Here is a 72,089-nt window from a genome sequence, read left to right on the forward strand (position 1 = left end):
TTGTATTTTATTTCTCTCTTTTCTTATTTTAATATTTTAAATACATTTAGTTTTCTTTTATATATTTTTATATATTAATTATTTAGTTGAATCTAGATATTGACGTATATTTTTAATTTTTATAGATATTATTAATTTTATTAACTTTAGTTCTAATAAAATTTAAATTTAAATATTTATATATTGTCAATAATTGTTTTTACATTATTTATCGGAATTCATAATTTAAATGAGTTTCAAGATAGTTATTGAGAGGTGAATAATTTTTCTTACATTGTGATTGAAAGAAATGTAAATATTATTTATACTAAATACATAACTTGTATTTTTTTTAGTTCAAAACTTTTACAAATTATCCTTATTATTAATATTAATACTAAGATTACATATTACATACAAATAGAAAATTTTAGTAGTGTAGCATAGGAAAATCAAAAATTAAAATTATACTAAGTGACGATATAAAATAGTATTGATAAATTATATAAATAATTTTAAAAAATAAAAAAGATTAAAAAATAATATTTTAAAATTCATATTATATTGAATCCTATTTATAAAAATTGCATTACTTATTTATTAGATCAATGCGAAATCAATTTAGCGAATTAATGCCAGTGAACTAAATTATAAACTATAATCAATTTTGTCTTTTATTTTAGTAAATAAATGTTGACCTCCAATAATACTAGAACTAAAATTGTCTTCAAATAAATGTCTTTAAGGAATAAAAAATTAAAAAGAACAGCCCATTATAGATTAAACCAAAATCATATTAAATATTATAATCAAAAATAATTTTAAATAAATTTATTATAAAGTAAAAAAGAAACAATAGTGTGCATATTTTAAAGTGTTGCATATTGGAGCAAGAGGCATTAATGGAGTATGCTTTAAATAATTATCCATTTTTGGGTGGGGTTTCTATGTTTGCTTAATATTTTGACCGTTGGAGTTTCATTGACACTCGTAGTGGCACGTGACCCACGCGTGACTAAGGTTCTCGTTTGAATTCGGACCCGAGCGCCGTTTTCTCAAATCCGTTTTAATCTAACCCAACACATCCACATTCAAATTTGCAGCCATTACCCTCTCTTCTCTGTTCAAAATTAGAACGCTTGCTACTTCCTCTTACACTCATTTTTTTCCTTATTCTTTCTCTTCCTCTTCTTTCTCTTTGTTTCTCTCCTTCGCATCAGGTAAAGTAGTCAAATCACACTCCAAATTCCATTTTGAATCACCAGCTTCGATTCTCAGAGTTTTTTCACACTCATTTGGTTTTAGGGTTCAAATTGGTGTGAGATGGAAAGCCACGATGCACCGCAGTGCGTACGTGTTGCCGTCAACGTCCGGCCTCTGATCACGTCGGAGCTTATGCTCGGCTGTACAGATTGTATCACCGTTGTTCCTGGTGAACCTCAGGTAGAAGAAGTGGTTTCCTTTGAATCTGTTGAAATATGCGGGCATTTATGAATTTAATGTGTAATTGTTGTTTCTGGACGCTGTGTAGGTGCAAATTGGGTCACATGCTTTCACTTATGACTATGTTTATGGTGGTAGTTCGGAATCTCCGTCGTCCACAATTTACAATGATTGTGTAGCTCCACTTGTAGATGCGCTTTTTCACGGCTACAACGCAACAGTTCTCGCTTATGGACAGGTATACGTTCTTCATATGGTTTTGACTTTGGTTATTCGAACCTTTTTATTTGAGAAGCTTTTTTTGTTATATTTAGTTTGTTTTAACTAGGTTTTTATTCTCAGACCGGATCTGGAAAGACATACACCATGGGCACCAATTACACCGGAGAAGAAAATGCCGGTGGTATTATACCCAAGGTGATGGAGACAATATTCAAGAGGGTTCAGACTATGAAGGAATCCTCAGAGTTTTTGATTAGGGTATCGTTTATCGAGGTAAAGAATAATCCTAATGATTTTTTTTTTTCTGTAATTGTGGTCAGACTTTGAAACATAGATAAGTGTGAACTTGTATAACTTGATTACAGATATTCAAGGAAGAGGTATTTGATTTACTTGATCCCAATCAATCTAAAGGGGATGTGGCTTCTACTGCGAAGTATGCTGCGCCCAGCAGAGTTCCCATTCAGATTAGGGAAACAGTGAATGGGGGAATAACGTTGGCTGGTGTTACTGAGGCTGAAGTAAAGACTAAAGAAGAAATGTCATCTTATCTTTCTCGTGGTTCACTGGCACGCGCCACTGGGAGTACAAACATGAACAGTCAGTCAAGGTAAATTGTTATACTTAGTCTGTGGGGTCAAGGGGTCAATGTTGTTTAGGAGAGAGTAACTTTATATTATTTGATTTGTGAATTGATTAAATTCGCTCTAATATACAGCATATCAAAATTTACATATCTCCTCTCTACTGAAGTAGACTCTTGCTTTATTAAAGTATGATGACTGTGATTTATGCTATTTGTATAGTCGATCACATGCTATATTCACAATCACCATGGAGCAAAAGAGTGGTGATGATGTCTTGTGTGCAAAACTACATTTGGTAGACCTTGCTGGTTCTGAACGTGCAAAAAGAACTGGTGCCGATGGCATGCGTCTGAAAGAAGGTAATCTGTTGTATGTGTAAAACATATTGTTAAGATTAGGGATAGCATTATTACACAAATATAGAGTATTTCATATTTTTGGCCCATCACAGTATAATTTTTAAAATCTTGCAATGCATTTCTGCTACTGACTGAGTTTTATAAATGCAATTTTTAAGCTATTTAATGATCATTTAGTTTTTCCATTGTCAAGGCATTCATATCAACAAGGGTTTACTAGCTCTTGGGAATGTAATAAGTGCACTGGGAGATGAAAGAAAGCGAAAAGAAGGTGGCCATGTGCCATATCGTGATAGTAAACTAACAAGACTACTACAGGTTTGCACTGTGTTTGTTAAAGCATTACGCCTAGTATACTTATTTTGAACAGCTCTGCCTATGATATGTATGGTTCTTTCTATATGTCAGTCCATGACAGATGGAGTGATGACTTCTATGCTCATTATTTAAAAGTATTGTTGGGAAAGGAAGTATCCCTTTTATTTTTTTTTGGAAGTATTGTGACTCCTATCTTGAAACTTGTTTTCAAAAGTCATTATTACTGAAATGTAATACTAGATTTTTGTTTTAGTGCTTACTTCTGAGATTTCTATACCATGAATTCATATATCATCCTGACGAGGAATTGGCTAATGATACGCAGGACTCTCTTGGAGGAAACAGCAAAACTGTTATGATAGGTATAATACTTGGTGGATTTCAAAAATTTTACACTTTCATTTATTATCATATGAGTCATTAAATTTGTTTGGGTATGCTGCAGCATGTGTTAGTCCTGCTGACACCAATGCTGAAGAGACATTGAACACTCTGAAGTATGCAAACCGTGCTCGCAACATTCAGAACAAGGCAGTCGTAAGTGCTTTATATTAGTGTTCTCGATGTTTGTTTCATTTTGTCTCTTAAATTAAATTGGGAGTGACAATGACAATCGTTCATGTGGTAGCTCAGATGTTTGATGATTTCAAATCTTCTTCTTTTAGATTAATCGTGATCCAGTGGGAGCTCAGATGCAGAGAATGCGAAGTCAGATTGAGCAACTCCAGACTGAGCTTCTACTATACAAAGGTGATACTGGAGGGGCATTTGATGAACTTCAGGTACATCATAATTTTGGGCAGTTTCTGAAGTTATCCCTCCTTTTGCCGGGTGTAGGTTTCTGATCTCCTGTTCTTTTCTCCCTTAGATTCTCAAACACAAAATATCCTTACTTGAAGCAAGCAATGCAGAACTACAGCGGGAGCTTCAAGATCGACGAGTTACTTGTGAGAGTTTAGCACAACGTGCATGTGATGCTCAGGTCTTCCTCTATCCTTTTATGTTCTTAATTCTAATAGAATGTTAGGTGTTTTTGTCAAAAGATAAATGTTGTTAGTTGCTTCCAGTATCATTTTTGTGCTATTTGAGATCAAATTGCTCCGTCTAACCCAATATGTTGAATTTAGGTTGAAAAAGACCGACTGGTCATGAAAATAGAATCAATTCGAAATGGTAAATCTTGGGATGAAATTGAATCAGATTCACACGAGGTTTGAACTCATTGCTAGTGCATAATTACAATTTTCTGATGAAGCAATCCACAACTGACTCATGGTCTTACCTCTTTCTAGGATTATGACCTGGTGAAATCTTATGTGTCAAAGATCCAAGATCTGGAAGGGGAATTACAGCGTTTGAAAAATTCGCATGCAAAATCTAGACTTTTTGACGATTTGGTTGACACATATGATAGTGGATTCCGGTCAAAGAATGTTTTATTTGCATGTGGTAATGAGTACTCTTCTGACTGTGAAGACAAATCAGTTGACATAGCAGGTAGAACCTTGGTAGTAGTTTTTATGTATTATACAGTGTATCTTTTATTTGTTTGTTAATCCATGACACTGATGTAATTAATAATATTATTTCATATGCTTGAGATATGTACATCAAATATATGAGATAATGATGTCTGATTTCTCAAAGCTAGACTTTGCAACCACATTTAGACTTCTTGACACCCAATCTTTTTGTATGCATTTTTTCTATCACTGTGAATTGATATTTATTCCTAAATAACAATATATAATTTTTTAACTTTGTGCAACCTGTTTGCAGATGATATGGAAGATCATGCAAAGGAAATAGAACACTCTTCTCTTCAAGAAAAGTTGGATAGGGAGCTCAAAGAATTGGATAAGAAACTTGAACAAAAGGAGGTAAAAATTTCTTGGAGACATTGAATATTTTGTTTTGAAAATATTTATAGCCTATCAAATTTGACAAAGTTGCAAAATATTTTATATATGCATTTTATTACATGTTAATATTGATTTTAAATGTTTTTTATGCTTATTGTTTTATATTTTTTCTTTTTCTTATGTTGAAGGCTGAAATGAAGATGTTTAATAATGCTGATACTTCAGTTCTTAAGCATCATTATGAAAAGAAAGTTCTTGAGTTAGAACAAGAAAAGAAATTTTTGCAGGTATTTGGTCTCTGCTATCATGAATTATATTGTGTTTCAATGATTGTTTTTATAACAACGTTTGTATTTTTTGTAGAAAGAAATTGAGGAACTAAGGTGCAATCTTGCAAATATTTCATCTACCTCTGATGACGGAGCTCAAAAGTTAAAGGAGGAATATCTCCAAAAGTTAAATGCTCTTGAAGCACAGGTCCGCAATTATTTGGGATGTCTTAACTCTGAATGGCCACTTTGGGAGGTGAACTGATTTTTTGTTTTTCCAGGTCTCTGTGCTGAAGAAGAAACAAGAAGCTCAGGCTCAACTGTTGAGACAAAAACAGAAGAGTGATGAGGCAGCTAAACGACTGCAGGATGAGATCCAGAGAATTAAATCTCACAAGGTGCAATGACCTGCTAATGGGACTTCGTACTCAGTTTGTAGCAGGAATCTGTGCTTTGTTTTTCTTTTCCTTTAGAGTCATTTCCGAATCTTTATTTTCTTCAGGTTCAATTGCAACATAAGATTAAGCAGGAATCAGAACAATTTAGATTATGGAAAGCTTCACGCGAGAAAGAAGTTCTCCAGGTAATTTCATCACAGAATAATTTTCTTCAACTTTTTTAGCAACAAATATTCCTTTTTATTACTCCATTCTTCTGTAATTGTGTGGAGGGAAAAATTTACTTTTGGAATTCGTTTTTCCATTCGATAATAATAATACACTGTTGTCTCTGTTTACATTGTTAGGTATATAGGTTATTTGCGACCTTCTGCTTATAAGGAATGACCGCTTTTTTCTAATTTGAAAGTGATCAGGTATTAGTGAATATTCTAATATTAATGTACCTTTTTGCCATTTTCAGCTTAAAAAAGAAGGAAGGAGGAACGAATACGAGATGCATAAGCTGTTAGCATTGAATCAGAGGCAAAAGATGGTAAAAAGATTTTCAAATAACTTGTTCTCGTTGTGCTGGTTATTCCCATTACTCATGAGTTCATTACAGGTATTACAAAGGAAGACAGAAGAAGCGTCCTTGGCTACAAAAAGGCTAAAAGAACTCTTGGAATCTCGAAAGACTTCTTCACGTGAAAGTATGACTTCAGAGATTTACTGTGCCACGCAGCTTTCTCTATTTTGTGTACTTGTTAATAACTGGCAGTTCTTTCTTTATACACAGGTGCTGTAGGTGGGAATGGTCCAGGAATTCAGGTACTATTCTTATGATTCACAAGGACGAAATAGTTTTTCTCCTTAAAAGCAATTTTTCTAAACAATCCACCCTTTTTCTAATTTGTGTACGGTGGCGATCTAGGATAAGTTGTTTTTAATATCATAATTCCATCATGCCATTTTGGTGAATAATGTCTTGGTGTTTTATTTAGCTAAACTCATGACATTTTATTTGTATTTGAAGGCTTTGATGCAGGCAATTGAGCATGAACTTGAAGTCACAGTCCGAGTGCATGAAGTACGTTCAGCACATGAGCGTCAAATGGAAGAGTATGTTCTACTTTTAAGCTTTGATTTTTCATCTGAAACCTTTAGACTGAGTAGGCTGTTATACTAGTTAAATCTAATGAGCTTAAGTTTGAGTAATATGGTGAAGGATTTCTTCTAAAAGTCAAACTGCTTTTTATATCTGCCTTTTTATGTTAATTTCACTCAGCTCTAAATTAAAAACATGGACTAGAGAGATATTGGATGAAGTCATATTTGTATTTATTCCAATGTGTACGCAAAGTTTGCTAACCTATGTTTTGTCTATATGATTTGAATTTAAAAGGAGGAAAAGTTGAACCAATTTACTGATTATCATGTCACAAACAATTCATTACAGGAGGGCTAAAATGGCCAACGAGATTGCTAGATTAAAGGAAGAAGCGGATATGATGAAGATGAACAATTCAAGGTGAAAAAGCTTTGCAAATACCGGAGGCATTAATCTATTTTACAATTTTTTTTTTTTGGAAACATTCAATTGACAGCATCTTCTCGCTTGACTGCTAAATTTAGTGATGGCGTCGTATCAATGTCTCCGGGTGCAAGAAATTCAAGGATACATGCTCTTGAAAAAATGATCGCTTCTTCTTCTACAACATTGCTCTCGATGGCATCTCACTTGTCAGAGGCAGAAGAGCGGGAACGGGTTTTCAGTGGCAAGGGACGTTGGAACCAAGTCCGTTCCCTGGCTGAAGCCAAGAATTTGATGAATCATTTGTTCAACTTGGCATCTTCCTCTAGGTAGTAGAGCTTGTCTGCAATTTGGTCATTACGGTTAACCAAGTTGCCTATAAAATTTAAAGTTAAATTATTTATGTTCTGCGCAAATGCAATCTGTTAATCTGTAGCAAGTTATCTTTTCTCATGATATGACTAAATGTTTTTCTTTGCTTTTCTATTTCAGGTGTTTATTGCGAGATAGAGAAGTTACTTGCAGAGAGAAGGACATGGAAATCAGAGATCTAAAAGAAAAAGTAGTAAGGTTGAGCTGTTCAGTTAGACAATTGGAAATGCAGAAGTCTGAACTTATTCATCAGTTGAAATTGATGGTTAGTATATTAAGCTTGAGAAATGATGAAACTTTTTTTTTCTCCTTTCCAACTTTAAGCTGCAGTTTGTTAAATTGAAGAAACAATGGTCCTCTGTTTAACCCTATTATTTATTTAAACTTATGACAGAATGCAATGAGATACTCTGAATCTGTGGGGTATCATGACATGAATGTCGGAGGGCATAAGTATGACTTGCGCAAGATGGTAGGTGTTTGCATATCGCTAGATCTCTAAAATGCCAACTATGGTTTATTCTCATCTTGAATAACTTCTTTTATGGTACTATCATTTTGTCATCATTTAGGAAAACCGGCGATCTACAATTTTACTAGAGGATATGGATTTATCAATATCAGATACAGAAGATGATTATGTTCCAGAAGATGTCACTGATGATGAATGGGTACAGTCTGTGAAAAAATTGCACTTTAAGAAAAGAAAGTCTAGAAGCAGTGTAAGCATGGAAAACAATCCGTCAAATATCAGTTCAGAAGATGGGAAAGATAATTCAACAGAAGGAAATGGAGGTGCATCCGGGGAAACTGCATCAGATATGTGCTGCTCTTGTAGTAAATCTTCATCTTGCAAAACAAACAAGTGCAAATGCAGAGCTATGGGTGGCACTTGTGGGAGTTCTTGTGGTTGCCTAGTATCCAAGTGTGCCAACAGATCATCAATCTCAAGTGAGGCACAAGTTGAAGGGAGTGGCAATGATTCCAGCATTGAGGAATCTGACAAAAACCGCCTTCTTGCTGCTCAAGGAGCCGAGTTGCTTCAGGGTGCACTGGTTGAGGGGCCTGCTGATGCCCACCCTGATACTCATGGACCAAGAAAACCCCTTTCTGATATTGGAAATACACTGGTGCGTGTCAGTCATAAATTTATTTTATGGTCATTACATGTAAACTGGATGCCACTCAGATGAATTACTTCATTCTTGTTTTATTATTTTATGCTTTTACTGGATCTTTTTTGCAGGCCAAATCAAACGCCCAGAAGGCTAATCAAAGAAAGAAATGGCGAAAGTCCACAGTGCCCACAGTAGTTGTTGTTCCAGATCCACCGTCCGCGCAGTCAGATAATGCTGAAATCCCCAATAAAGAAAGCAACAGCATCAGTGAACCGAACATATCTATGAACGTACCACAAAAAGTGCTCTCTTCTAGACCTGAAAATGTTCCGGCAGCCCCAAAGGTTGAGAAAAATGTAACTGAGACAGATATACCTTTGAGAATACCACGAGCTATGCGAAAACAGGTATCATCAAATGGTGGTGGTCTTCCACTGGGAGACGTGAATGGTAGTAGCAAGGCAGATGAATGTTTCAACAAGGAGTCTGAAGTAAGTGAAGGTAGAAGTCCACTGAAACAAAAGGGAACCCTGGAGAAAGAGAACAGTGGACGTTATTAGAAGACCATAATCTAAGGTGCATGCAATCACCATATTCTTATGGTGTATCTGTTGTATCAATCATTAACTTTCGTTTGCCTTCAGCAGACAAATATATTATTTTGGCTTTTTTTTTTGTGGCTTATCAGACATGGTTTGTCAAAGAATTCTGTGCTGGTGCTCGTCGTATAGCATTGGAGTGAAATCACTTTGTATATCAAAGATCATTAGTTGAGTTGTTCAGCGGGAACAATTGTTTCCCTCGTTAATCTTCACAATCAGTTGTCAAGGTTTAATTTCTTTTCTATGTATGCCACTATGTATAGCGTTGCATAGAATTTTCAAATAAATCCTCACGAATATATTTTACTAATGATTTTGAACATAGAATTTAATCAAATGCTAGTTAATTGCGAAAGATTAAATAAGTAATTTGGTCCTTGCAATTTCCTTAAACATTTTAAACGTAAATGCTTGTGAGTAAGAAAGTTAATGTTGGTGTGTGCTTATGAAATGTGATGGATTAATGACTAATTCCAATATCCTTCATTTTAATAGGGTATAATTATTTATTTGGTATCTCAATTTTTTTTGTTAAATTTAATTTGGTTCTTATACTTTTGGTTTGTTCAATTTAGTACCCAATTATCTAAAAGGATTTAATTTGGTTCTTTCTGTTAAGTTGAAATTAACATTGTGTTTGTACAGGATATGTGTCAAGATGTGAATTTTTTTTTTTAATTTTTTTTTTGTACAAATTTATAAACGGCTAATTGTGTCACATGGCTTACAATCATGACACGTGGAATCATGACATGTGGCAATGGTAATAATTATTTTCAATTTAGTCTTTTATTTAAATTTTTGGTTCAATTTAGTATCCAAATTCTTTAAAACAATTCAATTTTGTCTTTTTTAATTTAAGATCAAATTAGTAAATAAGCTTAATTAAACTTTTACATACATGTTACAATAACTTTTTTTAATATATACATCAAATCATTTCATCTAAATACTTAAATTATTTTATTTTTTAGCTTTGTAACTTTTTACACCTTAAATTTTGTACACTTGTAACTTTTTAATATATACATCAAATCATTTTACCTAAATATTTAAATTTTGTAACTTTTTAATATATACATCAAATCATTCCACCTAAATACTTAAATTATTTTATTTTTTACCTTTGTAACTTTTTACACCTTAAATTTTATACACTTGTAAGAAATAAAATAATTTGAATGTTTAGGTGTAGTGATTTGATGTATAAATTCAAAATAATTATTTTAATATGTATATATAAGTTATAATTAAACTTAGTTATTAATTTGGTTTCAAATCGGAAAGAACAAAATTTGATCGTTTTAAAGAATTGAGATACTAAATTGGACAAAAAATTTAAGTAGAAGACTAAATTGAAAACAACTATTACCACTATCATGTGGCATGATTGTAAGTTACCACGTAGCACGACGGTAATCTGACACGTGATCGTTTATAATTTTTTTAAAAAAATTATAAATTAAAAAAAAATTAAAAATTTTACGGCTTGACATGTGTTCTGTATGGACACATTGTTATTTCCAATTTAACAGAAATGACCAAATTGAATCCTTTTAAATAATTGGAATATTAAATTGAACAAATATGAAAAACAAATTGAATTTAAAAAAATTAAACTACCAAATCAATAATTATATCTTTTAATTAAAAGGAAGAAAAAAAGTTAAATGACTAAATTACTTTAAAACTCGTACCGTTTGAAGTAGGCAGAAAAGTAAATGGTTGTACAGACAAATATTATCATTTTTTTTTTTGAACTTTTTCATAATTGATCAATTTAAGGAGAACTAAACTAAACATATTTTATCCATAAATAACTTTTTACAAATATTTTTCTTTGCTTCAAGGGTATAATTCAGTGATTATGGTAAACCACGCCTAAATAAAAATGATTGGACATGTTATTTGATAGGTAACCCGTTCATGTTAAGATCTGTCCGAAGATCATAACATTTGAGACTAAGTTTTACAACCATAGTAATTATATATATTTATTTTTTAAAAATATAAATACGTGACTAATATACAACTGTTGATCAAATAGGCTTGTTTTTTTACGATGCTTAGGCTAAACAGATGAACTACATACTTGGCAGTTGTTTTTTTGAGTTGGACAGACCATTTGTCACGTCTAATACAATATTTGCATAGGATATACATATATTTAATATGTCGATATATTTATTTTAAAAATAATAAAATATAATATTTAATATATATAATTATTATTATATAAATAATTAAAATCATATATATTAAAATTGTCAACATAAAAAATTATAAATAATTATCATCATAAAATTATTATTATTTTATAAATTAAATATTTTATTAATAAATGTCTAAAATATGTAAATTAAATTGAACTATGGGTTCATTATGCGCAATAGATAGTTTATTGGAGGCTTTTACTTCATGCACCCCATCGATTTCTTTGTGCACCACACAATCAAATTTCAAAATGATGGTGGAAGCCATGGCCGGGACTGGTGACAACGTGTGGTGCAATGGTAAAAGGTGTTTTAGACTTTTCCTGTTTTAGTAAGGGTGCAATTAGAAATTGATGGGTGCATAAAGCAATAATCTTTATTTGATCCACTTCACTTCAGATGTATTTGAATTTTAAGTTGAAACACGCAGTCTAACTTTTAATTTCCTTTAAACATTGCGTGACTATGTTTAACATTGGCTATATCTATTTAGAAAAAATTCCCTTCAAATTTTAATCGATTTACAAACTCCAAGCCTTTTTTTTTCAATTTAATTTAGTTTTGAATTAAATATATTTATAATCGATAAACTTGAATGTGAAATAAAAATTCCTTTTCATTCCAAACTTTAATATAAGTTGATCCTTAAACTTAAAAAAAAAAGTATAATCTTCCTAAACCAATTCAGTAAAAAAAATTTGACAGACAAACAATATTTTAGATTGACGTTTGAGTTGTTTAAATCATTTGACACATTGTAGCTTAAATAAGAGTTTGGATTATTGTTTAACAAAAAAAAAAATTAATGTTATTGGGTTAAAAGAACTATATACATTCATTTTTAAGTTTGGAAACTAAAATATATCGAAGTTTAGGATAAAGACAAATTCAAAGTTTGTATTCAAGTTTAAGGACTACAAACATATTTAATCCTATAATTTAATAACTTTATTTTATGTCTCCATAAAGTAAATATAAACAAAACTAGTTGTTTTTTTTTTATTCTTGAATTCCAAATTGATTTGAAAATAGAAGAAAGGGTACACAAATTTAGTATTATTATTGTTATATATAATAAAAAAAATAAGGGTTAAATATTTTTTTAATTTCTAAATTTGGATATAAAATTAAAATTTGTTATTGTTCTAAACTTTGTTACATATATGTTGGTATCTAAACTTTAAAAATAAATGAAAATAATATTTTTAACCCAGCGTCATTAACTTTATTTGACTTGTTAAACACATATCAGATTGACATTTGAATTGGAATATGTCAAAAAATATAAACAACTCAAATGACAACTTGATATATGCCTTACACTTAAAAATATTTGTCAAATTAGATTAAAATGATTATATCCATTCATTTTTTATTACATTTATAATAATAATAATAATAATTTTTTTTTACTTAAGATATTTATTTTGATAGGTAGAAGACGTTTGAGTAAAGATACTCTAAAACGAACTCTTTTTAATTAGATGGTTAAAAATGTCAATTTTGAAATTATAGGGTAAAAGGTAATTTTATTTAGCTATTTAGCTAAAATACTATATAAAGATATTATTGAAAATAATTAATGTATTCTTGATTGATTAAAACTATTTTGAAAAAAATAATAGTTAAAGTATATTTTCAATCATTCTAAACTTTCTTCTGGTTCTTTATTAAATTTTAAAATATACCACTTTAGTTTTCACGTGGTATATAGATAATAGTTGTTCCTTTATAAAGCATGATCCATATAATTTCTAAAGAAGGAAAACAAATATTGTTTTTAAAAAGACTGATATTACATTTTGAAAATCTTAGTAGCATCAAAACTATATCTCACTCACCCAAAATTAACTTTTATGAAGACATGTATAACATAAGAGGAGGGTATTTTATTATTATTATTATATTAATTATAATAAAATAATAGTAATAATAATTATAATTATAATTATTGTGATTGTTGGATTGTGGGAGGAAGTGAAAGATGATGTTTGAGAATTGCAGGCTTAAATGAATAAAGCATCTTCTAATTATTATGTTTGGTTATGGGCCAAACTAAACCAACCCAACAACAAAAAGTTGGATAATGATATTTGAATGTCCATTCATAAACCAAGTTGCACATGCCACATGTGATTTGGTTGGCCCATGATGTGTAAGCATCTTTGTAATGAATGGCTGAGAAAGGAACTCATAAACATGAAGCTAATAATAATGATAACAATTGTTTTCATTGTTGGAAATTTGTGGACCTTCTCTTTTGAGAAAGGGATAACAATATTCTGTACTGAAAAATAAATAAAAGAAGTTGAGCTTTTTGCCACATTGGATGTGGCTGAGGATTGAGGAATAGTAAGAGTGAAGTGTTTGTTCGGCTTTGGAGTTTTGATTTGGCAGCATCTACACAAACAAAAAGACAAAGATTTTGGACCAAATCTCACTTTCTCTTTTCTTTTGACCTTTTCTCAACCAGTAACAACCAACAAAAAGGAATAGAAAATAATGCAGAGTGAAATTGAACCTTTTTTTTTTCTTTTATATTACCTTAAATTTTATTTTTTTTATGATAAATCATCCTATTATCTATTGATAGACATAAAATAGAACATAGAATATTAATGATTGGTTCACATTGAAGGTACCAAAATGCAACAAATGAAAAAAAAAAAAAGACCTAAGGAGATTTTAAATTGACATGAATGAGACTAGAAGAAAAAGATTCGAAAAATGAGAGATGTAAAAGTGAGAAAAATAATGTTGGGAAATAATCTCTTGACAATATATAATGAGAACTTTTTTAAGTTAAATATAATTTTATTCTCTCAACTATAACTTAAAATTGAATTAGTCATGTTCGAAATTTTGATTATGTTTGATCGTTTCTTTTAAAAAATAATAGATTTAGTTTCCTTTATTCAAATTATGTTAAATTTTGTTAGACGTGATAAATAACGTTCCACGGTGACATACATGTATACTGTTAACACGTTGTTCACATGTTTTTTTTTTTAATATTTTTCAAATGTAATAATTTTTTAGAAAACATGCAGGGCCTTGCTGCTGCTTCATCTTCTTCAAAATGAAACCAAGGTTTCCTCCATTTCCATCTCCAGAAGAAGAAACGGTCAACATAGTCTCTAATCTCTCTCTTATACGATGCGTTCCTCCACTATTCGGAAAACTAATGATTAAAAGGAAACTCTGATCAGAATGAAGAAGATAAACGAAATGGGAATTGAAGCCGAACCTCATTGAAGAGTAGTTACGAATCAGGAAGAGTGTAAAATCAGACCTGTCAAAACGGATAATTTGATTAGTTTCGGCTTGATTTAGCATGGGTTGATGATTTAGTGAGTCAACCTAATCCGGTTCATATTTTAATGAGTTAAAAAAATTCGAATCTGGTTCGGCCCACTACGGGTTTGGAGATTAAACAGATTGACTCACAGGTTCACTTAATTAAAAAAAATACATTTTTTGTTCAGTCAAAACTAAATTATAATTCTAGTTAAAATATAAATAAACTTTAATACAATCCAAATACAAACCAAAATAAAAAAATACAAATTATTTATGTGTTGACTAAAAAAAACAACCTAACATGACCCAAATGTAAAACTCAACTTAATAAAAAATACTTGTGTGACCCTTTTATCTGTGGGCGGCTCACCACAGGTTCAATCCGGGTGAGTCGGGTTCTAGATGAGTCGGGTCAAAAATCAACTCGTATTGAAATTTGTAAAAAAATTTCAATCCAACCCAATCCGAACCCATAGTGAACCGAGTTAGCTCGCGGGTTCCAACCCATTTTGAGGACTCTAGTAAAAATGGTGAGGAGGAAGAAGGTTGTCATGTCTACAAAATGGGTATTGTTACATTAGACAAAGTTTAACACTAGAAAAAATTAACTGTGTGTTTGATTTTGCATTGAATTGATGTAGAATTGATTTTCTAACGTATAATGAATATATATTTGATTTCCAAAATTAATTAAAAGATAAAAAATTGATGTCAAATGAAAAATAAATAATTTTTGCTTTTACATTGAAGAATTGATTCACTCGTAATCAATTCTCTAAAACCAAACTGACACCCTATATTACTTTCATAATTTCAACTTCGCAATATAGTTGAAATATGAAAAATATATTTATTAAGTTTTTTTTTTCGATTTTAATTTTCATAATATATTAAGATTATAATACAAAAAATAGAATAATAATAAAATTATATTTTTATTTATAAAAGAAATATAAGACAGATCACGACCATAGTCCCTTTCTCTCTGTTTTCACCGATTGGCAATTCAAAATATCTTTTTATTTTAATTGTAACCCATAGGATTTAAATAGTTTTTCAGGTACTTATTATTGATTTTTTTTTCCAATAAACCTTTTATTAAAAATATATGAAAATACACTCTCCTCATCTTGTTTATATTAATGGAAATGCATTCGCTTTCGTGTATATCCAATTTTATTAAAAGAAAATTAATTATTTTAACTATAATTAAAATAAAATATTATTAAATTGAAAAAGCATATTTAAAAAAAATTAGAAAAAATAAGTATAAAATTTAAAAAAATAATTTATATTAATAAAGATTAAATCGATGTATACCGATTGTAACGTCCCATTTAAATAATAACATAATTAAATTAAACATCATACAAAGTATTATAAAGGGCAACATTGGAGTATAAATATCATTCCTTACAATAAATCTCAAATACTTAGATAAAGGCACACGATGATACTATTAACTAAACAAGGCAAAAGTTGATCAGTACTTAAAATACAAGGTAGTACATTGGCCTCAGCCTTAAAGAACACTCAGAGCAGGAAATCCAACCCAAGAATAACTACGCAGCAGAATCTCCATCACCCTGACGATTACGATGAGTTCCCACATCTGCTCACACCAATAAATTGATGATCATCGCAAAAGGAGAAAAAAAAACCACACATAGAACATACAAACAAACAGAAAGGGTAAGCTGGAGTAAAAAGTTTTTTATCATGCAACTGAACATACAATTTAAAGTCAAACATACATAAATCCACCAAGCATATAATGATCGACAAACAATACACTAAGACTCAAAGACACAATTACCCGGATACATATAATCAGTCTGATTCACTAGATGCTTGCACTTGTGGTGGCCTCTACTACTCTGCAGAGCCATTGCCAATGGGTTTCACCCTACCACGCACAAGGTTAGCCTTCAAACATCTAAGGCCATTATCCTGCCAAAGACTAGGGCCTCCTGCTACTCTCACCACTTGAGTCAATACGCTTTACGTGAAACTAACGGGCTCTTTAGAGTGTCAGGATGCAATCCTTACTTGAATCCTCACTAAATTATATAACGAGGCACCACCACGAAATCTCCATGGAATTACGTCCTAACCATGACACACCATGAGCTCCCACTGACAAGGGTCATGGAATTACATCTTGACCATGAGGCACCACCACGAAACCATCGTGGAATTACATCCTGACCAATGAGGCACCACCACGAAACCATCGTGGAATTACGTTCTGACCAATGAGGCACCACCACGAAACCATCGTGAAATTATGTCCTGACCAATGAGGCACCACCATAAGATCTCACCTAGAGATTCATGGAATTACATCTTAAACCACACCAAGATCATGTCTCACCAACCAGCATAAAATTATCAATCATACCAATCTCATGCCAATATACATAACTAACCATCCAACAAAATTCACACTTTTCATTTCATGTTCAACATAGCAACATCTTATCCCCCATTTAATCTCATACAATATTCGTGGCACCAAAATCATACATTACATGCATATTAACATACTTCATGCATTTTCAAGGTAAACAACCAGCCACAACTAAATTGGGAAAGTAAAACACAAAACATGTATTGTCCTTGCTTAGGCTAGAAGCCTTCGCCCAAGCGACAAGGACTGTCTCGCTTAAGCTAGGCTCCCTCGCCTGGGCGAGCGCGTTACAATAGCACTCTACGAGCTCTCGTTTGGGCGAGACCCTCTCGCCTGAGCAAGATCACTCTTTGCTCAAAACAAAAGTCCCTCGCCTGGGCTACATTTCAAGCAGAAAACACAAGGTTCCCCATGAGTTCTCACTTAGGCGAGGCACTCTTGCTTGAGCGAGATGGTTTGTTGCTCAAAACAAAGGCTTTCTGCCTGAGCGAGATGCTCGAGCAGAACCAAGGTGAGTTCCTGCTATTCTCGTCTAGGCGAGACGAGCTCTCTTGGGCGAGCATATTAGTTCTTGCCACTATTCACGCGTACAGGGCAGAAGCACAACACAAAGCAACATCCAAGAAAACAAGTAAGCCATTTTCACCCGATCAATAATATCATTCAAGCACCAAGAACATAAAACAGACCAAAAATAGACAGAAGAACATAAGAATTCGAAACTCTAGCTTCCCTTACCTGGAAAAAGCTAGTCAAAAGACTCTAGCACCTAAGTCCACGAACACAACAACTCTAGGAGCATATTTAATAACTGGAAAAATAGGGGGACAAATTCAAAATGGGTTACCAAGGTGAACCCTAGTTAGAATCATGACCACAGAGCTAAAAGAGAGAAATGTACGGTTGAGAAACACTTACGTGAGATGAAAGTGGAGTTGAGCTTAACTTGGACACGTTTGAGATACCAACCCTAACAGAGTTTTGTTGAGGGAAACAAGGAAGTGAGCAAGGGGGTTGTTTTTGCAAAAAGAGTAGAAAATAAAAGGGTTAGGGCTGGTTTAGGAGTTTTGAACACTTTATGGACTAACCCTTAGGTCCAAAAGTTAAGGTCAGGTCCTTTAACATAAGATTAAAAAAGTGGATCTTACACTGATGCATACCGAATCAAAAGCAATATACTATTTACAAAGAGAGGTATAAATATATGTTTACGTTCACAATTTGGGTATCGAAGATCGAATTCTAAGTTTTGTACAGTGATTTCTGACATAGTAGGTTGATTGAAATTTAGTTTTCTGTAACCGAATTCCACACTACTTTTTTTTTTCTTAGCAATCATTTTTAGTAAAGAATTAAAAAACACATTAGAATATATAATTGAAAGTGTTGAGTATAAGTTTAATATTGGACTTTCGAACAATAAAATAAATAGTAAAATAAAATTATTTAAATTAAATAAATATTATTTTTATTGTGTAAGTGTATTATGCATGGTACTCTGGGACTATTTCGGTCTATAATCTTAATATTAGCTCAAGCCATATTGAGTACTTGATTCCAGCTTGGGTTACGTTTAAACAACTGAGATCTCTTTGGCCGGCATCATAATATTCGATCAATAGTTTGCGAAAGTAAGGTCGAATTGTGTTTAGTTAAGGTTTATAAAGATATTAAGAAAATTAATCAAGGTGATTATCTATATTGTCTAGTCTAGTCACTTAAAGATCCACAAATTTATTCTAAATAGTTCAATTTATAAGATAAATAATCATGTATTTATTATTCTCGTTGATGCACACTCTTGACTTGAGTATTGAGATATCGTTTACATACACACTCTTTTTTCAGACACATAATATATCCATTTATTTTTTAGATTTAAAGACTAAAATATATCAAAATTTCGACGAATTTCAATTTCGTATTAAAGTATAGGAACTAAATACGTTCTTATCCGTAACATAAATATAAAATAAAACATTTAAAAAATAAAATTGATCTAAAACATAATTCAATGAAATTGTAGATTATATTTTCTGAGATATTTAATTAAAACAAAATCTCAATAAGAAAATAATATATGTAATGAAGGTTATGATGAGAGGAAACATAGCTTGGAGATTTTAGTAAACTCGGTAGATAATCACATATTTTCTTATGTGAACAAAACAATAAATAATTTTTTTAAATAAATAGAAATAATCAAATGTATACTCTAAACATTAAAATATTTAATTAAGTAAAATAAAGATTTGTGTTTCTTAAAATGCAATATATCATCTAAGCAAAATCATGCATAAGAAAACGTCGTATAATCAAATTTATGATACAAGGGAAAATATCATGAAAATATGAGTGAAGTATATGATATTGAACAAGTTGAGAGAGAATAAATATTTATGTATCAAAAGAAAAAAAAAGAATAATTTTCTAAATTAAATGAAACAAAATACTAAAGATAAATGTGAAAATAATTTTTTAATGTTACCTAATTAACTCAAATAGATTAAGTATGAGAATAATAACATATATGAAAATAAATTAAAAAGATAAATGTTTTAAATTATGTTATTGGAAACAAGAAGGATATATACTAATAGGAACGATTTTAAATAATTCAATAAGAAAAATTCAAATAAAACTTATAGCGTATTTGTCATCCTAACCTTATTACACAACACTAAATTAATATTAATTTTCAAATTTTAAAATAATCTTTAATCATAATTGTATCACTTTATTTTATACCATATTTTAAGTTAAAAGTGTTGATTCATCGTAATAAAATTGTTAACTAATTTAGTTCACAATAATAAAAATAAATAATTTCTATTCATTACATTTTTTGGTATTTATTATGTTTATAAATATTTAATTTTTTTAATTTCATTATTAAACACACAAAATGGAAATAAAAATGTCAAAATTCTACTTTATAATTTTACTCATTTTATATTTCCCATTGCATTTTTAAAACAAAATTTATACTGAATTTTTATATAATGTATTTAGATTATTTTTTTTTAATTATTTATCTTAATTTCAATTATTTTTTCTCCTATCTTCCCTCTTTTTCCATATTTCAAAAATAAATTGAAAAACTGTGAATGGAATTTGACTACCTAAAACCAAAATGTGACCCAAATTTTGAATGTGGAAATTCTTTATTCAGTTTTGAAATTCGGTTTTGTGGAGAATGAATTCTCAATTCAAACTGAATCTAGTTTCATAAATAGTGAATATCTATTTTTAGAAAAAAAGGTGTATTGCGAAAAAAATAAAATAAACATCTTCTAATATTATGTAGTACAATTGTTCAACTGCTAATTGTATTATCTTAAACTTACTTTTATTTTAATTTATTAAAAAGTAAATATATATTGTAAAGATTATAAATATGTAAGCAGAGTTGAACATAAAATATGAATATTGACCGACGCAATTATTACAACTTAATTACAAATTATGAATTCAAATTCTAAATGTACAAATATCTTAACAAGAGAAAACGTTATCATAGAAATAGAATCAAAAATCGCGAGTGGAAATTAAAAACGATTAAAATAAGAATAAAAAAATGTTTAATGAACCAGTTTAACCATTTTTTTCTTTTCATTACAACAATAATAAAATAACAGAGATAGAATACCATAAGATTTAAACTCTAATGATGGAGCATAAACAAAAGTGTAAATGGGTAAATATTTTATTTTATTTTATTTTATTAATTTCTTCTAAGTAATGTTCCTTGAACCACACATCCACGCAAATTCAAAACCAAATCTTGTTGGCTACACCAATTTTACTTTCTCATCTCAGCGCCAACCACAACCACATCTTTGACCGCCACCTTTTCCTCCACGCCACGCACCTACCCGCACTAGCCACGTGTACTCAACATCTACTTTATCATGGAACTGGCTACAGCGGATAATACTTTCTTTGTCGTGTTCTTCTCTTCATCGCCCACGTGGCGCTCTTTTACTTGATAGTAATGTGTATTGTGCCAAGTGAATTATTACTGGAACAGGTTGGACAGATCCAACGGTTTTCAATGCGCCACGTATGATTTGGAATCATCCAACGGTATCTGGAAACTGTATAGCAATTGCGACTGGTTTTTCTTCTCATTCTTCTCTGTCAATCTATCTGTGTACCCTTTTTCCCTTAAAAGCCTTATGTTATTCGTGAAAGCTTCGTTTCCCATAACATTTTTTGCATAACAGATTTTACTTTCTGAGGATTTAACCTTTTTGAGGTATACACTGATTGATTAATAGCGTTTCTCTCTTCCTTGTTTTCACTTTTTTTTTTTTTTTTCCTTTCCTTAAATAGCGGGTTGTGGATACTCTGAATGATTGAATCTTTGGCAAAAGTTCGTGCTTTTGTCGTTTCAGCTTGTGGGTTGTTTGTTTTTCAACCTCTTTTATCTGATTTTCGAGTAAAGACACGTTTTTTTGTGTTTGTTGAAATGTTTACATGTGTAATTGTTTTGGGGTGAAAAATGGGTTCGGTTACCTTGATGGTGGCCACGTTGGGATTTTGTTTGTGTGGCTATTTTGAGGTTTACTATTTTTTGTTCTTGCTGTGAATAGTTTGATTGCTGTTTTGAATCTGTCATTATTTGGATTATGTGTCAAGATGAGTTTATTCCTCTCGATTCTTGTTGAGAAAAAATGGGTGTCTTTGTTCAATGTACTTTGGAGTACTATTAATGTTTTGGTTTTGGTTTTTGGTGTATGTACAATGTTTGCGGCTATTGCCTTTTGTTATAACTAGTAACAAATGGTTGTTAATGATTTGAATTGCCCTTTGTTATGACTTGTTAGTCATTCTTTCCGAGGTGGAAAACATGTGAAAAACGCAGCTAGAAAATTCAGCTCTTCTGGCTTCTTGCGTTTTAAATTCAAGTGTCACCAATCATTTTCTGAGTATGATTGTTTAAACAACTCGGTTTTTTATTAGCTGTTGTTTTTGTTTGTGCTTCTGTAGTCATTAGATTTCCTAATTTTCTGATGTGAAAATTGTTTTCACTTCAATTTAGATGGTTGCTAACTGAGTTCTTAATAGGATTCCCTAACCAGAGTTCAAGAAGAGGTTGTGTTCATTTGCTCAGAAAGAGTTTTTGCTGCAAGAAATCGACACAATCGTGTTAATGTCTGTGGCTTTTACTAACCTGTCCTGGTGGTTGTGGAGTGGGAAGCATGAAGAGCCAAGAATCTCAAATGGATCTTCTATAAATTCTTCTGCTGATTCGAATCTGTGGGAATCAGATGTTTTGAGGTTTCCTTTGGTTCAGACGAATATGGGGTCCTCATCGAGAAAGGTGAAGCGCAAATGGCACAGTAGGGAAGAGAGGAAAGTGGACAGGGAATATGATGTTGTTCTGGTTCCATCTGATGGTGGATGTGTTTCTGGTTCTGAGTCTAATGATTCTGACTGGTCAATTGGCTGGTTAGAGCCTCATGGACCTGGTTTCCCAAGTGATGATGAAGCAGATAACAGTTTTGCTGTACTGGTTCCCTGTTATGGACGAGACTATGGAAGAATAGTGGAGGATCCAAAAAGTAATTTGCTGAGCGGTGTTGGGAAATTTCCAGATAGTTATTCAGACGGTGAGTTTTTTTTATTAACACATCTTTCTGAATCACATTTGTGCTGTTTTTGATTTGGTTTTCTCTGTTCTGTTTTGGTTAATGAATCATTAGCACTTTAGCATTTGAATACATGGATTTGGATTGAACAAATAAACATTAGTTGAAAATGTAAAAGCTCTACAAAATGTTGGTTGTCTATAATTTTTGTTTGCTTTGTGCTTGTCATACTGATTTCTGTCAAATTGGTTCCAGCTGCTGCTGAAGTTCATCATGAATTTTGTATCAGTTAAGAAAAAGATTAGCCAGATATATTTTTTGGTTAAACTTCACCATTCTGAAGCATACCATTTTGCATTTAGTGCCATTTCTAGTACATTTTTCTGTGAGAGGAAGTTACTTCACATTTTTTATAAACAAAGATAAAGATAAGCAGAAAATTCATCAATCTTGCTGCATTTACATTTAAAGTCCATAGGAGGAGATAAACATGATATGGGAATGAAACGATTTTTACCTGAACTTTTTTATCAAGTTATCATACTAAGTTTTCTTACTTTGAAACGAAAATAAGATTTGCTATTGGATTTATGAATCTGGCATTAGCTGGAATGAACAAACCTATTAACAATGACGACATGAATTGGACTTTTTGATACAGTTGAAAGTGTTCTTGGACTTATATCTAGTATGATATGTGATGTGACTTGTGAAGTTAATGTTAATTTGGACTTTGTTCATATATTTGTGGTTGATTACATTGCATTTAGATTTTCTGTTCTGGTGGGGTTAGAGTTGAAACATTTATGCCTTTTCTCCCTTGTCTGCAGAGAGCAAAAAATATGTGGAAGAGTGGCTCTCTTCTCTTAGAAATACCTGATGCACAACCATTCATCATTGTGAGAAAAATCCTCTTTGGTGGTCCATAGCTAATAAATGATTGTATAATGTAAATATTGTAAAAAGAAAAAAAAAAGAGCTTTGATGTTATGTCAGAATATGATTGGTTAACATTTTAATTGAAATATAAGAAGAGGAGGAGATATGGTGAAGAGTGAAGTAGTTGTGAATGTGATGCTTTGGCACTGAGAATGATGTGCAACTGCTGCTGTTCTTCTCTCTTCCTTCTGAGAGTCCAAAAATTATGACTGAATTTAGAGGTGTATTCAAGTGTGACTTTGGAACTTGCTATTCGTTCATGTAAATATGGTGTAATTGGTTGAATGCTTCATCGTGTACTCAAATTTGTACATAACTGTATATAAATTTTGTATAACATCATGTGTGTGTTGTTGGAGTTTCTATGTATAAATTACCACAATTTTGTGTAAATATGTTGATAAGATAGTCTCTATCCTACAATAGTAAATTGCATTGACATCCTTTGTGATCTTGTTACATTTCTCTTTATATTCTTTATTTTTCTTCTGTTGAATTAGATGTTTTGAAAATATTACATTAACTATTTTTGGTTGATTTGAAAAACCTTATTCCATGTGCTTAAAGAGAGATTTTTATGATAGTTATCTGCAATTTCAAGACCTTACATATAGTTTTATTGCAATTTTATATAATTTAAAGAAAGAGTCAATTTTATAGATTCTGGCTACAATATTAAAGAAAGTCGATATCAATTCGTGTGGTAATCGTGTTTATTATATTATTATATTGACGCACAAGGAAGATCTCAATAAAAAAGTTGCTTCTCATTTCATATGAAAGTCTCTTCACACCAGTTTCTTTTCTATTTTCTTCTTTTACTTCAGTATATTTTAATGTTTTTGCATTGATATATTTTATTTGTAAATTTTGTAAATATAACTTTAAAGCATTATTGACAATAGAAAAATTATATACATCTCACAATCATTATACATGGTTATAAATTATAGAACTAAAAAATTATGTGTACATAACAAAATATTAAAACATCGTTTACTATTTGACACATGTACCATTAAATTACACATGCTCCATTAAAATTATATACATGTGGCACCTAAAAGTGCTATTTAACCCTTCATACTGATATTATTAATATTGATACGTACTCTTCAAAAGCAAGTCTAGAATTCAAAATATAGAAAATAGATATTATTTTTTTTATCAATAATAACAAATAAATCGAAAGAGAAGAATAAAATTGTCACAATCCTTGTAAAAAACATAAATAGATAAGAAAGAGAACAAAAAATAAAGAGAAAAAAACAAAGATAATCACCTCATAGGTGTTGTATTAATTGACAAAATCACGACTCAAAGACTTTCCGAGGCGTGTATATTTACTGGCCTTAAAGACTTATCTACGGTATATTGTGCAAGCCCTCATGATATAATAGGAACTTCTCGAAATTTCCGAAGATCTTAGAAACTAACAAGATAACTCTTAAATAGAGTATGCATAACCATGATATAAGAAAAGGGAGAAAAGAAAGAAGACAAGAAAAAGAGAGATAAGAAAAGTTGTGTTTTAGAAGATGATTTAAGCACCTATTTATAGGTGATGAATGGGTTTAAAAAATCCCATGCTCCGTAGCTAAAGCCTGGTGATGAAAGCAAATCTCCCATGACTTGTGGAAGTGGGATCAACTTGTCGAGGAAAGTTTGTTGCAACGATATGCACCAGACCAAAAAAGGAGGAAAACTTGCGAACGTTGCAACAACTACAATGTTAATATTTTTTGCAATACACTTATAAATATATATTTATAACAATCCCCCACATACTGAAAAATATAAGAGACAGAAAGAAAGAAAGAAAATCTTGGGTCTCAAATAAGATGTAATGCATCAGAGCTGGTATAACAAGCTATATTCTTAGATTGAGAAACTTAACACAAAGTGTAGTTGGTGTAGCAAGCTATAAGAACCAAGGACACTTGATGTATGTTAGCGGTTTATCAATCATAATACACCCCCACAATGTTTCTAATATCATGTTTCTTCCCAAGGGTTTAGTCAGAGGATCTACTAGATTTTGTTCCGACCCTCACATAATCAATGGAAATAATTTCACTCTTTAGCAACTGCTTAACCAAATTATGTCTCAATTGTATATGTCTGTTCTTTCCATTGTAGTTCTTGTTTTTAGCTATAGTTATTGCCGATTGGCAATCACAATGTATTGACACATATGAGGTTGGTTTCATTCCTAGAGGAATGTTTGCTAAGAAGTTTTTCAACCACTCAGCCTCACTACTAGCCATTTCGAGAGCAACAAATTCAGATTCCATTATTGATCTTGCAATAATTGTTTGCTTGACTGATCTCCATGTAATCGCACCACCCCCAAGTGTGAATACATAACCACTAGTGAATTTTGTCTCATGAATCAGAGATCTAGTTAACATCAATCCCTTCTAGTACAGTGGAAAATTCACTATATTCAATGGCATAATCCATTGAACCTCGTAAGTATCTCATAAGTTTTGCAAGTGCATCCCAATGTTCCTGATTAGGACATTGAGAGTACCCACTCAGTCTACCTATTGCATAAGCAATATCAGGTCTTGAAAAGCTTATTAAGTATAGTAAGCTCCCAATTATCTGGGCATACTAGGTTGAGAAATAGATTCTCCTCTATTTTTCATCAATTTAGAGTTAGCATCATACGGGGTACTCATTGGTTTGAACTCATAATATCCAAACTTCCTAAGAAGTTTCTCAATGTGCTGATCTTAGGATAGTAATATACTATCTTCCTTCCTTATGATTCTAACACCTAAAATCACATTAGCTTCACACATGTCTTTCATTTCAAAATTAAATCCTAGAAACAATTTAGTTCTAGAAACTATATCAATGCATGTACCAAATATTAACATGTCATCCACATACAAACATATAATGATACATTCACCATTTTCAGATTTAGAATACACACATTTATCAACATCATTTGGTAAGAAACCATCACATAGTAAGACACTATCTAGTTTTTCATGCCACTTTTTAGGTGCTTGTTTTAACCCATATAAGGATTTTAAAAGCTTGCATACCTTATTTCTTGACCAGAGACAACACACCCCTCAGGTTTAGCCATATAGATTTCCTCCTCTAAATCACCATTTAGAAAAGCAGTCTTAACTAGGGATGGCAATGGGGCGAGGCGGGATAGGTTTCACTATCCTATACCCATCCCCATAAAAAAAATTCATCCCCATCCCCATACCCAAACCCAACAGGTATCAAACTTATGTCCCATCCCCATACCCACTACGTAACAAGTATAATCTAGTACCCATACTTGTACCCGTTTTCTTACTACTTCAATATTAATTTTTATAAAATAATAAAAATTTACGATAAAAAATCATAATATTATCAAATATTTAAGAGGATGGTTGTTTCTTCAATATCAAATACTTTGAAATAAATTATAATTGTTTATATTTTAGATTAAAATACCAAATAAAATTTCATTAGAACCAAAACATTTATTAAATTTACAAACATTAATGAAACCTAATTGATAAAATTTAAAAATATTTTTAAAAAAATACAAAAGAAAAAAAAATTCAAATTAAAATATATTTAAATGTTTGTTTACTTCAATTTCTTAAATTCTAATCAATATATTTTTTATACACTAATAAAAGTTATAATACATCACTTGATCAAAATGACGCAAAGAACAAATAATAAGCATAATAATAAAATTTTGACATAGATCTTGGATCTTTTGAACTCCAATATATGTGTGATGATGATAAAAAAAATTCATGACAATAACATTAAATTTTTATATTGTAGTAAATAAAAGTTAATTATACAATTATAGTGAAAATATTACAATATGATTGATAATGAGTTAGAAAAAAAAATTAGATAAAATATATTAGAAAATATCAAAATAGTAATCTACATGATAAAAATAAACAACAAATAAAAATATTAAAAAATTAATTGTGACATCCCATTTAATAGATAAATCTAATTAAATAAAACATCGCATATTTTATAATATCTAAAGAGCACGAGGTTTAACGTATAAAGGATTTTACAGTCATCCAAATATACCAAAGGAGAGAAAGGCACTACACAATGCCAGAAACAAAACATAAAAGGTTCAACAGATGCCCACAAGCTTGCTCATAAGCAAGGGATTACAATATAACAAAGGTCCTCCAAACATGAGCTCAATAGTGAGCTCAACATCAATTCATGACAACTACGCTACAACATCATCTCCATCATCACTGCGATCACCAAGGGTTCCCATATCTGCTCACACCAAGGAATTGGTAATCATTACAAAAAGGAAAAACCACACAAGAATACAGACACAAGCAAAAAGGGTAAGCTTGAGTAAAAGGTTTTTATCATACAATTAAGCATGCAATTTGAAAGTCAAGAACACATCAATCAACAAAGTATGTGATAGAAAACAACAAGACTCTAAGACTCAATTTATCCGGATACATATAATAGGTCGGATTCACCGGATGCTTGCACTTGTGGTGGCCTCTACTGCTCTGCAGAGCCATTGCCAATGTGTTTCACCCTACCATGCACAAGGTTAGCCTTCAAACATCTAAGGCCATTATCCTGCCAAAGACTAGGGCCTCCTGCTACTCTCACCACTTGAGTCAGTCGACTCTACGTGAGACTAACTAACTCTTTAGAGTTTCAGGATGCAATCCTTACTTGAATCCTTACTGTTGGTATCGCGCAGCGGAATGACTAAACAATGGTCAAAAATCAAGAGGGGGGGTGAATTGGATTTTTAAAAATCTTGACAGGTTTTAAAATTTTTCTCAAAATTTAATTAATTAACTTAAAGTAATAGTTACTTTAAATGCAAGTGCAGATAAATAAGGAGTTTAAGGGAAGAAGATGCACACTGATATTTATACTGGTTCGGATCAAAAGACCCTACGTCCAGTTGTTAATCTCTTAAACAAGGAGATTAACTCAATCACTATAATAATCAAAATTACAACAGATTATATAAGAGAAAAGATTAGAAAACACCTCTCTTGAACAATCACGAGAGATGAACAAAACTCCCCTTGAATCTCACAGAGGGTGACCAGCTTTCCTAGCAACAGCACATCACTCAATCTTCTAAGAACTCACTTAGAAAAAGTTATCGCTCACTCACACTAGGTTTTTCAAAGCTTTCTTTAAGAATCTCACAGAGCAACACTTTGTAGTCACAGCCAAAGAACTCTGAATCTTAAAAAGGTATGTTTGAAGTTGAACTGCAGTTCCTTAAATAGAGTTTTCGAAAATTAGGTTAAGAATTGAGCCGTTATGTTCCAACTGCCAAGGATAATCGATTATCACTAAGGATAATCGATTATTCCAGTAGGTTTTCAAAATTTAAGTTAAAAACTGAATCTTTATGTTCCAACTGCCAAGGATAATTGATTATCACTAAGGATAATCGATTATTCCAGTAGGTTTCCTGAAAAGCAAATTTTGAACAGGATAATCGATTATTTCAGGAGATAATCGATTATTCCAGTAGGTTTTCGAAAAATACAAGTTCTGTACAGATAATCGATTATCAATAGTGATAATCGATTATCACTGTAGTTTTTCTAAAAATAAGAAACCTTCTAGAAAGACGAATGCCATGCTGCTGATTCTAAGTTTAATTAAACTATTCTACAATACACTTATTTTATTTTACAAGATAACATTTGCATAATTGAACACTTTGTCTTCATTAGTGCTTGATCATCATTCAAAATCACTCGACTTCCTTCTTTTTGCCAACACTTACCAAATTATATACACTACGACACCACCATGAAACCTTACCAAGAGATTCATGGAATTACGTCCATCACATACGACACCACCATGAGATCTCACCAAAAGGTTCATGGAATTTCGTCCATCACATCCAACACCACCATGAAATCTCACCAAGAGTTTCATGGAATTACGTCAATCTCATACCATAGCCATGTCTCACCAATCAACCATAGATTTATCAAGCATAACAATCTCATGCCAATATCCAACCAATCATGATTCATGCACTTATTCATACCAAAATCATCAATTCCAGTCTATAAATCATATAATACATGCATATTCACACGCTTCATGCTTTAAATAAGGTAATGCAAACAAATCATGCAACTAACAATTGAAAACATGGAAGTATAAACACCTTCAAGCACACTACTGTCAACCTCGCTCAAGCTAACAACTTTCGCTCAGGCGAGAGAAATCCCCTGCCCAAGCTAATAGCTCTCGCCTAGGCGAGATTTCAAACAAAGGGCACTTCGAGTTCTCGCTCAAGCTAGCCTATCTCATTTAGGCTAGAGTCCTTCGCTCAGACGACAACTCGAAACAGGGAAGGGAGCGAGCTACTGCTATTCTCGCTTAGGCGAGAGCTTCTCGTTTGGGCAAAAGAAACACTCGGCTAGGTAAGCTTAGCAGGCCTCTCCTGTTTTCACGTGAGCAACATCCAGAAACACAGTCCAAGGCACATCCAACTCAGTTTCATGCAAGCACAACATCAACTAGGCATTAGAAACACGAATCACAAATAAAACAAACAATATGCTACAAAACTTGAAAACCCTAGCTTCCTTTACCTGGAGTGGAGCTAAAACGTAAGCACAACGGTCCTAGGAGAAGAGAGGAGTACTGTAACTCCAACCAGTGCAGGGAAACTAGAAAAACAAACGCATAGAGGCTAGCATAAGGTTTCAATGTCAACCCGAGGTAGAACCCAGACATTGGAATGGAAAGAAAGGGGTAAAGTTCAAGTTCAACTTACCCGGAGAAGACGTTAGAGTGAAATAGTGAGTGCTCTGATTGTGCCCTACCAGAGCTCACGTATGCAGTTCTAAGAGGGAGGAGGGAGCTGGTCCATTTCTAGAAAATGAGACACCAAAAGTGAATTAGGGTTGGAATGAAAGGTTCCCTTGCCTTTGGACAAAGGCTGGTAAAGGGTTTTGGGCACCGTATGGGTTGGCCTTAGGCCCAACAGACAAGGTTAAGCCCTTATATTATAATGTAGAAAAAAGTGGGTCTTACATTAACAAATGTGTGTCTTACAAACAATTTGAGAGACTACTGAAAGAAATCGCACAAAGGAAAATAAATGTATAATTAAGGGTATGATAAAATGAAAAATACCTTAGAGATCTAATTTTTTTTTTCAAATATCAACATATATACTCAATGGTCGAGAAATAATAAAAATTGTTTTAGCAAAACAAAAGATTTGTTTAAATGAAACAAAAATTATTAATAATTAACTTTTTTTATATTACCTAGTGAATGAAAGGTTTATGCTATTAAACACTTAAATTGAGAGTATTAAATATTCTCATGTGAAAAGAAATATTCAAAATATTAAAAAAATAATAGAAATATTCAAATGTGAGACATAAAAAATTTCAATTATATACATCATTTTAACATAATTACATAAATATTTGTGATAAGATGAAAAATATATTGAATACGAATGAGTTTCATACAAACCAAATAATTAGAAAAAATAAAAAATAGAAAGTATATATATATATATATGGTTACTTAATTAATTATGAAGATTTTAATAATTTAAACGGAACGAAAATTTGCGGAGACATGTATTATGGCGGGGATATGTACATCCTCATACCCAATTGAAAAAGTCAGAGATTTCCCATACCCATACCTAGTCAATGATGGGATTCCCCGTCAAAACGGGGACGAGTTTGGGCAATACCCACAGGGGCGGGTTTATTTGCCATCTCTAGTCTTAACATCCATTTGATGTATCACTAGCTTATGGGTAGTTGCTAAGGATAACAAAAACTCCAATTGAGGAAATCCTAGTCACAAGGGCAAAGGTATCAAAGTAATCTATGTTGGGTTTTTGAGTGAAATATTTTGCTACTAACCTTGTTTTATACTTATCTATGATCCATCTGGGTGATACTTTTTCTTAAAGATCCACTTACAACCAATGAGTTTTGCTTCTTTATGCAAATCTACTAAGGTCTAACTATTATTTTTCTGAATTGATTCAATTTCAGTCCTAATGGCCTTATCCCACTGTTTTGCATCAAGAACTCTAGTAGCCTCTAGAAAGCTTGTTGGATCATTTTCAACTAGATAGGTATAAAAGTCATGTCCAAAAGAAGTTTCCTTCCTTTTTCTTTTAGTTCTTCTCAAGACTTCACACATGGCATCACTATTATTATCTGTAGATTGTTCAGGTGTCTTACTAAGCTTTAAAGGAAATATGTAACATCCGGTCAGGAGATTACAAATTTTAATAAAATAAAGAAAATAAATAATGACACTGCATTTAATAATACCTCATTTATAAAAAATGCGGGAAATTTAAATCTTTATTAAACTATGAAAAGTCCAATATTCCATAATTTATAAACACAATTTATAAAAATATCCACAATGTTTACAAATTATTATTCAAATCACAAATCCTCAAAAACTCCAAAACTAGCCCACGCTCCGAGCCTAAGCCTCACCAGCTCCACCTGCAATATCATCTGCTCACGTGTACCGCGTACACGATCATCGCCAAACACAAACAGATAGGGTGAGCTAAAAAGATAACACATAAATATACACCAAACATATATATATATATATATATATATATATATATATCATAAAATAGATCAAAACAAAATCTCTTCTTTTATCCCGCATGGCCACAACCATGTATGATATCATTTCACCACCAAGGAACCTCCTCCTTCTTTATCACATGGCCACAACCATGTAATATCAATACACATCAAGGAAGACTCGTTCCCTTCCTTCCACATGGCCACAACCATGTAGTATCAGTGCACATCAAGGAGACTCGTTCCAGCTCTTGCACATGGCCACAACCATGCTAACAGTGTTCTACATCTTCTAGTGAGTATCTCAAGGCGCCTTGCTGCCACACCTATCAGCTACAACCGATAGAGCACATGCAGGAATCATGCTACAGATCACACACCGTAACGCCAGGTGGAGTTCCCAAATATGAACATATTTTGTAACGTCCCAGGACTACCAAACTCGTCAGCGAATCACTGAGGAGGGCAATCCATTTGGACCCATCCGTACTGGCCACAACCAGCACACTCACACCGGCAACACTCGCCAACCCGAGCCATAACTCAAAGGTTCCTCGTGTTCATCCGTTATCCCGAGCCACAACTCAATCATTCCGGGCCACAACCCATAGAATGTCACGTGCTTAACCCCTATCTCGAGCCACAACTCAAGGATACGTTCCGGGCCATAACCCATGGAAAACCAGCAAGCCCACCATCGAGATATCTTAGAAGCCTTATAGACCACGCATCACCATTCAAACTCCAAATCAATCCAATACCGCAAAATTAATTGCCTTTAAACCCATCATCCATCCATCCTTGGCTTAAACTTCCAGCTCTCTTATAAGCACTCCAGTTCATCTCGCTTAGGCTAGGTTACCTCGCCTAAGTGAGCACCACGCACAAAACCAGCCTTGAACACTCGCCTGTGCGAGATCACATTTCGCCCAAGAATCACATCTCTCGCCTGGTTGGGAGTTAAGCCAACATCAGAACATTCTTCGAATTCTCACTTAGGCGAGAGACTCTCGCCTGAGCGAGAGACTCTTTCGCTCAAAGAATGGGATCCCCGTCTGAGCGGGATGCCAAGCCAAATCACCCAACCCTCTCGAGTTCTCGCTTAAGCGAGACTCACTCGTCTAAGAGAGATGACCTTTCGCCCAAACCCAAAAACCCTCTGCCTGAGCGAATGCCTCGAGCAGAAAAGAGGTACGAGTCCCTGCATATCTCGCCTAGGCGAGCCTTGCTCGCTTGAGTGAGAATTGCAGACTCTAACACTGTTTCATGCACACAAACATTGCACCAGAGACCCAAAACACATTCCAAATCATACCAATTCAGTTTGACAACATTGTACCAACAAAACAAGCATAATTTAGACGCAATAAAGGCCCCCAACCCCAAATTTGCACAATAGCAGCATACTTAGCACAAAATACCCATCATGTTCATGCAATTAGGTAAAAGTCTCAATAAAACAGTACTAACCACCCAAACCCCAAATTCATCACATGACCAACACGAAATCCATGGCATAAAGTCATCAATTTCATACAATCAGACCAAAACATAATATTACGGGTTCAACTCCCCTAACCTGAAATTTCCTCTTGCAAAAGTATAATGTTACAACTTTTCTTCTTGCCCAACACAAAATCCCTTAGTGCTCCCACAATTTGCCCTAGGTAGTCTCTAATCCTCTCCAATTCGCTCCCTACTCAAAAACAAAACCCGAACTGCAGAAACCCTCTTTTCACATAATTTTGACCTTTTATAGGTGCCTTAATAGTGGTGTTAAGTGCAAAAACGAAAATAGCCTTAATGATATTTTAATTACTATTCAAGACCCATTATTTTGGTTATTTTTAAGCCCCTTGGTTGCCCCTTCTGCTAGGGTTGTCTCTACCCTTTCATATTCAGGCCACACTAACTTTTTAGCAAAAAGAAAGTTAAATTTGAGTCCACCAAGGTTCGAACCCACAACCATGCCAAAGCCAAATCAATACTAAACCATCAAGCCCACTCATGTTTCTTGCTAACTCACACAATTCAAGTATTATATCATACGAAACATGCTCCAACATATTATTAAAACAATAATAATTAAACAACACCCAATTTGGCACACATAGGACTTGAACCCCAAGTCCTCTCACACAATCACAATTCTCTCAACCACTTAAGCTAGTACTTTTTCACATCATACCTATTAGAATTTAATGTCATAAATACACTACCTACTCGCATTTATTAATTAATTAATTATTTAATTAATTAAATTCTACGGATCTTACAAAATATATGTTCAAAAAACTCAACATTTTTTGTCTCCACAATAGTATTATGTTCAATCACATCACTTTTAAGAACAAGAAACCTATAGGCAACACTATGTTCAACATAGCCTAAAAAAATACAATCAGAGGTTTTAGAACCTATTTTCCTTTTCTTAGGATCGAGTAACATTACCTTAGCTAGGCACCCCCACACTCTTAAATATTTAAGATTAGGTTGATAACCTCTCCACAACTCATAAGGTATTTTACCGATTTTCTTATGAGGTATCTTATTTTGTAAAAAAACATGTAGTAAGAAGGGCTTCTCCCCAAAGGTTATCAGGTGCACTAGAACTAATAAGCATGGCATTCATCATTTCCTTAACAACTTTATTCTTTCTCTCAGCTACTATTATTATTTATAGATTATATAGATGTCTCACTAACCTTTAAAGGAAATATATGTTCAAAAAACTAAACATTTTTTGTCTCCACAATAGTATTATGTTCAATCATATCACTTTAAAGAACAAGAAACCTATAGGTAGCACTATGTTCAACATAGCCTAAATAAATACAATCAGAGGTTTTAGAGCCCATTTTCCTTTTCTTAGGATCGGGTAACATTACCTTAGCTAGGCATCCCCACACTCTTAGATATCTAAGATTAGGTTGATAACATTTCCACAACTCATAAGGTGTTTTACCGGTTTTTTTATGAGGTATCCTATTTTGTAAAAAAACATGCAGTAAGAAGGGCTTCTCCCCAAAGGTTATCAGGTGCACTAGAACTAATAAACATGGCATTCATCATTTCCTTAATTGTATTATTTCTCTCAGCTACTCCATTAGACTCAAGTGAATATGGTGGGGTTACTTCATGGATGATACATTCTCTAACACAATATTCATTGAACAAAACATATTCACCACCTCTATATGATCTAATCCTCTTAATTTTCTTATTCAATTGATTTTCTACTTTTACCTTATACTTTAAAAACACATCGAAAGCTTCATATTTATGCTTGATTCAGTACACTTTGATGTATCTAGAATAATCATTTATAAAGGTTACAAAATAATTTTTACCACCTGTAGACATAGTCTATTTTAAGTCAACTAGATCAGAATGAATCAACCTTAACAATTCAGATTGACGTTCTACAGGATATCAAGTTTTCTTTGTTATTTTAGATTCTACACATATATCACACTTACCACTTTGTTTATCATGCATATTAATTAATCCTAGTCGTTGCAATTTCATAACATATGAAGAATTCACATGTCCTAATCTAGCATGCCACATATCATATGAGTCAACGATATAAGCAAAAGAAGATTTATTAATAATTTCTGAAATATTGAGTACAAAGAGACCTTGATCAGAATATCCCTTCCCTGCGAAAACATTATTTTTTGTCATTACAATCTTGTCAAATTTGAATGACACTTTAACCCCAACTTTTTCAAGTAGTGCTACAGATATCATATTAACTCTAATAGAGGGCACATGCAGCACATCACTCAAGGCTAGATTTTTCCTAGATATTAGTTTCAAAAGAAACTTTCCTTTCCTTAGGACATGAGTTATCCTGGAGTCATCAAGATAGACGTGTTATTCTTCATCCCCTACACTGGTATAAGAGGTAAAAACACTTATGTTTGCACATATGTGCCTGGTAGCACCAGAGTTTACCACCCACTTACTCACATTGGTCATCAAATTTTTTTGTGAAATGACCACAACTATAGTATCTTCCCCTTGGGCTATATTTGCCCTAGGAGAATTGTTGTTTCTTGCTCTATGCCTACACTGAGGTGCATGATGGCCAGGCTTCCCACCTACGATGCAATTTCCCTTTTTCTTAAAGATGGGGTTAGATCCTTTGGGACAGGAATTTCAGAAATTATTTTTCTTATTGTGACCAGGTTTATTCTCGTACCTTTTTGGAGCAGGTTTTTCTTCTACAATGTTATTTTTTGTAGATAATGCTTTGACCCTTGCAGTAGCACATTCATGCCTGTTGGTATCTTCGACTACAATGTGTGTAATGAGCTCTTGAAACGACATCTTCTTGTGCCTGTGTTTCAGCTGTTGTTTATAGTTAGTCAAGATAATGGTAGTTTCTCGATCAAGAGTTCTGAAACGAACTGATAAGGAAGGATTATGTTCTCTGCTTTGATATCTTCAAGCAGCTTGTTATATTCATTGATTTGAATCTTAATGTCCTTATCTTTAATCATCTCCCAGCAGTAGTAGTTTCCTATGATGAATCTTTGTCTGACTATATCTTCAGCAATATATTTAAGGATCAAAGAATCTCAATTTTTTTTGCTTCCTTGTATGAACAATACACATCGAACAGGTCATTAGAAAATCCACTAAGTAAAGTGTGTTGACATGCCTTGTTTGCACGAATCTAGTCTTTAACTTGTTTTGAAAGGATATTGGAGTTGAGTTTTGAAGATGTGAGAGCAGTAACAACTCCATATATGTCTAAAAGGGTAGAAACACATTCTTGCCAGTGTCGGAAGCTCTATCCAAAGAATACCTCGATTTTTGACACATCCGGAAAGGGTTTCACAAAGACCGTCTGAGTTTCGGAAACAATATTTGGATTCTCTGTAGAGGATGTGTTGTTGTTGTCAGTCATAAGTCCTTAAGATTGTTGTATTAACTGATAAAATCATGACTCGAACTTCTCGAGGCGTGTAGATTCCCTACCTTAAGGACTTATCTGCGGTGTATTACACAAGTCCCCTAAGATACAACAGGAACTTCTCGGAATTTCCGAAGGTCTCAGAAACTAGCAAGATAACTCATAAATAGAGTATGTATAACCAAGATATAAGAGAAGGGAGAAAAGAAAGAAGACAAGAAAAAGAGAGATGAGAAAATGTGTGTTTTGGAAGAGGATTTAAGCACCTATTTATAGATGATGAATGGGTTTAAAAAAATCCCATGCTCTGTATCTAAAGCCTGGTGATGAAAGCAAATATTCCATGATTTGTGGAAGTGGGATCAACTTGTGGAGGAAAGTTTGTTGCAACGGCATGCACCAAACCGAAAAAGGAGGAAAGCTTGCGAACATTGCAACAACCGCAATGTTAATATTTTTTGCAATACACTTATAAATATATATTTATAACAATGGGTAGTTCCCTCAACAACCCCAGGACAGAAGACAAAAACTTCTTGCAAAAATCATACTCACAAAATTTCTAACAATTACAATACCAACCAAAAAAACATATAGTCCAACAAATGTCAAAAGTGTTTCTCACATCTAAAGTTACAATAATATAAACTTTCTTTTAGATTGTCTTGTATCCTTATGATTCCCATTGAAACTAACTTCCCAGGACTTGTTGGATTCTCTATTATTAATGTCGCTCTCACTTTATTGCTTTTGTTGTTTAATATCTTCATGATTTTCAAAAGCCAAACATTTAAAGAAGCAATTAAAAGATGAGTTATTCCATGGGCATCATTTTGGCTCATGGTTTTTGAAACTTGGGTCTGTCAAGTCCGCAAAATGGTGCCATGGAGAGTTAAAGACCCAGATAATGAATCTACCTAGAAAGAGAAGGACAACAACCACCACTCACACAGATAAAAGCAACACAAACATGTATCATACAATGAAGGAGAAATCGAAGAAGATAATCAACAAGGCTAAAATAATTTCTTTTTATGTGATTAAATGCGTAATGATTTTAGACATGTGGTTGGGCACATGAACCAATCAGAATATGAGAAACTAGTTGATGAATATTTATTAGAAATCCATACCCAAGCTCTAATTTGTGTAACTGAAAAAATTTCCTCAGCATCTGCTATTACATTTATGAAAATTATGTTGTTCCTATGAACCCAAATGCTACAAACTATTATCATCCTCATACATTTCCACGTTGTATTATACTTCTTATTTAAACAAAGATGTTCAAATGACAAAAATGTATCTTTGCACTATTATGATACACAGAAGATGACCCTGCCCAAAATCGCACAAATTCCATATGTGTGTAGTTATCTTACAGGTAAAGAATGGATTTGAAACTGTTTCATCGCAAGATTGACACATGACACACATTCTATTATCCAGCTCTACACCCATGTGTTGTAAGTTGTCTCGTGTGACAATCTCATTAATAATGATGCACTAAGAGAAGTGTGGGGTTGTTGGTAAGGCTTTTGTTTTCCAAAAGAGGTCGTATAAAAATGCTTCCTCATCTTTAATTCCACTATTTAACATCTTATATGCAGATTTTACTGTATAATCATCTGTTTCCCCATCATTCCATATCCCTTCATCCTCTTTATCTCTATTCAAAGTTCTCCCTTTGATCTCACACATGAAAAGAGTCAACATATTCCTCTCCCATTCAAACCACTCTCTCCTCCATGGTAAGTCCCATGTACATCGATCACCATTCCAAAAGATTCATAATAATTTTTAATTTATTAAATCTATCACATCATTCACTAATTTTCATCAACTTTTTTTTTAATTCCTTCATTTCTCACCATCTTCCCCTTAACCTAAACAACTACACTTTCATCTTCTTTTTTTCTCAAATCTACTTAAATTCACTCTCTCAAATCCATCCTCAAATCCAAATATAGCATAAAAGAAATGACCAAAGTTTAAGTGAAAATCTCCCGATTAAAGAATATATATATATATATATATATATATATATATATATATATATATATATATTAGAAAATGTTATACAACATCCCATAATTACCAAAAACTTCTTCTATCTCATCAAACATTTATAACAAGCATAAGACATCATTTAACACTAATGACAACCTTAAACCTAACAACAACATTGATTTGTAAATTATACTATACACATTAAATAATTAATTCAGCTCATTTAATCCATTCATATTTACTCATTAAAATTTATTATTATTATTATTAATAGAATATTACTAAGGTTATATAATTTGTTAAGTTGACCTCTTTTCATTTCTACAATTTGTTTTTGTAAAAAACATATTGATACAAAAATGTATCCAATTATTTAATTGTTCTACTTAATAGTATAACATAATATTGTTTATTCAAGGTTTAATTAGTTATTTGTTTCCTATTTACATCTAAAAACGTTTAGTTGGTCCTCCTATTTTTGTGAACCTCGATTTTATCTCGATTTGTGAAAATTGATGCAATTTGATTCTGATTTGTGAAAAATTAATACAATTTGGTCATTTCTGTGTTAAATTTATTAAAATAGATTGATGACTTTTCATCAAAATAGAAGTTGTTAATAGGGGTAGTTTCTTATGTTGACATAATTAACATATTCCTAATGACAATGTTGATAAAAAATCATTAACCTGTTCCAAACAATTTAATGAAAATGACCAAATTGCATCAAATTTTCACAAATCAAGACCAAATTGCATTATTTTTTATGAATTAGGACTAAATTGAGACTAAACAATTGGAGGACCAAGCCGATATTTTTAAGCTAAAAACAGAGATCAGATGACTAATTAAACCTTTATTTAATGATATCATCAATGATTAAAACTGGTAAAAATAATTTTCTATCAATGATTATAATAAATTAATTTAAGATATAAAATGAATTTTTTAATTATATTTCCATTTAAATTAATTATAAATAAGATAAACTATTATTCTTATTGTATAACATTTTTATGAAAATCACAATCCATCAATTATTTTTTCTTTAGTATAATATATTTTAAATTTAAAAAAGTATAGTTCATAAAATTTTTATTAACTCACATTCCCTAATTTTAGTCATTAATAGTTAGTAACAGTTTTATCATTAATATAACGTTCTCAAAACATATTACACTATTTCAATATATATATATATATATATATATATATATATATATATATTCAAATAATGTCATATAAGACATTATTACTTTGACATTCTAGCTATATTGACATCTCAAAGTTCATCAATCATTTATTACATGAAAATTTATTAGAAAAAAAAATAAAACAAAAGAATAGAAAGCATAGGAGATCACACCAAACCCAAGATAAAATTTATACTTCACGAAACATAGACAAACTAAATGTATTATGAAAAATATCTAAATAAATATATGGAAGTATAAAACATTAAATCACTTCTATTATTCTATATTAATGAAAGCTAAATTAACTAACATATCACACAAAAAACATGACAAACTTTGAACTATATATGTGTACAAACATTTAAGCACGGACACCATCTTCCTATAAGACTCCAAAGAACTTTTAATCTAAAAACCATGATAGACTAAAGAATAATCACTTTCCAATCAAAATCTATGTGTTTAAGCATGCTACAAAGGATAAATGGTCTTGATAAACTCAGCATAAATAGAAGTATGTACCCTTAAAAAAATTGAAAAACTACCCACATATTCACCTGACTTCCTTTAAAAATACTAACACATGAAGCCAAACCGGGACAACTCCTATTTGCACCATCAATATTCATTTTAAGTCAATTAGCATATGAAACTTGTCATATTACATCCACAAATGAAACCACCCTACCCTCCCTAGTTTGAATATTGAAAATTTTCAATACCAAAAAATCAGAAGCAGTATTACTCATGTGCTTCTTAGATTTATTCCCAGCCATAAGCACTAACTCCTTAATTTGAAAAATCTCGCAATTGGATTCTGAAATCTATTGTGATTTCTCATCCTCTAGATCATTCAAATAATTGCAGTAATAATTGTTATTTTAATCACTTTAAGCAAAGCACAACAAGGAGACTTCATAAACTGAACAACCAAATCCAAAGAATAAAATTGCAAATTCTTAAAAACTTCTTTCAATCTTTTTCACAATCGTTTAGTAATAGAACATTGGAAAAACAAATGAGAGAAAAATTCAAGATTATTAACCACACGAAGAACATATAGAGCATAAAACCACTCATTTTTTTAACCTCAAAATCAATAGATAAACAATCATACAACAATTTCTAAAGAACTAAAATTTTAGCCAATGATACCTCATCTAACAAAATCAAGTTATCCCCATCTATACATTTCATACCAAAAGAATAAAATTTTCTTTTGCAACTTTTGAGAAAACACACGAGTAACGTGTAGAGTCCAATTAGGCATATACCTATTTATAATTATATTCCATTTCTAACACTAAATACATCTTTGCGTCAATTCAATCGAATATTGGATAAATAGCTAGATGAATGCATCTTAATTAAATTCACCTTATATGTAATTAGTGTGCTTACTAGTAAAAAAAAGTGTTGCATATTCTCAAGAATTTGTTTAGACTATTTTTATCAATCCTGTTCAATAAAAATAATGCTACCATTAATAATTTTTATTATAAATTAGGTTAGTAGAAAAAGATATCTCCCTTCTTACCTAATGCATGAAAAACAATTTGTAACTTATAGCATTGTTGTAATAGATAATTTCTTCCAATTTTTTTGAAAGTTGGAACTAATTAGCTGGTTGTTACTGAATAGTTGAAAACTGCTTTCCCAAAATAACAAAAGAAAGAAAAATGAGACTGAAAGTGTTCATATTCATGTTCTTGTTAAATTCATTTTTTTGGCATTGTACAAAGTTTGTTAAATTCCTTTTTTTAGGTTGGGAACCAACCAAAAGTTAAGCTCTCCAATGTTTGTGCTCTTCAAAGGAGCAACACCTTACACGTATGTATGGGGCGAAGTATACTCCTCTCCATGTTTATCCTCATATGAGGACATTTTCGCCAACCTATGCTTTTCTTTTCCCCATGATTTCATTAATCACTACCCTAAAGAACATCAAACCTGTACTCAGATCATAAATTCTGTTGTGGGACCTTATTTTCTTGTGTCACATCTTCGTCATCAACATTTTACTTCAATGGGTTGAAAGTGCATGATTGCTACCTACGACAAACATGTTGCAAAGGGCAGCAAGCAATGCATATTCATGGTGGTGGGCCAGCCACATCAGGACAAAGCAGTCAAAATGGCTGGATCAAAGCCTCCAAGGTACGTTTCTCAGTATGAAACCTCAATAATCAATCCGACTATTATTTTATTTTTAAAATTCTCTAGTAACATCAAATCATATATTGGATATTAAGAACCAGAACGTAGCAAATCATCAATCTTAGGCGATTTTAGAATTACCCACATTCTCATTTTCTCTTGATTTCCTAAACTTTGTGGAGAATTGTTGATTAAGATGTCTTTCAATTCACATGCATAAAAAATGAAGCTTTTCGTTTCAATGATAGTAGCTGCATTTTTTTCAATGCACCATTTTCTCAAGGCTAAATATGCATACACTTAACAAGATTTTAGAGAAAGGGATGCAAAATGACATGTATATATATTAGTTTTTTTTTCTTTTCTATAAATTTTACCGTTAGTATTTATTTTCACTATATTAGTCTTTGTTGTTGTTATTGTTATTGTTATTGTTATTGTTGTTATTGTAGTTGTGTTTGTTGTTGTTGTTGTTGTAATTGTGTTTGTTGTTGTTGTTGTTGTGGTTGTGGTTGTAATTAAAGCATTGATCCATAATAAAATAAGATTTTAAGATTGATGTGGAGTGTGAGTACAATTTTATGAATTTTTTTTTTATGGGATTTTTTGCTTGAAATTTATATTTTATCTGTTATCTTTTAATTTAATGATTACAAAAAATAAATTAAAAGTTATTATTTTTTTATAATATTTAATTTATTTATTATTTTGTATTTTGGTATTTCTATTTATTTCCTTAAAAGATGTAATTAGTAAAACCATTATTAATCACATTTAACAAAAATCTCTCAAAGATTTAGACGAATTGAAGTTGTTGTTTTTTAAAACATTTAGTACACTTTTGAATTTATGATTATTTATCGAAACTCTTTTCGTTAAATATTGTTTTGAATATATTAATAAATATGAAAATGATTATATATGATGTGAGAATTAAACAAATCATGTCATTTTTTTATATTGGTTATACATATTTTTTTTACATTTGATATCAATTATGGTGATATTATTGGTAATAGATTCAATTGAAAATTTATTGATTAAAAAGTCATTAAAATAAATACCATCAATCCAATCCATTTTTATTAGAAGAATGATTAAGTTTTGTATATAAAAAAGGTACAATTCGCTATCTTTCATTATATTAGTTATGATTGGAAAAGAAAAAAAATGATACGGAGACAATTATACGATTAAATTATGGATTGATAATAAAATATGATTTTAACATTGCTGTGGATTGGCAATACATTTTTAAGAGTTTTTAATATATTTTTATTTTATGCTTGAAATTTATATTTTATTTGTTATCTTTTATTTTTTAAAGATTACAAAAATAGATTAAAAATTATTAGTTTTATTTTATAGTATTTAATATATTTATTATTTTTTTATTTTGGTATTTTTATTTCTTTCTTTACGAAGTAAAACCATTATTCATCACTTAAAAAAAATCTCCTAAAGGATTAGAAAAATTGGAGTTGTTACTTTTTAAATATTTAATAAATTTCTGAATTTATGATTGTTTACTGAAACTCTTCTCGTTAAATATTGTTTAAATATATTAATAAATATAAAATAATAGTTATATATGATATAAGAATTAAAGAAATTATGTTTTTTATAGTAACACATTTAGTTAATAAATTATAAATATTTGTTTACATTTGATTGCAATTGCGATGACCGTTAATAAATTCAATTGAAAATTTATCATTTAAAATAAATAGTTATCAATCTACTTCTATTAAAATATGGTGAAGTTTTTATAGAAAAGTACAATGTTGTTTTCTATCTTTCATGAGAAAATAAGATTAAATATATTTTTAACTTTCATATAAAATTTTGAAATTTTGAAATAATTTTATCTTTTAAAATTTAATGAATAAATTTAATTTTCATAAGCAATCGAAAATTATGTGTCTGATAATATGACTACATGTGTGTCTATCTGGATTTAAGTGTTGTCATGTGTATTCATATATTAACATATGCTGGTATGTAATGACACTTATATTCATAGATCGATCCGTGTGTGTCTATATCAAAGTTGTCGATGATAGTTATTTATCACATCAACAAATCTTTAATAAATCTTTAATATCTTATAATTACGATGAGTAAATTCAATTATTAATAAAGATTAAAAATAAAAATTATTCTGGAACAATATATTTAACCTTTTACATTTTAAAAGATGATTTTGATTTCACGTCAAGTTAAAAGTGACACTCTATATACATGAGTGGGACTAAAAAAATGAGACGCTTCCAAGCCTAAGTGTTGGGGAAAAGAATGGATGAAAAGAGACAATCAGCACCTGCTGCTGGACAATGGTATGAAGGGTCCGATGAACATCTCTTGCCATACCTTTAGCATCGCCACAGACGTAAAGATATCCTCCTTGAGAAATCAAATTCCACAAAATTATTGTGTATTTGGTCCAATTTACTTTAAAGAAATAATCATTATCTTTGCCAATTTCTTGGAAGAATTTTTGAAAAATAAGTACTTCTCACAACAATCTATTTTCCCAAACAACCACTTAATCATTTAGGTAAACTACAGTTTTACGATAAACTAGGACTTGAATTGGAGCTTCTAATTCTCTAAGAATAAGAATCGTGTATTTTATATTTTTGCTCATTATCGTGGTTGATTTACATATTTAGGTAGTTTCTATCTGATTCCTCTCTGTCCTTCAACTCTCTATTCTACATTTCCCCCAAAATCTCCCCTCTTCAGTTAAAAATCAGTATACCCTATAAAAACTACAACAATAATAAAGGAATGTTCAGTACCTGCTTTCGATAGATATTTAAAAACTAAACTATCTGTAAAATGTTCATGTACCTGTAAGAATCCCCTGAAAGGTGCCAAGCCAGTTCCAGGACCAACAATAATAATAGGAATGGAATGATCAGCCGGTAATTTGAATGCATAAAAAATGAAGCTTTTCGTTTCAATGATAGTAGCTGCATTTTTTTCAATGCACCATTTTCTCAGGACTAAATATGCATACACTTAACAAGACATGGTTTTAGAGAAAGGGATGCAAAATGATAGGAACACAGGGAAATGAATTAATTAATGACATTAAGAATGAAATAGGATAATGGCATAGTTAGTTCTATCAGTTTCATGGGTGCATAATAGATAAGAACAGAAGTTCTCATTCTCATATTCATTATTGCTATGCTTTAAGTTTTGGAATAAAATTGAGTGAATGATGAGGGAAAAAAATAATGACAGATATGGAAGAAAAGGTGAATGAAGCCCTCGTTGTGCTGCGAGATGAAGGGGACTCATTTGCTAAGAGGGCTGAAATGTATTACAAGAAGAGACCAGAGTTGGCAAATTTTGTGGAAGAAACCTTTCGAGCATATAAAGCCTTAGCAGACAGATATGATCATTTATCAAAGGAACTTCAAAGTGCGAACCGCACTATAGCCAGTGTTTTCCCAGACCAAGTCCCATGTCCTATTGAAGAAGATGAGGAAGAAGAAAGTGACACAGGAACTAATTCATTATCATCAGACCCCAACAATCAAACACATGATAAACCATCCATTCCTAAGGTTCCAAAAACCCCAAAGAAGGATTTTAAAAGTCAGACCATGTTGATCTCCAGAAAGGCCACACTTAAGAAGACTCCTAGCTCTGTAAAATACCTTCCAACAATTTCATGTTCAGGCCTGACCAAGGAGGAAGCTTTGGTAGAAATTGACAATCTTCAGAAAGAAATATTGTCGCAGCAAACTGAGAAAGAGTTCGTGAGGAGTTTGTATGAACGCGCCTATCAAAAGTACTGGTCAATTGAAGACGAGATCGCAGCAACACAGAAAAGGGTTTGCAGCTTGCAAGATGAGTTTGGTGTTGGGACAGTGATAGAAGACAATGATGCAAGAACTTTGATGGCAGCCACAGCTCTAAAATCATGCCAAGAGACTCTGGACAAGTTGAAAGAGATACAGGTTCAAGCATCCAAAGAAGCTAAAGAGGAGTATGAAAGGGTTAAGAAGGCTCACGAGATGTTTGAGACCCTAAGAGACCAATTCATTTCTAAATATATGACGAGTCAGCTAGAGCATGATGATGGGGACAAGTGTAAGAGTATAGAAACAGATCAAAAAAGCATAGATGAAGAGATGGATCGGTTGGAGCAGGAGGCGCATGATGTGGGGCTATTGAGAGAGAAGATTAAACGAAAGTTGGAGGAAGATTCAAGGAATTCCTTCACTGTGACTGAAATGGCTGAGTGCATTGATGAGCTTGTAAATAAGGTTTGTACCTTGGAAACAGCGGTTTCATCTCAGACTGGCTTGGTGAAGAGACTGAGATCAGACACAGATGGACTTCAGACAAACATAAGAAAGTTGGAAGAAGACAAGGAAATGCTCAGAGAAGACTCAGAAGTTACCAAGAAGAAGCTAAAGGAATTAGAGCGAGAGTTGTGGAGACTTAAAATGCTCAACCGAAGTGTCAGAAGTCAAGACAACACCCTCCAAACGCACTTTACTGAAGCTACCTGTAACCTTGAGCACCTTTCTGGAAAATTGACTTACATGAAACCAGATGAGGAGGAGGAGAACTTGGTACTTTACGGGAAGAAGAGAACTGCTTCTGATGGTATACCATTGAAAAAGTCTGAAAAACATGGTGCTAACATGTTAGTTAATAACTTAGATGTCAAGAAAATAAGGGAAAACCGTCGTGCAAATATTCATAAGAAGTCTGTTTCGATTGGGAGTAGTTTTCTTAATGAAAGGATTCAGAAGCTGCCATTCCATGAAAATGATAATTCATCTGATACAGTGAGCACTGTTGACAATGAATCACAGGATTTGGACACTAGTGAGGGAGATCAACCTAACTGGAGGCAGATGTTTATGAGTGGATTAGATGACAGAGAAAAGATTCTGCTGGAGGAGTACACATCAGTTTTAATGAACTATAAGGAGGTCAGGGCTAAGCTCAATGATGTGGAAAAGAGAAGCCGGGACAGCATTTTTGAGTTGACACTTCAGGTAAGAGATTATTTGTTTACTTCCGAATAAGGTTATATTAGATATCAACTTTTACAGATGTAGAATTTTGCCTGCAGTTAAGAGAGATGAAGAATGCTCTTGTGGCAAAGGACAAAGAGATACAGTTTTTACGTCAGAAGCTAAACTGGCCAGATGCAAATCCTGATGAAAGTCCCAACACCAACACCACGGAATACAAATATACACCCAATGAAGCAAATCTTCGAAGAGCAAGTCAAAGAGCGTATGGGTCAGACTCAGAAGTTTTACATTTAAATTTAAATGCAGATGCAAATGCAGTCACCCCTTACTCAGAACATCACGGTGAAACTGAAAGCACGAGAAGTATATTATCTCTGAAAATGACACTTGGCAGGCTCATGGAAAATCAGGATAAGCGCCATGACCTTTCGAACATGGAACAGAAATTCCGTTCAGCCATCGACGACTTGATGGAAGAGAACTTGGAGTTCTGGTTGAGGTTTAGCACTTCAGTTCATCAGATTCAGAAATTCCAAAACTCTGTTCAGGACTTGAAAGCTGAGCTGAAAATGATAAAGGAAAGAAACGACAAGTTAGAAGGGCATACAAATAATAAACAACAACATATGCAATCTGAACTGAGGCCAATATTCAGACACCTTAGAGAAATAAGAACTGAGTTATCACTGTGGGTGGAACACAATGCAGTGCTTCAGGATGAACTGCAAGGAAGGTACTCATCTTTGAGCAACATCCAAGATGAGATATCACGAGCGGCGAACGCCCGATCCGGAGCCGACCAGGCTGAGCTCATTAGCAAGTACCAAGCTGCAAAGTTTCAAGGTGAGATTCTGAACATGAAGCAAGAGAACAACAAGGTTGCAAGTGAACTGCAAGCAGGTCTTAGCCTTGTGAAGGGAATGAAAGTTGATGTTGAGAAGACACTTGATGAGCTAGATGAAGCTATTGGTGTTAGTAATAAGAGTGCCGCCCAGATCAAAAAATCCAGTAGTCGTGCTCGAATACCCTTGAGGTCTTTCTTGTTTGGAGTCAAGTTAAAGAAGCAAAAGAATCATCCTTCACTGTTTGCATGTGTCAACCCATCATTGCAAAGACAACACAGTTTCAATGAAGCACAAGCTCCAATTTAGAACAACTTTCCACCAGTACTTGGATTCAACTCTAAATTATGTAACACTGTGATTGTGATAATATATAAAAGCTGAGTCCTCGTGCTTTTTTAATTTCAGAATTGGTTTTGCTTCTAATTGCAAGATTGACTTACAATCCTTTCTTAAAGTGCGTGGGTTCATCTGTATAAAAGCAATTGGAATTTTATCTTTATTTCAGGGTGTAGCCTTCTGCATGTGTAGTTTCATAATATGATATGACATGCATTTTTAAATATAAAATTCTTTATCTTTGTAGTTGTTTATGGCAGAAGTTTCCCCTTGCCAAATAATTATGAATACTTATGTGTTTTTTATTTAACCATTAACAGGCATGGCAGTCTGAAAAACAGTTTTTTACAAGTGTCTTTTTGATATATTGCATCTCAATGTTATATTATTAATACTATGGTTTCACTTTGTGAAGTTCATAGCAACATTGTTTTTATCCAACTAATTCTTATTGAAATATTAGACAAATAACTTGTTGATTCAGTCTATGAAGTATTGTGTTCATGAAAATGACTATAGACAAATATTGAATTTAGAGATGGTGTGCAATTTTTCAGAACTAAAAACAATCAAAATCACATTGATAATTCGTAATGAATTGTTCATCAAGAGGACAAATAAAATTGAGTGATCAGTTGTGAGTTCAGGGGGTAGGTTGTGATATCAATTGATGTCGCCTTCTCTCTTTCGCAATGTGCTCCACCTCTGCAAGTATTTAAATTATCATTGACAATATCTAACATGAAAAGTTATAATAATTATTAATAATGAGATTACATAATGACTAGATTTTATCCCTTAAAATAAAATTTACTTTCTTGATTAATAAATAAGCGAATGTTGATAATGTTATAGAAGTTTAGAATCGATAAAACACCTTAGATAATTGTGAGGTGCTCCTCTTGATAGGGAAGTCATCTTTCTTAATCATAGTTGCCCAGTTACCTTCACCCCATCTCTGAACGGCATCTCGTAATTGCAGGTCTTCTTGCTCCGACCATGGTTCTCTTTTCTTTTTAATAAATGTGTTACTACGGACTGAACCACTGGCTTCTACAACTCTGGTTGATGATGTATTTGGCAGTGTCTGTCTCTTCACTGTTACTGGAAAAATAATATCGGTGTTGCTCCAACTTTCATTGTTATCAGTGGTAGATAGAGCATTTATAGTCAACGGAGCTTCAATCACTGAACTCGAAGGACTGGATTCACCCAGTTTAAAAGATGCAATAATTACCTAAAGAATAAATTATAAATTATTTAATACAGTTGTGAACTGAATTAACCGTCATAAAACATTTGTTATCTTACTTTCTCTTCTTTAAAGAAGATCCTTTTTTTCTTTTTTCCTTAAACTACATATGAATGACTTTCTGAATTTTTTTCTTCTACTTCCTTCCTGTATATTTATGTTTATCTTCACTCAATATAAATGCCTCAACACTCATTTGAATGCCACACAATCAAAACAGTCCAGTCTCATCCAACAAAATGCAAAATTGCTTCCAACAGAACCAAAATCTAAGGACCCATCCTAGCTTTACAACCCTGCATAATAGCTTTAGATACACCAAAACCAAAATCCCAATATCCATTATAGCTTAAATCCAACAAAACCCAAAATCCCATGACCCATCATAGCTTTACATTGATGCTCACAAAACCTATCTATCTATCTATATACCTCATACTCTGATTACTACCGTTCAAAAATGCTTTCTCAAGTTTTTGGCCTATGTTGAGTATTTGTGTGACCAACCTTCAAAACTGTTTATTAACAATTTTCTGAAATTATGGAACCACTTCTTCTGAAACTGATACTGATATGCTTTAATATAATTGGAAAAATATTTAGGTAATAGAATTATGACAATGACAACTCGAAAGTAACCGTTCTTTTTTATTAATGACACAATTAGATTATCTAATTGAGAATACGGAACTTTTGACTACAATAATATTGAGAAAAATAATGTCCCATGGTCCAATAATATTTCATAAAACTTACGACTTTCTATTGTTCATTATAAATGTTATTAATTTTTTTTTTTCATTTTGCTCCTGCAGCCATGTGGAATTTAAAATATTTATGAATTATTGATTTAAATATAAATCTTCTGTTGCTCGAAATGGATGAGACCAGCCTAGTAATATTGAATAACACTAAAAAATCCGAATTCAGGCTAGGTACGCTAGACTTCTTTATAAGTTAAAATAATAATAATAATAATAATAATAATAATAATAATAATAATAATAATAATAATAAAAGTTGACTCCAAAATCCATTTGGTTCATCTTCAAATGGAGAAAGAAATTTATTGAAAAGAAAAAAAATGGAAAGATGGGAGGAAGCCCATACGATAGATTCTTCTTTCAAGTTAAATAATAATCTTTTAGAAAATATTGTGCACAATCTTCAAAATTTGAAATATTTAGTTAAAAGTTGGAAAGTGTTGGGTGAAACAAATATGCAATTAGCTGCACAACATACCTGGATAAAATTTAGTAATTTGGTAGATTATTATAACACACCTTAACAAATGCTGCAGCTTCGGTTGCAGTTTCTCTGTTTAAGCGGGGTAATGCTTCTCGTTCGTTCTCCAAGTCACTGTCATCATCCTACAAAAAGCCCCCAAATATGTATGAATCTATAAAAGTGATATACAAATTCAATGCATGGAGCAAACAAAAAAAAAACAGTAAACGCAGGCGGAGAGTATTAAACTGATCTGAGATGCAATTTTCATGAATCTGCATGCGGTGAACATTCATGACAACTATAACTACTTGAGTACAATAAACACTGTTATCTTTATTGCAATAACATTAAAACTTTATTAGGATGGAATACTTGAAAAAGAAATCATAGTATGGAGTAACATTAATTGCAATTTCAGCAAGAATTAATGCCTGAAAATTTATGAATTTATGAAACTTATGAATTTATGAAATTTATAGTATATCTAGATTTGATCTAAGATATTAAGAGCACGGAAAATTTGAATAAAAGGCTACCACATATCCCATAATTTTTTTAGGCAAGTGACATCATAGCATTAATTTGCTTGGTGGGGTGACATTCACAATTATAAGTCCTGGTAGAAGGACTCTTAGGCTTGATTTGTTAAATACAAAAAGTAAAGAAAGAAAAGAAAAACACAAAAAATAAGAAATAAAATTATTAATAAATATTGAAAGTAAGCTTATTTTCGCATTTAAGGGAAAGGGAAAAGATTTGAGTAAAAGGTCATAAATATTAATGATTATGTATATATATTATAATAATTATGTATTCAACTATGTCATAAAATAACTATAACGTAATCAAACTATTTTATTAATATTTAAATTTATTATTATAAAATAATATTATTATAATAAAAATATTAACAATAAATAAAATATATTTAACCTTTTTTATTTTACTTTAACCGAAACAATTTCGCTTTTCTTTTTTTTTTCTTTTAAAATGTGTTTGATTACTGGCTAAAATAGTGAAGGTAAACACTCACTTTCTCTTCACAAAAAGAGGACTCTTTTCTTTTGCATTGTAAAACACAATGCGTACAAGCATATGGACATGAAGGACATGAATATGTAGGCAAAGCAATGTAGATAGAAAGGTACGAAAGAAAAGAGACGTAAAAAAGATATAAGAAGAGCATAAAAAAAAGTAAAAGAAGAGAGAATAAGGGACCGATTCCATGATAGACAAAAAAGGTAGACGAAGGTTAAAAGATTGAATATATAGTAATAATTAATAATAAATCATAAACTGAATCCCTATAAATTATTGAAGCATTTTCTATGTGTCGTCTACCTGCATTGCTCACTTACCAAAGGATTAAATACCTAAATCATAATTAACCTAAATAACTCTATCTTCTCCATGATCAAACAGTAGTATAAAGGAATAAATGCTTGAGACATTATTAAGCTAAAGTCTCTGGCTGATCAAACTGTGGCTTAACAAATTCCAAAAATACAATTAACATAAATTCTGTCTTTCTGAGAGCAAGACTAATAGTAACAATAGATTCATTCTCGATGAAACTCATCAAGTCACGCAATGAACTCAGACATCTCACTCAATTAATGACAGAATTATGAATGACTTTGGAAAACTCGGTCAAAATTTGTAGAAATAAAAAAAAAAAAAAAAAAAAAAAAACACGTTGCTGCTTAATCTGAGAAATGTAACTTAAAAATACGAAAAAAGAGATAGATCATGATAATAGAAATTATAATGCAAATAATCAAAGTTTAAACAAGAACATATTCACACATAATTAAAAAGCGTACAAACCAAAGGTTGAGCATCGTCGTCCAAATTTTCCATGGAGTGACCATACGCCAAATGTCGCCACAGCATTTGATACTCTCTAGCTTTAGAAATTCCGGTTGACGTTTTGGCCGCCAAATCATACCAGTTAAACTTGGAATGCGGATAATTCGCCAATTCCTGAAGCAACGTCAAAACCGTTGGTGCATCGTATCTGCATGATGTATCACGCAGATCAACAATAAACAGCAAAACGAGATGAAAATAATTTAAAAAAGAAATAAAAACATAGCGAAGGAATGAGACCGTTGCAACAGAGAAGCAGTGTCTTCTCCGCTGAAAGGAACCTTAACTCTGCCTTGCTTGTTAACCTCTCTAGCCATGGAGTAAATGGAAGTTGCAGAATAAGAATTTTTCTCTGTACTCTGAGTGGCGAATCAGTTTCTCTCTCTAGTGCCACGCAATTTGTGCGCCTTGGATAAACTTGGGAACATTTATATACGGGAAGGGATGTACTGGATAGTACAAATCCTTTGATTGGGATGGGGAAACTTGCAGATTACAAAAACACCCTTATATAATGAAATGTTTATATATATATATATATCTATAACAATATATAATAATAATATAAAGAGGATTCCCTCTTTTGTGTCCACATTTTATAATACCAAATATACCCTTTACAATATTATTATTTATTAATTTTTTAAAATTAATAATTATTTTTATCTATTTTTTATAAAATTGTTTATCTTTTTTTTATTCATCAACAATTATTCTCTCTATTTATTTCATTTTATTTTTAATAAATATACATTTATTTTATATATTAACTTAATAACATTATACTATTATCATCTACTAATATAATATCATTCATATTTAAAAAATACACACAGGCGCGATAGCGCCTGTGTTTACACTAGTATATATATATATATATATTAATTTTTTTGTTATGAATTTTACTGTTAGAATTTATTTTCACTGTAACAGAAAATAAAAATGATACGGACACCATTATAGAATTAAAGTATTCATATATAATAAAATAAGATTTTAATATTGATGTAGAGTATGAGTACATTTTTGTGAGTTTTTTTTTTATGAGATTTTTTGATTGAAATTTTTATTTTATTTGTTATCTTTTAATTTAATGATTACAAAAAATAAATTAAAAGTTATTATTTTTATTTTATAATATTTAATTTATTCATTATTTTGTATTTTGGTATTTCTATTTTTTTTCTTAGAAGATGTAATCAGTAAAACCATTATTAATCACATTTAACAAAAATCTCTCGAGGAATTAGACGAATTGAAGTCGTTGTTTTTTAAAACATTTGGTACACTTCTGAATTTATGATTATTTATTGAAACTCCTTTGTTAAATATTGTTTTGAATATATTAATAAATATGAAAATGATTATATATGATGTAAGAATTAAATAAATCATGTTATTTTTTATATTGGTTATACATTTTTTTTTTACATTTGATTGCAATTGTGGTGACATTATTGTTAATAGATTCAATTGAAAATTTATTGATTAAAAAGTCATTAAAATAAATACCATTAATCCAATTCATTTTTATTAGAAGAATGATTAAGTTTTTATATAAATAAAGTACAATGTTGTCCGCTATCTTTCATTATATTAGTTATGACTGGAAAAGAAAAAAGAAATGACACGGAGACAATTATACAATTAAAGTATGGATTGATAATAAACTATGATTTTAACTTTGATGTGGATTGGCAGTACATTTTTAAGAGTTTTTAATATATTTTTATTTTATGATTTTTTTTCTTGAAATTTATATTTTATTTGTTATCTTTTATTTTTTAAAGTTTACAAAAATAGATTAAAAATTATTACTTTTATTTTATAGTATTTAATATAATCGTTATTATTTTTATTTTGGTATTTCTATTTCTTTCTTTACAAAGTAAAACCATTATTCATCACTTTAAAACAAAATCTCCTAAAGGATTAGAAAAATTGGAGTTGTTATTTTTTAAATATTTAATAGATTTCTGAATTTATGATTGCTTACTGAAACTCTTCTCGTTAAATATTGTTTAAATATATTAATAAATATAAAATAATGGTTATATATGATATAAGAATTAAAGAAATTATGTTTTTTTATAGTAACACATTTAGTTAATAAATTATAAATATTTTTTTACATTTGATTGCAATTGCGATAACCGTTAATAAATTCAATTGAAAATTTATCATTTAAAATAAATATTATCAATCTACTTCTATTAAAATACGGTGAAGTTTTTATAGAAAAGTACAATGTTGTTTCCTATCTTTCATGAGAAAATAAGATTAAATATATATTTTTAACTTTTATATAAAATTACATTTTATTTTGTTTCCAAATTTTGAATTAATTTTATCTTTTAAAATTTAATGAATAAATTTAATTTTCATAAGCAGTCGAAGATTATGTGTCTGATAATATGACTACATGTGTGTCTATTTGGATTCAAGTGTTGTCATGTGTATTCATATATTAACATATGCGGTTATGTAATGACACTTATATTCATAGATTGATCCGTGTGAGTCTATATCAAAGTTGTCTATGACATGACAGTTATTTATCACATCAACAAATCTTTAATAAATCTTTAATATCTTATAATTATGATAATTAAATTCAATTATTAGTAAAGATTAAAAATAAAAATTATTCTGGAACAATATACTTAACCTTTTACATTTTAAAAGATGATTTTGATTTGACTAGACATTATATATTTATATATTTTTTCATGTGAAATATAAAATATAAATTGGAAAAAGTATGATGTGTTTCAGCGGAAGGACATTCTTTTGTTGTACCTTCCCAAATTTTAAAATTCTCACTTTATGCTTTATTAAAAATATACTAAAAATCCTAAATTTAGATGTGTGAAGCTCTTCTATATTGATGGTTGCAGAAGCTAGTCTGGATACAGGGATATAGCTTCTATAATGAATCCTATTAAAATTATTGCTTTAATCAATTAATCCAATGCACAACAGTCAAAGTTTTTCGTTGGAATGATTCTCATACGAAGGGTACAGAATCCAGCATTATATTTCTGAGAATAAAATTGGTTGTTATTCTCCCGTTCAAAGCTTTCCAAGCATATCATTCAATTTTCAGAGGGTCTCTCCAAACCCACTTGTCTTCTACTTCAACACTACCTAGCAAAACAAATTATATAACTCCCTCGCTAATTCGTTTTCCGATTCAGAGATGGCTTCTCAACTTCTATTTCCATTCCATCACCTCATCTTCTATCTATATATTCACCTCCTTATTTACGCCACTCAATGTAACCTTAAGAAAAGGTACCAATAGCTAATTCATTGCTATAAGCTTCTAATAGCCATGTTTTTCACACCACCAAACAAAACACACAATCTGTAGATGTTGCAAACAAAAAACAAACTGGGACTAAATAGCGTCAAAACAAGTCACGAAATCTTGATAAAACCTTCCTTGTTTAATATTAGCAAAATTATTATATCTAGATACAAACTAGAAGAATATTTAACTATTTCATGCATTCAGTTCTAATTCCTTACCTCTATCCCTACGACTTAGATACATGCCCATTGGAAATAACCGAGACGTATACGTGTTTTAAATCATCTGATATCAACATCCTAAAAATAATCCTAGATCAAATATCATCATAAGAGAATATATTAAGACGGCAAAAATATAAGGAAACCATACAAATGTCCACCAAAACGATTTGTTTTCACAGGAAATTTCAGCCTCCGCCATTGGTGTCAGAAAACTTCGTCATAGTAGAGTATCAAATTCCTTCAACCCATCTTGAACTTAACAAACGAAATACCAGGGATGTCACAATCAGACAAATGAAGAACCAGAAAATTTACCAAACATCTCTAAGATAACGTCCATCCATTTGGAGTTTTTTCACAATAGCCTCTGCTTTTGAAGAGTCCACTTTTTCCTGAAATTAAAATTAAATTCATAAACATGTTGTAGACATAGTTCTAAGCATATATATATATATATATATATATATATATATATATATATATATATATATATATATATATATATATATTCACTCAAGTTAAAAGTGACACTCTATATACATGAGTGGGACTAAAAAAATGAGACGCTTCCAAGCCTAAGTGTTGGGGAAAAGAATGGATGAAAAGAGACAATCAGCACCTGCTGCTGGACAATGGTATGAAGGGTCCGATGAACATCTCTTGCCATACCTTTAGCATCGCCACAGACGTAAAGATATCCTCCTTGAGAAATCAAATTCCACAAAATTGCTGCCTGCACCCCGAAAATTAATGCAATGAAAAATTTATCCATAGGGCACCCATTGCCTACAAGGTAGGCAGCTAATGACACTTACTTTATCAATCATCTTGTGTTGAACATACTCCTTTTCAGGTCCCTCTCTTGAGAACGCGACTATCAACTCTGACAGAACACCTTGTTCCACAAATTTGTTTAGCTCATCCTCATAAATAAAATCCTATAAACAGGAAAACCCCACATCATGCTAAAACTCCATTGGGATTCAATGCCCACCAAGTAATTATTTTACCATTTGTCGATTCCTACATCCAAAGAAGAGTAAAGCAGGTCCAATTTGAATACCATTCTCTTTGAGATCCAATCTTTCCTGCATTAAGTCAAAGACAATGCAAGAATTAAAAGGCAGAATCTTACCATAAATTAAGTTGATGGAATCAACAGTATCAGGTTATTCAGGAACACTTGGGGAATCTAGAAATTATTGTGTATTTGGTCCAATTTACTTTAAAGAAATAATCATTATCTTTGCCAATTTGTTGGAAAAAATTTTGAAAAATAAGTACTTCACACAACAATCTATTTTCTCAAACGAGCACTTAATCATTTAGGTAAACTACAGTTTTACGATAAACTAGGACTTGAATTGGAGCTTCTAATTCTCTAAGAATAAGAATTGTGTTTTTTATATTTTAGCTAATTATCGTGGTTGATTTACATGTTTAGGTAGTTTCTATCTGATTCCTCTCTGTCCTTCACTCTCTATTCTCCATTTCCCCCAAAATCTCCCCTCTTCAGTTGAAAATCAGTATACCCTATAAAAACTACGACAATAATAAAGGAATGTTCAGTACCTGCTTTCGATAGATATTTAAAAACTAAACTATCTGTAAAATGTTCATGTACCTGTAAGAATCCCCTGAAAGGTGCCAAGCCAGTTCCAGGACCAACCATAATAATAGGAATGGAATGATCAGCCGGTAACTTGAAGTTTGATGTTCTGATAAAAATAGGAGCCCAACTACACTCAAGACTTTTCTCCAAGGGAATGGCACTCTGATAATATTATGAGGGAGCTTCAGGTTAGATATAACCAAGCTTGAATGAGAACTGTACACTTTCAGGAGGGGGGAAATTCAAACAATTAAGAAAATATTCCAAGATGTCAAAACAAGAATTCTATAACACAAGGTGAATCCATCAAAAGTTTATACCTTCATCCAGGTTGAACATACTCCTTTGTGAATTCTTCCAGTAGGAGTTGGACCGCATACCAATGCACAAGTTACATGTACCCTTTGAGGGGAAAACCTAGAAAATAAAAAAAAAGTTATTTGTGGCCTCTTCTCTCAAACTTTATCCAGATATTTTATATAGTAAAGATAATCACCTAGGTGAGGATGAAATAGAATAATAACGAGGTTGTAAGTGAGGGGCTACTGCAGCAAAAAAAACACCAAGGGGTGGCTTTGCTGATGGGAACTCAGCCATAACCTCAAGAAGACTTCTCTGACTTCCAACCACCCATTTGGAGTACTCATCCTGGAAAACCAAAATTTTCAAATTATTATTAATAGAGGAAAAGATAGAAAAGTGTCAACTTGAGAAAAGAAACAGTATAACTCAGCAGTTTCTTCAACCTTTCCCTGAGGAGATGAGAGGAAATTTAATCTATCTGCTTCACTGGATTCCGAAGTGTGTGCAGCCAGAGCCACTAAAGCAGCCTGAAAGAGAAGCACATCTAACTGTTTCTTCCTTTCTTTAAAAAAAAAAATTCTATTGAAGGACACTGTTATATAATAAAAGATAAAGAAATGAAAAACAGTCGATGAATATTATATAAAAACCTTGCGTGGGGGGTTCAAGAGATCTGCATAATGAGCTAAAGCAAAGCGCAGTGTGCAAGGGCCAGGGAAAGGAGGTGGAAGAGATCCTCCTAAGAAAGTACCATCCTCATTATCAATGTGAAGGGAAAACAACAAATCTAAATCCTGACCCAACAACTTTCCAGCTTCTTCAACAGTTTCATCACAATTTTCAGCAAAAACACCCACATGGTCACCAGTTTCATATCTGAAAAAAGATCAGACAAAACCATCCCCCTGATTACTTAATTGTTTACAGTTGAAACTGGAGAAGAATACTTTCTCATGTATCATGAATTATTGGTACAAAATATTTAAATACAAGGGGTCTGAATAAAAATCACTGAAGTTTACGAATTAGGATCAAGCTATTCAAGTAAACTATATAATCAAGGGAATATAACCCTAAATAAGGATCACACTAGATGAATATAATACTCAACACCCACCCTTAATTTGAGTCTATATATTATATTCATACAGCTGGTTATGTGATAAAAAGTTGTCTTAATTGTGATAATCCTTTGCCTGCCTTAATCGCAACCTCTTTGGAGCACCTTTATTGTGTTGGGTGCAGGGGAGTGTATGCAGCCGCAGACGGAGTAGAGATGTAGTGAATGTGGTGTCCTTATAAAAAGCTTGGATAATCCTCACCTGTCAAGACATCTTTACAAGGTTGAGTTAGACACTGTACAAATTTTAAAGTAGTCTAATCCTAGATCCATTGTTGAGCCATCATTAATGCCAGCCTTCAGCATGAGGGGGTTTATTAGAAAGACAACCTTTTGTACCCCTGACCCACCTTAATGTGGCCTGTATGGAGAATTCTTGGACAATCTTCACCTTACAAGTTAGTTAATAAAGTTGACTTAAGTGCTAAATCCAGATTTTAAAGATTTAGTGAAGAATGAAGATGTCGACAAGTTGATCTTGGAGAAAACATATCTGAAAAGAATCTTTTGTAAGATGAAATGGCAAAAGACCTCTATATTTTGTTTTTTCATGAAAAACTAGATTGGAGGATAGATACAAAGCATCCTGGTTATCACACATAGTCTATCTTGTTCCAATATGGTCTACCTTGTTGTCTCTTTGAGCCTTTTCTTTGGCTCTATTCTCGTGCAAACTAATACTAGAATAACATTTTAAATCCTGGCAGAAACTAAAATACCTCCAACTTCATCATAACCAACTAAAACTAAATTTTTCTTTAAAATAAATGCACAAATCTAAAAATATTTTATATCAAAAAATTATAAAAAACCATAAAAGATAAAATATACTATGGTTTTCTGAGGGCCTTGCTTACAAAAAAATGAGGTCACTCTTTGCTGACATAGTCCAACTTACATTATGCCAGTCCCTGATATGTCAAACTCCAAATGTATGCAAGATCGATCAGAATCAGGTTTGTGAAGTTCTCTTTGAACGGCAACATTAACCCTTCAACAAAAGATACAAAAAAGCTTTATCGTAGAATGCTTAGTAAACAATAACAAACAGCCATAAATCAACATGCACAACATCAGATACCTGCAAGGATGGTGAATATCAAACACAGTATTCCCATTTGCCACATTTAGGTGATTATCATTGCATGATGTGACAGTTGAATCGTGAATAAGCACCCGATATTCAGGAATAGCAGCCTTATAAGGAGTGGAGACAGTATTTACATCATCCTCATCTCGGAGCAACTCATCCAACTGAGGCCACAGAGATTCCTTCCTGAAAGGAAAAACAAATTCAAAACATATTAAATGGAAAAGAGTAGACCTTTCACCCCACACTCAACCATCAACAACACTGTTAACCACCAACCCCCCTCCCCCTCGCATACACCGCCAGGCACAGTAGGCATCATTTAGAATTATCATTTAGTGCTTGTGTTTGGAATGCACATTAATTTAATATTTAGAATTACCATTTACAGGTATTATTTTGTATATATTAACATATGTTGTAGTCATTATATACATAATAATATGATAATTCACCTCACACTCTACCATTAACAACATTGTACACCTCCAACCCCCCTCCCCCTCGCACACACCGCCAGGCACAGTATGCACCATTTAGAATTATTTAGTGCTTGTGTTTGGAATGCACATTAATTTAATATTTAGAATTACCATTTACAGGTACTATTTTGTATATATTAACATATGTTGTAGTCATTATATACATAAAAATATGATAAGTGTGTGATGGTTATTCTAGTAATTTGGAATTTAGTTCCATTTTTCATATTAGAAAAAAGTATATGAAAAAAAAAAAGCAAAAAGGCTGCAATTTCTTTTTCAAAAGTTAAGAGAGCTAGCCCGATTAATCCACCAACCTGTGGTAGGTTGGGCTAGGCCCGCTTTTCCTAAGTTCATTGATAAGTGAATTGAGTTGGATTGACTCCCCAAGTGACCAACCCCATGGTGGGTTAGGTCAAGCTGGGGTAACCTGTTTTGACAATTTTAGAAAAGAGCCAATAGCTAACCGAGATACCACATTTCAAACAATTTATATATATATATATATATATATATATATATATATATATATGTGTGTGTGTGTGTGTGTGTGTGTGTGTGTGTATCTGTATGTATATATGTGTATGTATATACACAATCACAAAAGTGAATTTTATGCATAACAGGAATATACTTACCAAGCAACAAAATCATCCTCAATGGATTGATCGTCATCACCAAGCCCTAGTGGAACAAGACGCTTTGCACCTGTCACAAGCACAAGACTGCATATAAGATATCTATGCAAAGTCAAAAAATATTTGATCACCATTTAATCTTGAATAAACCTTAAACTTAGATTTATGTTTTCGATTCCCACAAATATAAATTTGAAACAATCCTAAATCAATAATTTAGCATTATAGGTTTTTCCGAGATTGTTAAGACATAATGTATTTGTATAATTAAATTCTATCAACAAAAATACAAGTCAATAGTAAGATTTTCAGAAATTTTTTTCTCCAAGCATCAATAACCGTTTTTCCATCCGTTAGATTTCTAGTATGGCAGTATGCATACTAAAAACTTTAGATATAACATACTCACGCACCAGCTCATGCTAAGCTAGCAAAATAAAGTTACACAAGAAAATAAATGGATTTTGAGGAGGAAAAAAAAATCTTCACAACTAAAAATGATGAATAAAACATATGCAATCAATAAGGAGATATATACCAATTTGACATTTGAAGTCACAAGAAAATAGAGATGATGAGATAACAAACCTTGTTCACTAAGTTCTTGATCAACTATTTCACCTATCTGTTTCAAAAGAGCATGATCAAATGATGAACCCCTTTTTACAAATGAACAAAATTAAAATCATCTGAATTTTACCTTGTTAAAATGTTCATATTGCCGGTTACCTAAGCCAAAAACACCATATGTGAGCTGTTGAAGCCAGGTACCCCTCTCATCTTTACCCTAAAATTATGTCCCCAAAATTGAGAATACTTTTAGGTAAAGCTAGAGAGAAAAAGACATTAAACCTTGGAATATCTTAGAAGAGCGATGTAATAATACAAACCTCAGTAAACCATTTGCAGAATCTTGCAGCATTGTCAGTTGGTTCTCCATCTCCATATCTGCCATGTCAGGAACAAATGCATGACATTCAATATGGATTTCAAAGAACAAAATGAATTTCAAGTTTTCAACCATTTTTATGCGCATAATTCTTACGTTGCCAACATGAAAAATGCAAGTGACTCTTTCTTCAGCTTCTCTTCATATTGATCATCATCCATTGCATAGTCATCCTAGTTCAATTTATATATATCAAATACTTAAGCCACATCAAGCTAGATTTTACCATTTGAAGTTCATATAGATTAATTCTACAAGTCACTAGTTCAAAAGACTATCGAGAAGTCCCCAAAACAAACATTTTGAGAAGTGACACATTTTCCCCACTACAACCATGACAGAGGGATTGTTGAGCTTTCAGCCCAGGCAACTTACCAGGTCAACAACTTTAACAACTGCTTTTTCATACCTAGCCTTGATTTCCTCTGCCAAAGCCTACAATATAAAGAACGCATAAAAATAGTGGTTATATAACTAAGACACGATTGACTGAATAAATTCAATGTCATCTTAGAAACTGAGTTAAGGTTTGACTCAACCCTATAAAACTGACACACACACACACTTCACACAGGTTTTCCTTGTCTCAATTTTAACCTTCCCGTGCCTTGCCTAACTTTTAGTACCCATACATAAAGGGCTTAAAACACTACCTTTTATTTCTTACCTCCTCTTCCACACTATCTTTCAACCACCAAAATTCTTTATGTATATCTTAAAATCTATAAACTCGCCAAGATTGTTTTACACACCTTCCTAACGTTTTTAGGCACTCATCTCCAAATGATGTTAGCATTACATTCCTCCAGTAACTTAGGGTCTGAATGGACTAATTTCTCCAAAACCTCCTTTTAGGAAAGAAAAATAGGAATCAAATAATAAAATTATCTTCTCCATAAGCTAAAAGTAGCTTATGCATGAGCTTATTTGTAAAATCTTTCTCTTATAGCTTTCTAATTTTTATTTTTAAACTACATATAAGCTAATACTAGCTTAAGAAGTCAAATTTATTTATTTTTCTTATTTTTTATTTCCTATAGAAGAGTTTAGGGAGAAAATTGTCGAAATAGAGTGTTATTCTTAAAATCAAATGTATGTCACCCTTGAGCTTACAATTGTCAATAGTGCACAATGTATTTTCCCGTCTTCTCCTGTAACCTCAGATGCACTGTGCTTGGCCATTGCAGTGCTTTTCACTACAAAATATTGCACATTGTTGCGAGCTCTATTACTCTCACATGTCAAAGATCCTTTTCTTTTTATTCATCGCCAGAGACCCTTTGTTGGCTGAAATCCATGTCATTTCATGGGTTTTGGGTGGCAAACTCAAGCTTGTCCTCCATAATAATCTGATATTTTTTCTCTTTTTCACTTCACACCTTTTCTTGTCACTTCTTTGTTCCCTAGCCCCAGTTTGGTGGTTCTTCCTAGCTTGTATACATCTGACTATTTTTTCTATATTCTCTATCACCATCCCCAACTTTTTGTTCTCCATTGTGTAATTGAAACATGATCGGCCATTATCTGGTGCCCTCTCTGGACATTTCTGACCTTTTCCAGCAAATTCGTGGTGTTTCTGAACTTACCCTGACCTCAGGCAGGCACCATCTCCAATGTTCTGCGCTTTAGTTTCTATTCAGATCACTCTCTCAACACTATTTCTCTCTCTCTCTTACATATTGTTGTATCCTTTCATTAAACACTATCTCACACAGGTCTTTCATGATTTCAACTCTGGTTTATGTTCTCTATTACCATAACAGCATATGAATGTCACTAATTTTGTGTATTTTTTTCTATTAGAGCACGTGTGCTGATTATATAACGTGTACATAAAATTTCATACAGCAGTCATCTCACTATCCATTATCCTGCTACATACAATGGTTTTGAGTTCAGCCACTTTGTGCCGCTACCCAAGATTGATGAAGCTTAATTTGTTACTACTTGATTCTAGGTTTGTAACTTTTTTATTTTTTGTTTACAACTCTTAAATCAAACATTAAAGATCAAAACTTTGATATGTATTAAAGCTCTTGCGGCATTACCTTGCAATTCTTGAAAATTCTTGAGTGCTCACTCTCATAAATGCTCAGATGTTCCTCTCACATCTTAAAACAAGTGTTCATAATTATTTAAACCATATGCCATTGAGAAATCGAGAATAGATTATCCTTTCTCATTTAGCTCTCATAAACAAAAACCACCTTCAGTTGTTATAGATATCCTTACTTCTCTATCAACATTTGTTTAGATCTCCACCTAGAATATTTTCTAATTGAGGAAAACTTTGAATTATCCTCTTCAAATCTTCCAAAATCTTTTCTTCCAGAAGTGTATCCAGTTCTACTTGTGGTGTATAATCACTACTTTTTAAAAGTTAATTCTTGTCTCTGAGCATTTTACATTCTCCTTGTAATTCTAGTCCACAATGGTACTGTCTTCATCTTTCCTCTAACTTTTCCTGTGTACCAATGTTTAGACCCGGTAGTGTCAAGTACGTGCCTTTCGTTATTTTTTTCTCTAACTCACTTAGTTTCGTAAAGACGCATTATTTTAATCACTCTCCAAAATCCAAATCATAATATCAATTAATTTACCTCCAAAGACTTACCAGTCAAACTACCAATATTCCAAGCATCAAGACTAATCAAACACATCTATACCAATCCAAACATATCAGAAGACCCTCACTCATTTAATACTAGCAGCTCTAGCAAAAACTATACACTATGCCTCTTTCCAACTAAAGGCATAAAACTATCTGCTTACCGATCCGGAAAAAAGAGTTGGGAAGAATCATTTCTTAAGCACAAGTGGACCCGGGGAATCACTTTAACTTGACATGCAAACAAACGAATATTCTCTTGAGCACATTTCAAGGAATAAACTCAAAACACAAAGGTGCTGCACGCGCACGTATATAAAACTTATCCAGAGTCAACTCAGCAACGCATTTCCAACAAAATCGAAAAGCAAAAGCTTAACATCAGAAAAGAAAGTGGCAGTCATAGTACACAAACACGAACACACACAGACACACCTTTGCAAATCCCTCAGCGGTACCGGTTTGAGTTCCGAAGAAAACCACAACCCTGGTCTTCCCCAAAGCAACATCGACTTCATCTTCCTCTTCTTCCCGCAGCGGCAACCTCGGCACCGCGAGCGACTTCTGTTCCTTGCTCCGATCCGAAGATTTCTTCCATACGAACACCAGAAGTCCAATCAGCAAGGCGGCGGAGGTGGTGAAAACCAGCAGTAGCGAATCCGAAACCGAAACGCCCAAAACGGTGCGCACCAGCTCGTAATTCGACGCCATGAATCGAAGAAGACAGAATGCCCGCAGAGCTCAGAGCACTCCTCTTACTGTATATAGTGTGAGTGAGAGCTGGAGGGAGCCCTAGGAGGTCGTTGAGCGCGAAATACAGAGAGAGAGAACGTGATGGTGCGAAACGAAAGTGGTGCGTTTTGTATGAGGACCCACTGGTGGTGGCAAACTAGGAAAGCTTTTGGAGGTGAGAGAACATGGCGTGGCCTCCTTGTTCTGTTGTTTGGTTTGTTTTTGCACTTTCAAGCCAAGCTCTAACATCATGATATGTGTGATGTGACTTGCCAAATATAATTATGTGTTAATTATATTTATTTAAGAGTGGTAGAATGAGGCGACTCGTTTTCCACGGATTTATTTTTTAGTGGATTAAAGATTTTGTATTCTAATTTTATACATAGATTGGTACATTTGTAGATTATGAGTTCATTTTTTATTTTGTTTTTTCAATTATTATTATTATTATATTTGTTGTAATACAATTATAAAAAATTTACTCGACTCATTATTTACGTTATTTTACCGTAATAATTAAAAATGAGAGTGTTAATTTACATCATTTTAACAAACAAACAAATAAATATTTAAATTATTTAAATATTATTAATTAACATTTTATTGTTTAAAAATTCAAAGCTTATAAAAAATGATAAAAACTAATAAAAGGTTGTTATATATGAGTTACGTGTCAATTCTACCTTTAATTTGTTCCAATTTATATATATATATATATATATATATATATATATATATATATATATATATATATATATATATATATATATAGGTTAAGTGAACTAAATTACTTAATTTGACTTGAACCATGGTAAGTTAATTTGGGAGGTTGAAATTTATTTTGAATATCTATAATTGTATTTTTATTTTCTTAATTAAAGTTTAATTATTTTATAAATTTAGATATTTTCTATTGAATATATGGTAAAATATTTATCATTTTAATATTGAAAATGAATTTTTTACTTTTGTAAGCATTTATTGTTAAGTTTTGGTTTTAGAGGTAGCTATTATTTCTATCTTGGCTTTTTTGTATATCGAGATTCGTTTAAAGTGAAATTTGTAAAAAATGGGTCTGTTCAATTTTTTTTTTGTAAAATAGGGTCAAACTGGTAGGGTGAGCGACAACATTACAGGTGAAGTCGTCTCTCACCCTACCGATTTTCTTTCTTTTTTCTTTTTAAAGCAAAACCGTGTTATGGGAGACCGGTTTCTATTCACTTGAAAAGTGAAGTCGTCATCGTACATGACGACTTCACTTTTCAATTTTTAACGGGACAATTTTTCCTGCTCGTGTAACCAGCTTTAAAACTATCAAAAGCAAACATTGAATATATCTGGAAAATGCTCAAGCAGTTAAACACAACAAGAAGGAAAGTTAATGCAAGGAGAATCCCTCGGGGGGCATTTGGTTTTCGTAGGCCCAAAAGCCACCAATAGCAATGGGGAAGAGGCACATTGCAATGAAGAAATAAGTAACCTTGGCTCCTTTCCACATTGGCACACCAGCTGGGTGCTTAAAAGTTTAATGCACTGTGAACTGAATTTTCAAGGCCAAATTGTGACCTCTGAAAGAAAAGGCTATAATTCCAAGTGCATTCATGCCATGATGGCAAGAAATACAAGACTATAATTCCAAGTGCATTTATGGCAAGAAATATAGAAGCAGAAGGTTGTGACAATTATAGGGGTTCGTAGGAGATTGAAGGTGGTCTTCGTTGGCTTACAGAGAGGATCCCCCTCATGGTAGAGTAAGTTATAATACTGAAACGTTAAAAATTGAAAAGTGAAGTCGTCATGTACGAGGACGACTTCACTTTTTCAAATGAATAGAAATCGGTCTCTTATATCATGATTATGCTTCTCGAAAAAAGAAAAAAGAAACCGGTAAGGTGGAAGACGACTTCACCGGTAGTGTCGTCCTCCACCCTGACGACTTGACCCTTTTTTATAAAAAAAAAAATTCAACGAACCCCTTTTTACAAATTATAGTTCAAATGGACCCCGAAATACAAAAAAGCCTTCTATCTTTCTATCTTAGTCTAATCAATTAATTTATGACTATCACTTTCTTTTATGATATTTTCTAATTAGTTAACTCATTTTTATGTTGTGTTTGAATTTAGGTGTTTACTACTTTTGCATTGTGTTTGAAGGTATATTGAATAAAGTGATTTTGAGTATAGATATTGGCCCCAACCCATGAGCAGAAAGTTGGTCATAATTAGTGTAGTGATTCTTTTTCCCTCTTTTCACATGCACCGAGAGTGTGTAGTAATTGGACATGAATATGGATATGAACATGAAGGAGTTATATCTATGCATAAATTAAGATGTTGCATGTAGAAGTAAATTTCAAATTGTTTCACTTATGGAATAAAAGCAATTTCAAATTGGTGTATTAAATCTCTAAATTAAAAAATAATGAGAAAATTTTGATGTAATTACACTGATTAAAATCCATTAATTACAGTCTCTCACTAATACTAACTCTATTGGATTATAAGCTGTTTTTAGAAAAAATGCTAGTATGAAAATATCTTTGTCTTTTTCATTCAACACTCTTTTCTTTTGAGCCGTTTTTATATTGGAATTTTTGACCTCATACTATGTTTTCTTTCTTTCTCTTTTTGTATTTTTATGTAATGTCCTTCATTTCACCTCAGTAGGTATTGTTTGATTTGATTTGTTTTTTTCTCTTTGAATTATTCTGTATTTTGTTAACAATATCACCTTTTAGAATTTGTTACATGCTTTGATTGAAAAATGTTTTGGTCAGAAACTTTGCAAGTTCTAATAAATTTCATATTATTTAGAAATCAAAATTAATTTTAATTTATATTTTTTTTTCTCCCTCCAACATATGAGATCGACAGCTGAACTAGAGTCTTATTCAGATACACCCAATAAATAATAAATAGGATTAGAACAAAAATATTTATAAATTTAGATTTTTTTTTTATTAGGTTATTGGTATTATTTATCATGTCATTAAAATATATTAATATATATATATATATATATATATTGATTTAATATATTAAAAAAATTAATAAATTACTTATTTTATTAATTTATTTATTATAACAAAGTAAAAATAATATAAATGATTAATAGTTTTTAAAAATAACATTAAATTACTTCCTTTATTTATTTATTTTTATAAAAGTAAAAGTATTTAATAATTATATATTTTGAATTTTGAATTAATTTTTTTGACGTTTTACTGTTTTAAAAAACATGTCAAGAAATCAGAAAAATAAACTAAATCTCTTTGAGTAATACTGTGGTAATAACATGTCATTAAAATATATTCAGCCAATTACATTAATAATGATATTTTATGTTGTGAACTTGATTTTAACTTATGCAATAAATAAATAACGTTAGAACAAAATTATTTACTACAATATTCTTTTGAAATACCTTTATTGCCAAAAAAAACTGATAATTATGAATTAACACTTATTTTAAATGGTTTTATTTAATTCATAACTATACGATTATTATTATTATTATTATTATTCAATTTAAAAATTTGAATATAGAAACAAAAGAATTGTCTTAATAAAAAAATTGTACTTCACTTTGACGTTGAGAAAAAGTCATGTATGTCTGTGTCATGATTAATATCTTTCAAGGTTTTTAGTGTCATTCATTTTGTGCTTTTATCTTCATTTCTTTTCGTCTTCATTTATTCATTGTCGTCTGTTTTCATGGTCAAGAAAATAGAGGGACCATCTTCGCAATCTTGAATTGTTGCCAAAAATAAAAACGATATTTTCTTAGTGTTTGATTCATTTTAAACAGCTCAATAAATTCTTAAAATATCTCTCCATCGATTATAACAATTGTAAAAAGAGTTAATTTGAAGATTGGAAACTAAACCAATATTGATTTCCTAAATTATCAAAATGAAGAGCGTTTTAAATTGACACTACTATTTTTTCTCTTTTTTTTCTCCAAATAAATTTAACATTATTATAAAGATATATTTATACATTTTTAAAACCTCTGAAGTTGTTATGCCTTATAACTATAATAAGTTATGAGAAAGAAAAATATAAATATTTACATGAGGTGTGAAGAGTTACTCAACTCAATAAAAATTTTCTTTTTTTTCATATTAATTTATTAAAAATTTATTTAATATATAAAGTACAATATGATATATTAAAAGAAAAGTAAAATGTAAGATATTTGTCATAATATATAATATTCGACAATAATAGAGAAGAATAAAATATATTATATTTCCATCAATAGGATTTAAATTGAGAGGTATATGATATTTCTACTCTAACACCCTTCTCAAGATGGGATGTAACTTATGAAGGTCCAACTTGAAAGTAACAATTTTGGAAAGCAATCGAAAGAGAATCTTGAGAACTTTAGAAGACTGAAAACTTGAGAAATTTGAGAATTTGAAAAATTCGAAAAATTTGAGAAATTTGAAAATCTTGAAAAATTCGAGAACTTTAAGAAATTCGAGAGTCTTGAGAAGTCGAGAACCTAGAGAAAATTGATGAGAACTTGTAGAAAACTTGAGAAATTCGAAAACTTTGAGAAGTCAAGAGCCTTAAGAATTCAAGAACCTTGAGAAGTCGATAATATGGAGAAGTCAAGAACTTGAAGAAAGTCAAGAGAACATGGAGAAAGTCAACGAGAATCTGGAGAAATTCGACAAGAATCTAGAGAAAAGAACACGGAGAAAGTCACGAGAACATGGAAAAATTCGACAAGAACCAGGAGAAAGTCACGAGAACATGGAAAAAGTCGGCGAGAACCTGGAGAAAGTCGACGAGACAGGCGAAAAACGATGAAACAAAGGATGAAGTATGATTCACCATTGTAAAAAATCAACAAGAAAAGAGAAAATATAAAAAGTGTTTTTATTTGTTTTTTATCTGATATCATATTAGATATTATATATTGAATTTGAAGAGAAAAATAATTTATGAGAAGAGAAAATCAACGAGGAAAACACTTCCCAAAAAGAAAATTGCATAAAAAAGTTGACTTACAAGAATGACTTACATGGAAAGAGAAGATGACTTCCAAGAAAAAGAGAAAAGAAGATAACTTCCAAAAGAAGAGAATCAACTGCCAAAATCCTTAAAAAATATGTGCAAATGAAAATACCACTTACAATTGAAAATCACAACCAATCCATAATACAAAATACATTGTAAAATATTTCGTCGATTCTAACCCGCCTTCAGATATTATATAACTTTTTTTAATATAGCATTATTTTAATAAAACTGTGATTAAATAAGTGATTCTAAATATTATTTCTCGATGCCTAATGCCAAATATTTTATTAAAATTTCATATTTTACATAATTTCATATGCATCAATTTTCCTTTATGATAAGCTCACGTGATTTATTATTTTAAAATCCATTCTAATTAATCTACATGTTTTTCTATCGTCTTATAGAACTTATAATACTTATATACAAAATCTTCTGGTTAAGTTGACACTATTTTTCACATTTTAAAGGACAACCCACGTTTGAAATAATTGTGGATCAAAAAGGATTGTTAACTCATGATTAACTATCATTTTATTTAAGAAAAATAAATAGTGGATGTTGGAAATGTTTTGGTAAGTTCTGAAAATGATAAAATAACATATAATACTTTTATGAGATTATTGAAACACATTATAGAAAAAATATTAATAATTTATTTTTAGTGGATATAATAAACAGCTAGAAAGATTACAACTTTTGTTAATTTTTTGAACTGCTATAATTTCTTCAAATTATTTTAATGGTTCTAAATTTAGTTTCGTTGATGTCGTTTTTATTAAAGGGTCAAGCTCTTGGTAAAGCTCTTAAAGAGAAATTGATTTGAGATTTTGGTCACAAGGATAATGAATACGAGAATAAATATATTAGAATAAGAAATGTATTTTAGTGGTTTTTATTTTTATTGCATTTTTTGTAAATTACTAATAGATAAATTAATATCACTAGTATATTTTGTGAAAAACAATATGTGATATTCATGACTTGTATTATGACTACTAACTTTGCATACTGAAATATACATAGTTAGTAGTTAAT

The 72,089-nt window shown here is 31.6% G+C and overlaps 5 protein-coding genes across 10 annotated transcripts; 3 read left to right on the forward strand and 2 right to left on the reverse strand.

Annotated features, from left to right (window-relative positions):
• The first annotated feature begins 1,071 nt into the window (after window positions 1–1,071).
• On the forward strand, window positions 1,072–9,314 carry LOC114195566 (kinesin-like protein KIN-4C). The gene is made up of 28 exons (XM_028086084.1): window positions 1,072–1,199; window positions 1,285–1,422; window positions 1,511–1,660; window positions 1,765–1,917; window positions 2,010–2,254; window positions 2,451–2,590; window positions 2,784–2,908; window positions 3,234–3,270; window positions 3,354–3,445; window positions 3,574–3,690; window positions 3,777–3,890; window positions 4,036–4,119; window positions 4,201–4,405; window positions 4,688–4,788; window positions 4,959–5,057; window positions 5,134–5,247; window positions 5,321–5,437; window positions 5,542–5,622; window positions 5,901–5,972; window positions 6,042–6,129; window positions 6,216–6,247; window positions 6,453–6,538; window positions 6,876–6,947; window positions 7,052–7,279; window positions 7,443–7,587; window positions 7,717–7,794; window positions 7,895–8,452; window positions 8,569–9,314. The coding sequence occupies exons 2-28, from the start codon at window positions 1,303–1,305 to the stop codon at window positions 8,998–9,000; spliced, it is 3,885 nt and encodes a 1,294-aa protein (XP_027941885.1). The 5' UTR covers window positions 1,072–1,199; window positions 1,285–1,302; the 3' UTR covers window positions 9,001–9,314.
• Window positions 9,315–21,085: 11,771 nt separating this feature from the next.
• Window positions 21,086–23,891, forward strand: LOC114195644. 4 transcript variants are annotated; one of them, XM_028086181.1, is made up of 3 exons: window positions 21,086–21,223; window positions 22,036–22,580; window positions 23,390–23,891. In XM_028086181.1, the coding sequence occupies exons 2-3, from the start codon at window positions 22,121–22,123 to the stop codon at window positions 23,437–23,439; spliced, it is 510 nt and encodes a 169-aa protein (XP_027941982.1). In that variant the 5' UTR covers window positions 21,086–21,223; window positions 22,036–22,120; the 3' UTR covers window positions 23,440–23,891. The 4 variants fall into 4 exon arrangements, with proteins under 4 accessions (XP_027941982.1, XP_027941984.1, XP_027941985.1 ...); XM_028086183.1 differs by having other exon boundaries at window positions 21,097–21,223; window positions 22,050–22,580; XM_028086184.1 differs by lacking the exon at window positions 21,086–21,223 and adding an exon at window positions 21,410–21,896 and having other exon boundaries at window positions 22,050–22,580.
• Window positions 23,892–42,199: 18,308 nt separating this feature from the next.
• On the forward strand, window positions 42,200–48,753 carry LOC114194550 (protein NETWORKED 2A-like). Its single transcript, XM_028084864.1, has 3 exons — window positions 42,200–42,400; window positions 45,653–47,427; window positions 47,505–48,753. Exons 1-3 carry the CDS (start codon window positions 42,307–42,309, stop codon window positions 48,558–48,560), a joined length of 2,925 nt encoding a protein of 974 aa, XP_027940665.1. The 5' UTR covers window positions 42,200–42,306; the 3' UTR covers window positions 48,561–48,753.
• A 340-nt stretch (window positions 48,754–49,093) lies between these two features.
• LOC114194552 (telomeric repeat-binding factor 2-like) lies at window positions 49,094–53,328 on the reverse strand. Its single transcript, XM_028084868.1, has 5 exons — window positions 53,182–53,328; window positions 52,900–53,089; window positions 51,126–51,212; window positions 49,468–49,827; window positions 49,094–49,295 (listed from the first exon to the last, which is right to left on the reverse strand). The coding sequence occupies exons 1-5, from the start codon at window positions 53,256–53,258 to the stop codon at window positions 49,254–49,256; spliced, it is 756 nt and encodes a 251-aa protein (XP_027940669.1). The 5' UTR covers window positions 53,259–53,328; the 3' UTR covers window positions 49,094–49,253.
• A 3,043-nt stretch (window positions 53,329–56,371) lies between these two features.
• LOC114194551 (NADPH--cytochrome P450 reductase-like) lies at window positions 56,372–66,294 on the reverse strand. Of its 3 annotated transcripts, none has more exons than XM_028084866.1 (18): window positions 65,716–66,294; window positions 63,048–63,107; window positions 62,769–62,845; window positions 62,614–62,671; window positions 62,424–62,510; window positions 62,312–62,348; window positions 61,724–61,793; window positions 60,595–60,789; window positions 60,412–60,504; window positions 59,044–59,269; window positions 58,837–58,920; window positions 58,587–58,738; window positions 58,411–58,507; window positions 58,103–58,252; window positions 57,489–57,566; window positions 57,294–57,416; window positions 57,148–57,211; window positions 56,372–56,870 (listed from the first exon to the last, which is right to left on the reverse strand). In XM_028084866.1, exons 1-18 carry the CDS (start codon window positions 65,989–65,991, stop codon window positions 56,803–56,805), a joined length of 1,995 nt encoding a protein of 664 aa, XP_027940667.1. In that variant the 5' UTR covers window positions 65,992–66,294; the 3' UTR covers window positions 56,372–56,802. The 3 variants fall into 3 exon arrangements, with proteins under 3 accessions (XP_027940667.1, XP_027940666.1, XP_027940668.1); XM_028084865.1 differs by having other exon boundaries at window positions 57,098–57,211; window positions 65,716–66,290; XM_028084867.1 differs by lacking the exons at window positions 62,769–62,845; window positions 63,048–63,107 and having other exon boundaries at window positions 57,098–57,211; window positions 65,716–65,918.
• Between the last annotated feature and the right edge of the window lie 5,795 nt (window positions 66,295–72,089).

The sequence above is a fragment of the Vigna unguiculata genome, chromosome 8 (assembly GCF_004118075.2).
Source record: "Vigna unguiculata cultivar IT97K-499-35 chromosome 8, ASM411807v1, whole genome shotgun sequence".
Lineage (NCBI taxonomy): Eukaryota > Viridiplantae > Streptophyta > Magnoliopsida > Fabales > Fabaceae > Vigna > Vigna unguiculata.

What these genes read in the sequence shown, in the direction of transcription:
- LOC114194552 (XM_028084868.1), bottom strand. Translation starts at nt 53,258, where the DNA reads ATGGCTAGAGAGGTTAACAAGCAAGGCAGAGTTAAGGTTCCTTTCAGC. An exon ending in ACTGCTTCTCTGTTGCAACG is followed by an intron (nt 53,090 to 53,181) that starts GTCTCATTCCTT and finishes TACATCATGCAG; the next exon opens with ATACGATGCACCAACGGTTT. An exon ending in GCACCTCACAATTATCTAAG is followed by an intron (nt 49,296 to 49,467) that starts GTGTTTTATCGA and finishes AAATACTTGCAG; the next exon opens with AGGTGGAGCACATTGCGAAA.
- LOC114195566 (XM_028086084.1), top strand. Translation starts at nt 1,303, where the DNA reads ATGGAAAGCCACGATGCACCGCAGTGCGTACGTGTTGCCGTCAACGTC. An exon ending in AACATGAACAGTCAGTCAAG is followed by an intron (nt 2,255 to 2,450) that starts GTAAATTGTTAT and finishes CTATTTGTATAG; the next exon opens with TCGATCACATGCTATATTCA. An exon ending in TTGAATCAGATTCACACGAG is followed by an intron (nt 4,120 to 4,200) that starts GTTTGAACTCAT and finishes ACCTCTTTCTAG; the next exon opens with GATTATGACCTGGTGAAATC.
- LOC114195644 (XM_028086181.1), top strand. Translation starts at nt 22,121, where the DNA reads ATGTCTGTGGCTTTTACTAACCTGTCCTGGTGGTTGTGGAGTGGGAAG. An exon ending in TCCAGATAGTTATTCAGACG is followed by an intron (nt 22,581 to 23,389) that starts GTGAGTTTTTTT and finishes CCTTGTCTGCAG; the next exon opens with AGAGCAAAAAATATGTGGAA.
- LOC114194550 (XM_028084864.1), top strand. Translation starts at nt 42,307, where the DNA reads ATGTTGCAAAGGGCAGCAAGCAATGCATATTCATGGTGGTGGGCCAGC. An exon ending in GCTGGATCAAAGCCTCCAAG is followed by an intron (nt 42,401 to 45,652) that starts GTACGTTTCTCA and finishes AAATAATGACAG; the next exon opens with ATATGGAAGAAAAGGTGAAT. An exon ending in TTTTTGAGTTGACACTTCAG is followed by an intron (nt 47,428 to 47,504) that starts GTAAGAGATTAT and finishes TTTTGCCTGCAG; the next exon opens with TTAAGAGAGATGAAGAATGC.
- LOC114194551 (XM_028084865.1), bottom strand. Translation starts at nt 65,991, where the DNA reads ATGGCGTCGAATTACGAGCTGGTGCGCACCGTTTTGGGCGTTTCGGTT. An exon ending in TCTATTTCATCCTCACCTAG is followed by an intron (nt 58,508 to 58,586) that starts GTGATTATCTTT and finishes TTTATTTTCTAG; the next exon opens with GTTTTCCCCTCAAAGGGTAC. An exon ending in GATGTAGGAATCGACAAATG is followed by an intron (nt 57,417 to 57,488) that starts GTAAAATAATTA and finishes TCCTGTTTATAG; the next exon opens with GATTTTATTTATGAGGATGA.